At 39.5% G+C, this 72,089-nt stretch overlaps 2 protein-coding genes across 4 annotated transcripts; one reads left to right on the forward strand and one right to left on the reverse strand.

Moving 5' to 3' along the window:
- Positions 1-5,954: 5,954 nt before the first annotated feature.
- On the forward strand, positions 5,955-9,819 carry LOC132054943 (mechanosensitive ion channel protein 6-like). Of its 2 annotated transcripts, none has more exons than XM_059446874.1 (5): positions 5,955-7,606; positions 8,067-8,190; positions 8,308-8,601; positions 8,698-8,757; positions 9,109-9,265. In XM_059446874.1, the coding sequence occupies exons 1-5, from the start codon at positions 6,564-6,566 to the stop codon at positions 9,121-9,123; spliced, it is 1,536 nt and encodes a 511-aa protein (XP_059302857.1). In that variant the 5' UTR covers positions 5,955-6,563; the 3' UTR covers positions 9,124-9,265. The 2 variants fall into 2 exon arrangements, with proteins under 2 accessions (XP_059302857.1, XP_059302856.1); XM_059446873.1 differs by having other exon boundaries at positions 5,991-7,606; positions 8,698-8,900; positions 9,109-9,819.
- A 373-nt stretch (positions 9,820-10,192) lies between these two features.
- On the reverse strand, positions 10,193-15,386 carry LOC132054968 (L10-interacting MYB domain-containing protein-like). Of its 2 annotated transcripts, none has more exons than XM_059446875.1 (3): positions 15,231-15,386; positions 11,166-11,526; positions 10,193-11,090 (listed from the first exon to the last, which is right to left on the reverse strand). In XM_059446875.1, the coding sequence occupies exons 2-3, from the start codon at positions 11,511-11,513 to the stop codon at positions 10,488-10,490; spliced, it is 951 nt and encodes a 316-aa protein (XP_059302858.1). In that variant the 5' UTR covers positions 11,514-11,526; positions 15,231-15,386; the 3' UTR covers positions 10,193-10,487. The 2 variants fall into 2 exon arrangements, with proteins under 2 accessions (XP_059302858.1, XP_059302860.1); XM_059446877.1 differs by having other exon boundaries at positions 11,166-11,492; positions 15,231-15,378.
- Positions 15,387-72,089: the final 56,703 nt, after the last annotated feature.

Raw genomic sequence — 72,089 nt, forward strand, 5'->3', positions numbered from 1 at the left:
CTCATTAAGAACATAGATGTTGACCCTACAAGTAAACGGGATACCAAAAAAAAGAATTTCTTAGATTTCGAAATCTAGTTGTTTATAATTGAGGCGGTTGCGTGGAAAAAACCAAGGTAGGTAATTTAATGCAAACTGGCCAACAGAACATGCATAAATTCTATGTTGCTTCTCAATAGACTTATGACCAAACATGTTACGTGAACAAGTTGGGTAGCCTTGTATGTTGTCTTGAGTTTCCTAGAAGGTGGTCTGAATTTCTTGAACACCAACGGGAACTGCTTGAATCTTATGCCTGATCGTTGCTTCTCACCTGATCTCCGTTGATATCTTATGCCTGTCGATGTCACATTTTTTTAGTCTCAACCTTACTTTAGGTCTCCTTCTGATCATCCTGATATATCTGAGGTCTTACCTATACCTCAGGTTTTACCTACACCGACCTTTGAGGAATCTACAGTTACTTCTACATCTACAGTCACAGTGCCACCACTTCTGTCTTATCCAGTGTTTTGGACGGCGCGCGGCGACAAAAGGAGACAAGGGCCTGCCTCGCCTTAAGGCGAGAGACGAGCAGGCGCTCGCCTTTTTTGAAGTGCGGCGCCAATAAATAATAAAAAATTAAAATATTTAATTGCATATATAAATAATCAAATCTCACTAGCAATAACATATTAGCAAATATTTCAATTCAAAAAATTAAAAGTAGATAGTAGATTCTAAAAGTTTAGAACTTGAATGAGTCAATGACTCAATAATTATTGAACAGAAAAAACAGAGGAGAAAATACAGTCACTGCCTTACTGGCAGTTGAGAAAAAAAAAACAGAGGAGAAAATAGAAAAAGAAAAAAACAGAGGAGAAAAAGAAGAAGAGAATAGAAGGAGGAAAAAAAAAATTGCAGAAGTCGCCGGAAACAGAGGAGTCGCCGGAAAAAAAAAAAAAAGAAGAACAGAAGAAGAAGCAGAAGAAGAAAACAGAGGAGGAAGAAAGAAGAACTGAAGAAGAAGAAGAAGGAGAAAGAGAGCGTACCTGAAAAGCTTGAAGGAGAAGAGAGGCAAAAAAAAACCCTAGCCGTTGTTTTCATTTAAGTCTTCAACTTTTAATTGCTTTTTTTTTTTTTTTAAATACCCACTGTCGCCTCACCACAAGTGGCGCCTCGCCTCGGCGCCATTAGCGCCTTTTGCTCGCCTTTTGAAGGTGAGCTCGCCACAGACCTAAAAGGCGGCCTCGCCACGCCTCGCCACGCCTCTCGCCTTTCACAACACTGGTCTTATCATAGGGGGCATAAATCATATTTCATGTTTATTAGAAAAAGTACATTCAAACAACCAAATATTAGTTGCAAAAACTATAACCAAACACAACTCCAACTTCAAAAATTCCAAATAAAGTGAAAAAGTATTTGGTTTCTATGGCCAAATGCCTACTTATACTTTTTTTTTGATAAGGTAAATAATTTTATTGACAATTGGAGAAACTCCGTATACAAGCCATATACCAAAGAAGAGAACCTACATCAAAATATGGTTCTCAAGAAAAGAGGTCCAATCCTCTATACATATAGGGACCTCGTAAGTACACTAACGCCTACTTATACTAATAGTAGGATGTAGAGATTTGGGGACAAGGGTGGTTTCTTGGTGATATTTGAGTATTGAAGGTTGCTAATAATGTTAATATTTTGATTGAAAATCAATAGCTAAAAAGTCAATGACGTAAGTCATTTTCCCTGGTTTTCTATAAAATGTTTTTATTTAGAAGCATTTTGATTAATCATCAACGAAAATATTTTAGTCTATACCAAACACATGACATACTGCAGTATCAGTTAAATAATTGTACTACTTAAATGTTTTTACTGTATTTCCTCTAAATGAGATGAACAGAGGATATTGGGTTGTAGAGATGCTCATTGGAGCTGCAAGTAAGGTGGTTGGTCTTTAATCGTGTTATACATGAGATGCATCTGCACATTTCTAAGGTTTTAATGTTGTAATTGAGCAGTTCAAGAACTCTTTCATTGTATCTTTCTAAAGATTCTACTGTAACTTGTCTTCAGGCATGGTTTCTGGATCAGTTTGGCGTGCTTCATGATGGGAAACAACCTTATCCTGGTGCCATTTCGACATGTACGTTTTAACATTTGAAATTTTGGTAATCTTGTCTATATATACTTTCAGTTGTTCCTTACCGTTTTAGTTTTTCCTTAGTGGGTAACTGATGATGTTAAGCAGTGGAAAAGTTGGCAACTTCTGGTGCAAAGATGGTAATCATTAGTAATTCATCGAGAAGAGCATCTATAACCCTGGAAAAATTGAGGAGCCTTGGATTTGATCCATCACTCTTTATTGGTGCCATCACCAGTGGGGAATTAACACATCAGTATCTTCAAAGGTTACCATATTCTTACTTTTAAGTAGATACTGGACAACTGATTCAATTTGGGATTTATTCAGTAGCATAAGACGCCTGCCTGTAAATTTCTGTGTGATAATTTCTTTACTTTCTATTGATCATCATTTTGGGAGTTTTTTAATAGCATATCTGCTGCATGTAGATATCTTTTACGAGAATCTCTTTGCTTTCTGTTGATCTTTATAAATATAACTTCAAACAACTAAGATTTTGGAATGTGAAATTTACAAGGTATGTTTTTCCCATCTATGTAAGTGATTGTGTTTCTTTACATTTGATTATGGGCAGGAGAGATGATGCTTGGTTTGCCTCCCTAGGAAGATCATGTATCCACATGACTTGGAGTGACAGGGGTGCTATATCTCTTCAGGTATATAAAGCTTTGTGAGTTCCTTAGAATAATATCCAAGAGGTTGAAGAGTTTTACATCGCTCTCTCCTGTTTGAATGTTGTCTTTTTCAACTAAGTGGCACTCCTCTTTTTACTTTAGGGTCTCGGACTAGAAGTTGTAGAAAAGGTTCAGGAAGCCGATTTTATTTTGGCTCACGGAACTGAAGCCTTGGGGCTTTCATCTGGTGCTGCACTTCCCATGAATCTTGATGACCTTGGGAAGATACTGGAGCAGTGTGCTGCTAAGAAAATTCCCATGGTAGTAGCAAATCCTGATTTTGTAACTGTTGAAGCTAGGGCTCTGCGTGTTATGCCTGGTAAGGATCATGCTTTAGACGGTTGAGTTACTTTATACTAGAGGGCACATGTCTTGATAACAAAAGGCATTCAAAATTGATGTTAGCATTCAGTTTTTCTATTAAACTGTTAGCTTGTTTCTTAATGTTCCGCTAACTCTAACACCGACTGATTTCATGCATTTCTTTTAAATACATTATGGCCTGCCACCTTGTACCTTGTCTTTCTCCAACTCTAGATTCAAGACTGAGATCCTTCTCTTGGATTTATTTTCAGGAACATTGGCAGCCACATATGAAAAACTTGGCGGTGAAGTAAAATGGATGGGTAAACCTGATAAGGTGAACTGTGACCAATATATGCTTTCCTATTTTCTTCTAAGATACTTGCTGTGTTTATCTGTTCTATAAGTTTAGAAATCGAGTGAGAGAATTCATAGAAAAACTTTTTTAGTAAAGGAAATGAGCGCAAGACGTAGGAAAATGAAAGCAATATAAGACCAGTTCATCAAGTTGCATTTCTTCTTTGTTTCTAAGGTTTTACAAATTGTCATTTCTTGTGAACCTATTTACTGGTGGTGGCTGTAAGATTTATGGTTCTTCATCTTGTCAATCTATGATCTTAAAATTGATCATTCTTTTTAATAAGGTCCTATGATCTTAACCTGATTTTCCTTGAATTGGTGGAATAACATGAAAGCAGTTCTTATGCTGATGTATATGATCATTTGGCTGTCTGATCTTTAATGTCACAATGAAAATCTTCTTCTGAACATCATTGAACATTCTTATGACTCCTTGTTGCAGATAATATACAATTCAGCTATGGAAATGGCTGCTGCGGATGCCTCCGATTGTGTTGCCATAGGGGACTCCCTCCACCATGATATCAAAGGTGCAAATGCAGCTGGAATTGCATCAGCATTTATTACTGGTGGAATCCATGCTACTGAACTTGGACTTAACAAATTTGGAGAGGTCGCAGATGATAATTCTGTACACGCTCTTGCCTTGAAAAACAATGCCTATCCTACATATGTGCTCCCTTCATTTACATGGTGAAGAATGTACTATTTGGGCAAGCCTAGAATTTTGCATTGATGTAGCCAATTACCTATTAATGCTATTCACTTTGTACCTCTTTTTTATTCGATTGGATGGTTTGGTTGACCATCTGTTTTTTCTGAATTGGTTTTTCCATTAACCATCCGTTTTATCTCGGCGGGAATTAAAGATGAGAAATGACTTTATTAGTGGAAGTAGGGAAAACAAGTTCCACAAGAGGCATTCCACATGTCCTCCCCAACCTCCAACACACCTCATCTTCACTCTCGCCCCCGTAGCATCAATCCCCACCATCCCAACCTCTCATAATATTTGTCTAGATTATATACAAATGTGTTTAGGATAAATTTTTTTGTATGTACCGAACACAACGTGATAATATAGTAAAGAAATCCTCTGCCAGTGCAGCTTTATTTTCTTTAACAACATTCAAGGTTCTACTCTAAACCCTGTTGTGCAAGTTTACCTTTTTCTGTAGCCATGTAAAAGAACTCTTGAGTCGTGCAATGCGGGCATTATTCCTCTGTTTGAAAGAACAAACACCAATGGTACATAATCAATAGAAGTGTTCCAAGTGGCAAAATATTATAAGCAATTTTTTTTTTTTTAAAGTTGCATGTCATGCTAACTACAGGTTGTATCTTGTTTATTCAATCTTCTGCATATAGTCTCTTGAACGTCTTGGAAAACAAACTAAACAATAACACCAAGCATGCATGACTGAGTGTATCCTTGTTTGTATACTTTCATCGTTTTTCAACATTAATTCATTAGTTACAAATTGTGTTGAATTACTTTTTCTGATAAAGATGTTGTGAAGTAATTTAATTTTTTTTTGGCTTGATCAATCCTAAGAACAAAACAGTGAATCAACTACCCCTGCTTATCTATAGTTCACAGACGGAGAAAGAAAACGTTCGTTTCATCCGGATAAAAGAGGGAGTAGTGGTTTTCATATAAACTGCTTTTATTAACCATATGTGGTAACTTCCCTTATCCTTTTGTAACTTCTCTCACCTCTATCTCGTCTAAACGGGTCGGTCCACATGGGCCACCCGCGACTTGAAAAAAAAATCTTTAAATTTTTCATGTAATTTATGCCAAAGGTAAGTAACTTATATGGTTTGGATAAAGATTTTAAGTTAGTACATGTCCAACACCTGCTAACTTGAATATATATCTACCCTTTTCAGGATACATGTTTAAGCTATAAATACCCGCAATCCCAATTCTTGATGGTTTGCTGTTGGATTTGTTGATTTTATTATTAATTCACTCATGTTTTTCTCGTGTTATTTTTCCAACTTCTTTAGATTTCTAAAATAATATCCTCGACTTTTAGCATATAATTCTTCCGTAGTTAGGCATGTAGAATCACCTGAAAGCTATAGTTAGAGAAAAAATGATCGTTGAACTGGGATAGAATCTATGATGTTTATCTGGTGGAATCAACATATATTCTCTCCGCACCTCACTCCACATAAGTGAGATGGGAATTGTGAATATATGCACCATCCTTTTTTTTTAGTATCATCTTCAACAGTAACTCTAGTGTACTAAATATTATCTTTTCTTTATTTATTCTTGATTTCTGGACGTAATTGAGACAACAAAACAATGCAACGACCCGTTAGGTCGTTTTGACTGTTAGGACCCCTTCTTCTCTATTTTGAGATTTCTGGTAGGTTCATGGGGTGTTTTATGACTTGCGGGTAAGGGTGGCACGGGTTCTCGAGTGCGCTTCAGAACGTTATAACTAAAACTTGAAGTTTAAAAAATTAAGAGTTGACCAAAGTTCAAGATATGACTAAACAAGTTCGGATTCGTGAATTAAAGTTATTATAGGTTCATATAATGATTTCCTTTATGAAAAAGTTACACATAAAAAAAATAAAAAAAAAATTATTGATTTGAAGCCGACAATGACAACAGCGCGAGGGCTTGCTTCTTCCCAACTCTACCTTTAAGTTAGCGTAAAAGTGTCTTTTTATATAAACCCAACAAATTCTTATCTTTTCTCCAATGTGGGACATACCTTGCATAAATTCCTATTCACACCACAAGACCCAAGACAGAGATTTCTAGCTGCAGAATCTGATGATATTTCTTCTGCCTGGTTCTATTCTTTAGCAACTGCAAGTCTGCATCCCAGGCAACCACTGACGTTCGATGAAAATGGATATGAACGTCATCAAGACAAGTATCTGTTCAAAAATAAATTTCCATTTCACTCATGACGTTTTAGGGGAAAAAAGAAGAAAGAATTCCTTTAAGTGGCGGTTCTTTATTCCAGGTGTTTTAGGTCAAAAGATGCCTTTCAGGTCACCTGATGAGATTCTTTTTCAGTACTGCATTTTAAAGCACATATGAACGCTCACTCGTTTCCATATTTGAAATGAAAGAGCCAGCTGGTGCAAGCGTCGATGAAATGGTTGTTGAAATTGGTGCAGATATGTTAGAGGTCAGTAGGAAAGGGACTTCTCGACGAAACTCACAGCTGCTCGTTAAACGTAAGAAGTCCAGGCTTGAAGACACAGTGTGGGATGAAGTTAGCAACAAAGTGAAAGATGAAGACTGGTTCATACATGAAGAAATTGTTGAGGAATCCATATCTAACAAGTTAAATTTGTGGACAGTTTTGCAATTGGTGAGTCTCATGTTGGATCTGGTGGCATTAGCCTGTACCTTCTCAGTTTCTAAACTGGAAAAACTAACACTATGGGATCTTCCATTGTGGAAGTGGGAAATCTTCTTATCAGTGATCATATCTGGCCATTTACTCTGCGGTTGGGCAGTACGAGTTTTAGTTTTCTGTATCGAACGTGGTTTTTTACAGAAGCTGAGGGTTCTTTACTTTGTGTATGGACTCAAAAAGGCTTTTCAGAATTGCATGTGGGTAGTTCTAATTGTGATTGCTTGGCATTTCTTGGTAGTGGAGAAGATGGTTTACGAGAGGGAAAGCAAAGTATTACGATATCTAACGAAAAGTCTGCTCTGCATCTTGGTGGCTTCCTTGATCTGGTTCATCAAGGTAATTATTGTTAAGATCCTTGCTTCATCCTTTCACAATAAGAAGTTTTTTAAAAGAATCACAGACTATCTCATCAAGCAGTATGTGATAAAAAGCCTATCCGACTCCCTAATAGGTGGAAATAGTAGTGTGTCTGAAAAGGCCAAGACTACTAGTTACTTCCCCTGGGGATTTGCAAGAAAGAAGAAACAGTCAAGTAATTGTTTACATGAATGGAGTAGGAGCTATATGTCTAACTTGGGAAAGAAGAGTGTTAAGAGGCTAGTTCAAGGAAGGCTCATCCCCACTCTTTCAACTATGGACGAAGACTTACCTGATTTAAGTGATGAAGAGGATGAGGAATCATCTTGTAGCTATGCCAAAAAGCTAGCTCGGAAGATATTCAAGAAAGTCGCTAAGGGATCTGAGTAAGTTTAAATTTGTATGATTACATATCTACATGCATGCATATCTCTCTTCCTAGGTTGTTAACTAGACCTGGATACACGGATTAACGTTTTACACAAGTACTAGAATGCTTAAGCTTTTTGTACTCCAACATACCTTTCAATCCTGATGGTGTAAACCGGAGCAAGCCTTCTGTGGCCCCTCCTCCGTCCATGGTCCACCATCTTAATTGAACATGAAGTAAGACACAGTGGTGATGACGAATAATTGTGCATGTAAATATACATTTACTTTGTCTTAGAACATATGCAGTGAGAGACATGTACGAAAGATAAATAAATGAGTAAGAAAAATGCTTACTTGAACCAGATAGGGCTGCAAATTGTCCAGGCTCTTAATGTGCTCCTTCTATGGTAAAATTTATGTTTAGCTGTTAAGACTTCATCTTGTTTTTCTCACTGAACTTTCCATGCCAAAAAGGAGTATTCGACTGGACGATCTAAAATGCTTTGTGGCACAAGAAAAAGCCTTGAAGAGCATTGATCTCTTTGAAGGAATAGAAGAAGAAGCAAGTATCAATCAACAATCTTTCATCAACTGGATGGTGAGTTCTAGTTTTCTGAAGCAAATGAAAAAAAAATATCATTTTACTCAACCAGAATCTCCCTATTAGTTTTACATTAGAGTTGTTGGATTGATCCTCGATGCTTTCCATTTTAAGGTTGAGGCTTTCAAGGAAAGGAGATATATTCTATTGTCTCTAAATGATGCAAAAACTGCAGTGGAGGAACTCCATCGTTTGATGAACGTTCTTGTGACCCTGCTCATATTGATCCTCTGGCTTTTCCTATTTGAGATTCAAATAGGTCATCTTCTCGTGCTTGTGAGCTCCCAGCTGCTCGTGATGGGATTCATCTTTGGAAACACCTGCAGGACAGTATTTGAGGCGATCATATTTCTGTTTATAATGCACCCATTTGACGTGGGTGATCGTTGTGAAGTAGATGGAGTGCAGGCAAGCGTCATCTTTATTGCCTCACATCATTTTGTGTACATTTGAGATCTAAATTTATACCTAGCTTACCTCCTTGATTATTTTGTCTAAATACAGATGGTTGTGGAGGAGGTGAATATTCTAACAACTGTATTCGAGAGATACGACTTTCAAAAGGTTACATATCCTAACTACATTCTAGCTACAAAAGCCATAGGTAACTATAACCGTAGTGATGATATGGTTGATCAAATTGAATTCTCTCTGCATATTTCTACTCCCTGGGAAAAGATTGACGCTATGAAGGAAAAGATAAAGAGGTATGTGGATAAAGTTCATATGTGTTTTGCTACTGTCTCTGTAGCTTCAAGGCAGTGGTGGATCTAGACTAGATGTAGCGGTTTGACAGAATCCACTGCGTTTAGATATAAAATTGGCACGTATATAAAGCTGTAAACCCATTGGCTGAAGGACTGAGCAATATGGTATCTGACTCATTGTTTCTTTGGCTACTGTTTTATGAAACAGGTATATAGAGAGTGAGCATAAGTATTGGTACTCTAAGCCAGTAATTGTTGTAAAGGATGTACAAGATATGAACAGATTAATAATGACAGTTTGGCCACGGCACAAAATGAACTATCAAGACATGGTGCAGAGATGGACTAGAAGATCCTCATTGATTGATGGAATGATCAATATTTTCCGGGAGCTAAATATCGAATATCGGATGCTGCCTCTTGAAGTTAACGTCCGAAGCCTGCCTGGGACAACATCAGACATGTTTACTTCAAATTGGAGTACTTGTTGACATGCACCATAATACAAAGTTAAAATGTCCCTATGGTGCACACTCCTGCAATTGTATAAGGCGGGACACTGTTTAAAGCATGAAACTTTTCACAAGGAAGAAGATGATAAGTAGCAGTAATGCCTGTTTCTAAATAAGATATAACCGGGGATGCTTCTGGTTATTCATGAACTCATACAAATGCTTTCTAGTGGCCCTACTTCTCTGTAATAATTAAAATTCATAATGGGAAAAAGAAGTATTAGACAATGATCTGCAGGAAATGCTAAACTTCTTTTGACACTACTTTATAGAACATAATTTGCGTGTTGATTAATGAGTATTGTAGTTACAAATTAACATAAGCATTCAAATGTGATCATTGCACCAAGGTAGAAAGAAATGGAGTAATATGGCTTTCTTCTGTCAGTCATCTTGGTTGGGTTTTAGTAGCAAGGTGTGATCGTCATTTTCTCTATACACTCCATATCCTTATTCCTTACATGACTTCTAGGTAATTCGCCAAGCATAACACTGTCCACGTGTCTTTACACATTTTATGCTTCAAGCTTCTATTGCAATTTTCTGATTTCTGCATCTGCTACTCTCTTCTTCCCCGGCGCAGGCAAAATCATTTATGAGCATGAACCTTTATTACCCTTAAGGCGTTGATCAGATAAGACATTCTAAAATGAGTTTCCTACAGTTTACTTTCTTAATGAGGAATGTTTGCAATACCACTGCCATAACAACGAGGACAAAATTGAGAAGAATTAGATCTTTGTTACAAACAGTAGAAGTTTAAAACATGTCCCCTTCGTATGATCCAAATGAGATGTAGTTGGCAACATATCATTGATAAGTACAAAAAGCTTCCATTCAAAACATTCTTTGCAAGAGAAAATGGAATGCCTAATCTGCCCAGTGGCATTACGAACATGTAAAGCCTTAGTTTCCGTAGCCAGTACCACCAATCCCTTGACACAACTCCAAATGTATGCTGCTACCTAACTATAATGTATTTACCTGTCCCATGCTGGCAACTACAAGCAGGCCATAGGAACTTATATATCCATTTTCCAATAAAATTTTCATTATATAAAATGGGTATCTACCACTAAACTTGTAAACCGGGGGGGAACAATGAAGCAAGATTAGCACATTTCCCCTGCAACCATGTCAGCCGTATCCTGCTGCTGTTAAGACAAATGAACATCTCCCTTAGACTGGGATTGTCGAATAAATCCAAAGCTGCATAGTAAAGATTGTCCGGAACGCCTTCTATCTCATCCAAAGCTTTGATACATTTACGGACTGTAAAGCTTCCATCAACTTGAGGCATTGCAACTGTCTGAAACTTTGAAGCAGCAATCATCTCCCGCATCGCTTCTGCCATAGCATCAATTATCTCTTTATCCTCGCAGTTCTGGCCTGCAGCAGGAACCATCTCTGATGGACACTTTCTCTTTTTACCAGCTACAGTCCTTGCAGTTTGTTGTGAAGTAGAAGCACTGTGTAAAGGTGTTGATGATGAAGGATTTACAGAAGCCAAGTTGCCATTTTCTTTAAATGAGGTATCTATCCCGGCAGATTTGTCCAGCCCTGCATAGTGACTTGATTGGGCGTACTTCCCATCAGCACCCGAGTCAGCAAATATTGTGCACAGCTGCTCATAGATAGGGCACTCCTTGGTTTTGCTTGATTCAGGCTTAGGCTGAGCCTGTTTTCCATGAATCTGTTAGGAAAATTAATTGAAAATACTAGCATATATAGAAGAGGAGAGACTGAGAAATACCCCAATGTCTTCCCATAGGTCAAAACCAATGTAGCAAGATTCATCCAAAGCATCATTTTGATCAGAAGCAGATTTAAGGTTGTAGTAACGAGTGCGCAACACATCAAGGTGCTTTCTTAGTTGGTTGTTATTGAAATGAAGATTTGTCTGTCTATTAAATTCATCACGTATATAATTCCAAGTTTTCTTATCAAAGACATTGTTCGGCCGGTTCCCCAGCTTAATCTGCTCAACAACAAGGTCAGCAAAAACCATGTCCAGGGAGGGTGTCCATCTTGTTCTCAAGCGTTCTTGTTTCTGTTGCATTTCATTAGCTTCGGAATCCATCTGTAGTGTCATGGACAGCATTTTAAGTGGGAACCTATTAATAACCAACATATAAACAAATTCCTCGGATAAAGCTACAACCATTAGGTATGGAATATATGCAACAGTAAGGCAAATTATGCTTTGCATGTGTACCACAGTAATGTCAAGTATCATATCAATTGCCTGGGCAACGAGCCAAGCCGGCTCAGGGCTCGCCTAGCCTGTATTTTAGCTCAGCTCAGTTTCGGTCAAACTTTGGCTTGGCTCGGATAAACTGGATTGAAGCTCGAGCTTGGTAGAGCAGGCTCAGCTCATATCGGTGGCACAAAATGTAATTAACATTTAAAATTTAAATGAAAGGAATTAAAGAAATTTAATATTGTCCAAATTTTTTGAATTTATAGTTGCTTTATTTTTAATTATTTTTTTTTCCAAAAGCTCTATTCTACATTTTAATATTAAGTTAACATCATTTGAGTTCTAATCTTAACTAATAATGTACATTTTTCAATCACACTTGAATGCAATCACCAATTTAAGCGTAATGCTTATTTTAATCAATCAATTTATTATGATTTAATTTTTTCCTATTGATGTAGCACAACGTGAAACTAAACATTAAAAAGCCTATTCAGGCTTGGCTCGAGCTCAGGCTCAGCTCGATTAGGTTTTGTTAAAAGCTCGGTTGAGCTCTGGCTCGGTTGGGTTTGGCTAGCTCGGCTAAACGCCCAGGCCAACATCCAATTCAAAAGGGTTAAATTTCAAACTTGCAGAATAACATACAAATCAACAACTAGACCGATATGTATATTGAATAAAACTTCATCATCCAAACTAACTAAAAAGAAGTAAACACATTTTAGTAGATCTTACTGGCCGCAACAACAATACCTACGTCACCCACAACGAAAGATGTCTTTAATATTGACGGGGACTGAATGAACAGAATTTGAAAAAAAAACAAAAACTAGGATATGCTGGAAGGAAGAAGTCAATAACAGGTCCAATGCTGGTTCATAATCAACTGCAATTACTCATATCAAGGATCTTCATGTAGTTTTTCACCTCGTTCCATTCTAGTTTGAGACCACCTTTATAGCTCATTTGGCACTTTAGTTTCCTTAGGCTCGTTTGGCAAGGGAAAGCACTCTTATTTTTCCTTATTCAGAAGTCCGGAAACAATAAAAGCAACTTCATAATTGTTTCAGGATCATTTCCTAGAAAATGATCTGAAGACTGAATCAAATATTCAAATGCAAAAGGAAAGAAGTAGTTCGACTTATTCTGGAAGCACTAAAACACAAGTCTTCTATTTGCACATTAATGAGTGTGCTTATCATATCCATTTGGGCCACAATGTAATCAAAAGAAAATTCTAGTTAAAGAGCAGGATTGCCATGTTGCACCTCTGTTCTAGTGGTACTGCCTACTCATCTCAAAAGGAACTCAACTACAAAAGGCGTTCTCTCACTGTATACAAATCACCGTCCAGTCCAATTGATTAATCCTCGCAACGTAACATTGGAGATATCTAATTCTTATGTGAAAACTGACAGCAGAAAGATCCTGAACCATGGTATCCCCTAACAGTAAACAGCAATAATAAGGATTTTTATGATATGGAAATTAAAAGTGGTCATGAAAATCCTTATATGAGAATAATGACACGGAGTGAGTTGAAAGTTCATATAAGTTAATTTATACATGAAACTACATCTGCATGCACCAACAACAACATACCCAGTGTAATTCCACAAGTGGGATTTGGGGAGGGTAGGATGTAAGAAGACCTTACCCCTACCTTTGTGGGGTAGCAAGACCGTTTCCAATTGACTCTCGTCTCAAAAGAAAAAGAATTCGAAGCAGGGTTGAAAGAAAAAGAATATGATAGCAAAATAGCAAGATACAAAGTAAATGAAGCAACAGATAGCTAAGTTGCTCGGGCTCGGGTGATGGTATCCGCGGTACAAGTACGGATCCGAGTGTCGGATTCGGCAAAATCTAAATTTTTAAATTCAGGGTGTGGATCCAGGTATGGATACGGGTGCAGGGATTTGGCTAAGAAAATTTAAAATCATAAAAATAGAGCTATAAAGAACACGACCCCTTGAATTCTTGATTTTTCTCTGTTCGGCCTGAAACATAAAGCGACGAATATGAGACAAAAGGACTATAATATTGAAGGCATGTCATTTCCCATGTCTTAAATCTGTTTCATCTTTCATTTTGAGAAATCAAAATCTCAATTTTCCCCTCAAATTTGTCCATGGACTCTGGTCAACGTATCCGAAGTTGGTTGACCGTATCCGAGATGTATCCCCGCACCCGCACCCGCACCGGTCCCATGTCGAGACAGGTGCGGCATAAAAAACGAAGAGTCCGCGCAACTTAAACAGATAGCTAAGTTACACGGACTCGGGTGCGGGTGTCCGATACGGGTGCGGATCCTTCATGATCTAAATTTTAAGATTCGGGGATACGAATCCAGTTATGGATACGGGTGCGGGGATTCGGCTAAAAAAAATCAAATATCTAAAAATAGAGTTATTAAATATAAATTATGGAATATTATGTGGAAAACTTGAGGAAAAAATATTGATCAAAGGGGAGAATCCCAAAAGGAGATAAAAGGAAACAGAGTGACATAGAAATTTTTAAATACAAGGTATTCCATTTTCTTCAATTTCACCTTAGCTTTAGTTTTGATTAAAGAAATCATTGAATATGTCCAGAATTTCTACGTCGATTTTGGTCAAAGTATCCAAAATCGGTTGACCAGATCGGGTACGGATCCCACACCCACACCCACACCCATGTCGTGTCGACACCGGTGCAACACCGCAAATGAAGAGTCCGAGTAACATAGACAGATAGTAATACACAATGAAGAATAAGAAACTACTCAATTACTAACTTAGACCCCGGCCTCTCCCACCTAAAAAGCAACACACTTGGCTACCTACTAAACTTATACCTTAATCCTCGGCCTCAATACCTTCCTATCTAGGGTCATGTCCGTAGTAAGCCGAAGCTGTGTCATGTCCTGTCTAATCACCTCCCCCAGTTCTTCTACTGCCTACCTCTACCTCTGAATGCACCGAGGTGTGTATGTCAAACCAATTGAAACCAAATGGAGACTTCTTCTTCCCAGATTCAAGAAACTGTTCTATATCTTTAATATTATGTGCATTTTGAGAGTCATTCTCCATACAACTAAAAACAATGATGGGAAGCAAGTAAAAAGATAAGAAGTGAGGAAGAACACGAACAGTCTATGCATGTAACAATGGTCTGTGACACCAGAATTTTTCCCCTATGAATGACAAAAGCAAATTTTGTCGTCCCGCTAACAGAAAAAATCAACATGTGCCACCGCCACCCTTTGAAGTTTGAACGCACCTCATATTCACCCCAACGCTTACCCACCTCTACACCACCCACCCACCCACCACTCTCAATTCCTTTTAGTAGACAAGGAATTTTGCTTTCACTTTGTGCAAAATGTATAAATCACTTCCATGGAACATCAAAACAAAACATTAGTAGTAAGAATCTACAGTAATAGTTAGAACTACGATCAACCAATCAACCAGGTGAACCGGACATATAAATTCACTGTATTGACAGCAATTAAATGGAAATGTAGCATAAGATATAGAAAAAAAAAAGTGAAAAGACTAAAGAGGTATAAACTTGAGGAAAAAACAAAAGATATGCTTAGTGGAAGCTGTTGTGTAATCAAAAGGAAAAAGTTACCGCTGATAATGGATTTATCGGCCACGGCAAAGCGACGCTCCTCGTCGCCCTAACCCTCACGCCCGAAATTCTCACTCTATTGTATTTGTACACAACAAAACACAAACATTATATTTTCATTTATTCTATACACAAAAGATTAAAAATACCCTTAAACTATGTCAAATTGAATAAAAATATCCTCTCTTAATACTTTGGTTCAACAATGCCCTTATTATTACTTAATTGGGTCAAAAGTATCATTTCCTAATAAACATATATTTTTTTTAAATGTGTTTAACTAATAAAAAAGTGGGAAGTAATATTTTTTTGGTCTTAATATGGTTTGATCAATTAAAATAGAATAACACCATATACTTCTTTATCTGACAATATATATATATATATATATATATATATATATATATATATATATATATATATATATATATATATATATATATATAAACCCCATCATTAATTTTCATTTAGATAACAATAAAATTATTTTTCCTAGTAAAATAGGAAATATTTTGTTTCTTAATCTTTTCCGAATTGAAGCCGGATAAGCATTTGCTAATATAATCCCTTTTAAAGTTACAACAATCTTAATACCATAAAACACGAATATATTACATTGCTTCAAATCACAAAATATCTTTAAAATATCGTTGATGAAATTATTGTTGACCTTTTTTTATTTTAACTTTAAAACTAAGGATTATATTATCAAATGCTTACCCTATTTCAATTTGGAAAAGATTAAGATTATTAATTTTTTCTATTATATTAGGAAAAAGAATTTTATCGATATCTAAATGAGAATAGATAACGTTTGTTCAAGATTCAATTTTTATGGGGTATTTTTCAGATCAATGCTAATGGTTGAGTGTTTGTGTTGTTTTATATTTTGGCATTTTGAAGAAAGATGTTGGAAGAACTCGTCACCAATAATTCAGTGTATGTGATCTTTTTTTTCTTTTTTTTTCTTTCTCCTATTGCTAGACATTTAAAAAAAAAAAAAAAAAAAGATGTTGAAAGAACTTATCATCAGCACTTTAGTGTATGTGATCTATTCTTCATCTTCTTCTTTCGACTATTGTTTTGACAATTCCTTTTGCTGTCTTTTGAATTTTTGGGTTTTATTACTTTTTCAAATTAGTGCTTCGTTTGGTATTTAAAATGCAGTTGTGCTTTAGAAGATTTGCTAACACTATGACTGACTAACTCATTCTTTATTTAGATATTGGGGAACAACTTATTTTGTTTATCTTACTTAGTTTTGTCCCTTTAATTCATTGTATGTTCTGTTTAAACTTTAGTTTGGTTAAGTTTTTGAAAGCATTTAACTTCAAAGCGTGAATAAATCTGTTTTAGTTTATTTGACTTTTTTTTTTTTTTGAATTTTTTGGGAAATTAAATCTGGAGTTTTGAATGTTAATTTAAAACTATCAGCATCAGTTAGCTATCACCATTGAATCTTACTTGAGTTTCATTATGAAACTCTTCCCCCTTCCTTAACAGACTGAAGAGAGTTATCTGTTTGTCTGAAATTGATACATGAGTTTAAGCTTTCAAAATCAGTGATTTACTTTAATATTTAATGCACGAACTAGGACTTATAGAATGCTATTTGAGTGTTGGCTTAACGATAGTTTATTCCCTTTTCATTGATCCTTTCTCTTTCCTTTTCTTGTATGCATGAACCAGGTCCACACGGACTTCAATCTCTTGCATTTGGTGTTGGGCTAAGCCCAACATAGTTTTTTCTCATCAAATCCAACCCCCTGTCAGATGAACATAAATAGGAGGTTGGGCTTGCAGCCCAGCGATGTCAGTGCAGTAGATCCTAGTAGTAGTTAAATTTGGGCTAGAAATCCCAAGTCGAGTTGTTATATATTTTTCAGCTCTGTATTGATATTTATTCCCTGTAATGTTTGCTACTAACTTTCTTGTTAACTTCCTAAGCGTGATGAAGAAATGGACAAGCCTTGGTGGCTTTTGGAGACTGGGGCGGAGTTTACAGTGAAGCCTTGTCATGACCCAACTGGAGGGTCATGACAGGCACCCTGAGCTAACCTAGGAGCACCTCATGACATACATCTCATAATCATATCTAAGTGGGTCGTAAAGCTACCTCATAGATATCACAATTTGTAAGGGACACGAGTCCAAGAGGTATGTGCACTTATATATATATTCGCCATCAAACTATGCCCATATATATACAAGCCGACAAGGCTACCAAAATGATATAACAAAATGTGCACTGAAAAGGTCATAGAATATCTAACTGTACACATCTGTCTACAAGCCTCTACATGGAATGCATAACATCATAAGGACGGAACAAGACCCTGCCATACCCATATATATACACAAAAGAATAGTACCAGCTGAACCGCTAGCCTCTCGAATGTGTTTTGGAGCCTGCTCCCCGTACAATCGTTGATCAAGCTGACCTAGGGTCCGGGGTCCGTCTCCCTATCTACCTGTGGGCATGAACGCAGTGTCCGCAAACAAAAGGACATCAGTACGAATAATGTACCGAGTATGTAAGGCATATAGTAACAACATAATGAAAGTATAAAGATAACATAAGATAAAGGAGATCAACCTGTACCTCTGAATGCTCCTTAAGGCAGATGCCATGCATGCTCATTTTTTTAAAAATAAAAAAACATTTTCATACATATTTATATATTACCGTACCTGCCCATATAGGCTCGGTGTTATCATAATATCACCATCATCCTGCGACCGGGGCATCCCGCGACCGGGACATCCCTCGTCCGGGTTAATATCATAATCTGCCTACTGCAGTGGTGTGCACATCTATGTACTTGCCCGGCCGACTATAGCGCTGCTCTGTATGAGAAAATACGTACATATATATAAAGCATGCATGAGAGCCCAAATAAAAGCTATAATTCTAGCGGAGTGACGTAAGGTCGGTAAACCTCCGATTGTCACTATGGAACTATCATCATGAACATATCTCACGTTGAAGGAACAATAATCGTAAGATGAGATCAATACCAATAAATAAGATCAACAATCAATAATCATGAGACAAGGATCAATAATATCATAAGAGAATCAAGAACATAAGCTTCTAGCATTTCTAGGAATGGAGTCAATATGGGAATCATTCGTATGGGTTGTATCAATGAGATCATGCCATAAGAAAGAGAGGGATAGCCTTACATACCTTGTCGTCTCCTTAACTACTTAACTCTTATACTCCCAAGCTTATAAATCTACATTCAAGATGATACATACTAGAGTTAAGCCTTGAAAACTCTCATAAGGTCAAACTAGAGTAATTAGTGAGCTAGCGAAAATTGGGCAGCATTTCCCCTATTTCATCTACTTCCACCAAAATCTTAAACAACTCCCAAACAATAATAAAAATGCCAACAATACCATATTCAAGAAATTATATTCAAAATAAACTTAAATCAATCGAAAACTCCCTTTCAAAATCAACCCATAGCCATCAACTTCAACTTAATACCTGGTGACTTCTCTACTATGATTCTCTTCTTTTTTAAAGACTTGCTAAGCCTTCAAATAAACTAAGTCATAAGAAATAAGATTAGGAACATACCTTATACTAGAAGAACTTCACCTCACTCAACTTCTTCCAAGACAGAATCATCACAACATTAGGTAGATCCAAGAACAATCATTTTCCATAAATTAGCTTAGGGTTTTGGAGTTTGATCTTCTCTTGTGATGGTATGGAATGTTTTGGAATGATAGAGAACCTTCAAGAATACTCTTATAATGTAGAGAGACAAGTGTGGAAAGTATATAAATAGGACCTTTTTGGGGCTTAAAAAGTGTTTAAAACTGCTCCTCAGTCTCTACTTGCGGCAAAGATACGACCCAGCAAGTTGTAACTTGCGGTCACAACTCTCTTCCACACCTTGGGGTGGTTTTGGGCAGTCATCTGCCTGAAATATGGGAGTTTGCCACCAGTTTGCTGCACAACAAGCTCAACTTGCAATCGCAAACTGCCCAAAATCCTCACTTTTCGCGAAAATGCGTTCTTTTCGATTCGTTTGTCCTCCAATCCTTATGATAACTTCCTAAAACTTATGCAACCTCTCATAAACCATATAATAAGACCTATAACTCCCTCTCAAGCTAATTCTAAACAATGTATAGCACGAATGATGCAAAATCCTTCAAAAACATGACACAAATTCTAACCTTCAACGAACTTGCTTCCGCCGATTTATTTAACTCTGAAACCTTAAGGTACATACTTAAAATCGTTAGATATCTTCCTTAACTTTGTAAGGCTTCATGTCCACTCTGGGCTTATGTTAGTTTACTTACAATGCAAACGACGTGAAGTTTTCCAAGGTGTAACAAGCCTGCTTGGGAATATTTGAGATTCAGATGGCAGAAGCAGAAAGTGTATAAGTACATGCGGATTAAAGCTTGCCCATCAAAATATCCTTCTTCATATGGATTGTTGGAAGTACAAGTTGTCTTTGGATGATGAACTAGGAGGATGAAGTTTAATATAGTATCTAAATGTTGGCGTTGGTCAAATCTTATGGAGGAGACAATCCATCATTTATTTGTCACATCATATTCTGTTAACAGGACTTGGTCCTATTTTTCTTCTTTTGTAGATATTAATATTGAAGAACTACAATTATAGCAAATCATGATAAATTGTGGCAAGCACTTGTCACAGATAGACTTAAACCAATTTATCAAGTGGTTTCTACTGTAATTGTGTGGGAGGTATAGAAGATGAGGAATGCTATAAAACATGGAGAAAATAGGTTTTTGGGTAGATGTATTTTTCAAATATATGAAACAATTCAGAGATTGGTGCAATTCAGAAATCCATCCATTGCATAAATACAAAATAGGTGGGTAGAGATGATTTAAAGGTTGGACAAGTGTAAGCTTAAGCTGAAAGTTAGAAAAGTGATTTGGAAATTCCCACCAGCTGGGTGGGTTATTTGTAACACTGATGGTGCATCAAGAGGCAATCGTAGTAGGAATGCTTATGGTTTTTGTATAAGAAATCATTTGGGGGAGATCTAAGCTATTGATATGATTCTCATCGGCTCGAGTGCATTTATAGAGCCTATGATTCGTGGTGGAACTCAACTTGGAGTCTATGATCTTCATTAGAGCTTATTCACCATATTTGGAGCGTTTCAAAAGGCCTTAAGTGTGTATTTCCACACTACACACTTGATAAGGATCCATGATGAGGGCCAAGTCTCTGCAAGCTTTATAGAGGTGGAATCCTACAAGATTTGGGAGATTTAGAGCTCGAGGTCGTTGCCCGCAAGACTTGGAAGATATCTTGGAGAGCTATTTGCGCAAAGGGCTATTAGTGCAAGTGGCTACTTTGCGCAAGGAGGGTTATGTCATGACCCAGCTAGAGGGCCATGACGGGTACCCGGAGCTAACCTACCGAGCACCACTCATCATGCTCATCATCATATTCAACTTAGATAAACACAATCCTCAACAAAGCTTACCATGAAACGATATTTAACTACTCCTCATAATATACATATCTGTACAAGCCCACGAGGCTACAAGATAATATACAAAACGTACACTAAAGAGATCATAAGATATCTACTACCTACATATGTATCTACGAGCCTCTAACTAGAGTATTGAAATCATAAGGACGGGACAGGACCCCGCCATGCTCCAAATATAAACACAAAAGAATATACCAATAAACGGGAGCTTTGGAGAAGTGGAGTGTTCCTATGTATCTGCTGATAATGCTCCTAGGGATCTGGACCGTCTCCCTGTCTACTTACGGGCATGAACGCATCATCCACAAAAGAAGGGATATCAGTACTGAGTATGTAAGGCATGAATAATGACATAATAAAGAGATAAGGAGCACGAGATAAAGAGATAACCTGCACATATGCGGATACTATGCATGCTAACTTTTACTTTTAAAACCACATCATAACATACACACACACACACACATACACACACACACACACACACACATATATATATATATATATACATATAAGTAAGTTGTATGAGTCATATATCATCACTAGCCTGCTTCCGGGTATCCCGCGTCTGGGATAGTGTTACACCCCGTACTTCCAGATGAATGTTCGCTAAGTTTAAGTAAAAGTACGTGGAATTATGATCAAGTACGTGGAATTATGATCAAGATGAGTCGTCTTTCGGGTTTAAGGAATGGTATAATTATCAGGTATACTTATGGATAAAGTGATATATGAGGAGTACCGGAAAGTCTCACGACCAAATAGAGTTAAAGAAATAAGCTATTGAGACCTTGGATTTTATGGAAAATATGAGGGGCAATTTTTGGTCCAACTTTGAGAAAGAATATCTTTTAGTATATAAGAAGTTTTGAAGCAAAGCAAAAGCATAAAATGAAGTCCGTCGAGTTAGTTTCCAACGCAACAAACCGCTCGTCAAAATGACATCGGAGTAGGGAGTTATGACCATTTTAAGATAAAGACTCCAAGCTGCCAAATGGCTCCCACAGGTCCCACTTCAAAAAGTCGGTGGAACCGACCTATGAAGGGTATAAAAACCCCCATCAACCCCATTTTTTTTAGCATTTTACACTCCCATGATTCCTAGAAACTTCGCAACACATCCCCCAAACATTTATAGCCCATTAAATCAAGAATTTAACAAGATTACACCAAACTAGTCTATGAAAGGTGATTGTTCTTGCTTCTACTTGATATTGTGGTGAGTTTGGTCTTGAAAAAAGTTGGTGTGGCTAGAGTTATTCAAGTATAAGGCATGTTCTTCATCCTATCTCTTATGTTGAGTTGATTTGAAGGCTTAACAAGTCTTAAAAGTGAAAATAGTTATGGAGGAAAGGTCATAAAGTGTTGTGTTGTAGTTGTTGTGTTTATGGACTGTTTTGAGCATGTTATGGCCACGTTCTTGGGTTGATTTACGTGTATATGGATGGTATTTAATGTTGTTGGTGTGTTGATGAGATTATGCTCCTTGATCGGGAAGAAAGGAAGTGTGTATTGTTGTTGTATATTGAAAAATATCGTGTGGGATGTTTTATGGAATATTTTGGTAGTAATGATGATGTTGTTGATATTAGTATTGCTATTATTATTGTTTTGTTGGTATTGTGGTTTTGGGTTAGACATATAAACAGGGGAGATGCTGCCTGAATTTTGACAGATTCGAAAGGGATTTTAATTAAAGGCTTAAGACAAGTGTATGATGGTGAGCCTAATAATAGTATGAACGGTTTTATATGTAGATTACAAGTCAGGAGCTAAGTGGGAAGGTCAAGGAGAAGGATTCTAGGTATGTTAAGGCTAGTCCCTTTCTTTCAAAAGACATGATTCCTATGTTATGATTCCATACATATTTTCCATAACCTTCTTAATTCCAAAAATTAGAAGTTCATGATTCTTACAAGCTTCTTATGATACTAAAGATGAGATGTTTTCTATGATGAACATGATGATAATGATTTTAATTCTAGAAATTCCAAAGCTTATGGATTTGATACTATTATGAGATTATTGAGCTTACTTCATGATTTTCTTGATTTCATTCATTATTGTTGATCTCACCTTATAATAGTTGTTCCTTCAAGGTGAGATGTGTTCATGATGGCGGTTCCATAAGAATAATCCAATGAGATGAGAAATGTGTACTTAGGTAAGGGATTCTATATGAGAGACTGGATCGGGCTGCACGTTTTGCAACACATGTATCTATATGTTGTGGCTAGAGATGTGTTACCAGTCTTATGTGATTATGTGGACATTAGCGAATAAGTGTCGGCCATGAGAAGTGAATAGAGGTTACTCGTAGAGGTTTGATCATGATGTTGATTATAGTTACCACTGGTCTACGACCAGTCGGGCAGATGTTACCATAAAGGGCTAAGTCGGGTTGAGCGGGTATGTATTTACCATTTGGTCTACGAACAAGGGCATTATGTATTTACCACCATGCTATGGCTGGTTGGGCGATTATTACCACCGAGCTACGGCCGGTTGGCGATTACCACCGGTCGGTCGGGCGATTGCGCTCTATCGTCGGGCAATAACCAGACGGGCAGTTACCACCGTGCTACGGCCGGTCGGGCAATTACCACTGATCAGTTGGGCAGATAGCACCAGGATAATATATAGGTCAAGATCACAGTATTATGCATAGATGGAGTTAAGGATATGAGAGCATAAAGAGACATGTGTACTGGATTCTCATTAGTAAGTCAGAAGTGCCAAGTTGATGCTTATCTTTCCTTTCTGCAGTTTACGTATATTTATGATGTTACATTTTCGCCTTACATACTCGGTACATTATTCGTACTGACGTCCCTTCTTGTGGACGCTGCGTTCATGCCCGCAGGTGTGGACAGACGAGAGAAGGATCTTCCCCAGTAGGCTGCTTTCAGGTACCAATTTTGATTGGTGGGCTCCACTTCTTCCTGGAGAATTGCCGAGTTACGGTCGTATATGTACTCGTGTTAAGGGTATGTCGGGGGCCCTGTCCTGACTTGTATACTTCAGTCATGCTCCTAGAGGTTTTGCAGACAGTGTCTTGTATACCGCTTAGCTATGTCTTGCCAGTTGTTATATCGGATTCATGGGCCTATTATATATATATATATATATATATACACACACACACTAATGCATGATATTATATTTGTATTTAGCCCCTTGGTCTTATTTTGCCGTTTAAGACATAGAGGATGCGAGTTATAAGTTGGTTCGCTCGATTTTCGTAAGATGCCGGGTGCCAGTCACGCCTTACCAAGGTTGGGGTGTGATAGATAGTCATCTCATGCCGCCAACTAGTGGTGACTGCCTGGCCAATTAGGCCCGATGTAACTATCATCATCCATAAGCGGCCTACTTACGCCCAGCGTAGTGGTGTCTGCCCGGCCAACTAGGCCTGATATAATCATATATATAAATAAGCATGCCTGTGAGCCCAATTAAAGCTACAATCATATCGGAGTGACGTAAGGTCGGTGACCTCCGATTACCTTATGGAATAATCATCATCGCTACATCTCACCTCGAAGGAACAAGTAACATAAGGTGAGAGCATAACAATGAGTGAAATCAAGAAAATCATAGGATAAGCTCAATTATCTCACAACATCTTTGCAACCATAAGCTTTGGAACTTCTAGGATTAAAATCGTCATCATCAGAATCATCATAGAAAACATCTCATCTCTTTTCTTATAAGAAGTTCTTAAGAATCTTTAACTCTCAACTTTTGGAATGTAAGAAGGTCATAGAAGTATGTAGGAAATCGTAATATAGGAGTCATGCCTTTGAAAGAAAGGGGACTAGCCTTAACATACATTTACGTCTCCTTAACTTTATCAATTAGACGCTCTCCTTCCAAGCTCACGATTCTACATTCAAGAAAATTCGTACTAAAATTAGATCATTCAAAACACGCTTAAGGCTAGACTAAGCGATTAAGTGCTAACGAAAATTGGGCAGCATTTTCTTTGTTTCAACAACTTTCTCCATAAATTACACATCTCCCAACATCAATAGCAACACCCATAATGCCATAATCAATAAACTTCTTCAAGTTAAACATTGTTCAATCTTCAAAACTCCCTTTCAAAGTCATTCATAACCATAGCTACAATATAATACCATATTCATCTACATATAATACTTCCTCAACATCATTAATATCATCCACAACAAAATTATACTCATGGCATACCAAGAACTATGACTCAAGTCAAGTTACTATTCAACAATATCATTAAATCCATGCTTGAGCTTTATATCCTTCTTCCTTCTTTCATTCAAGTTATTCCACAACCAACTACTCTTAATAACATGAAACAGATGTAAAACTCACCTTTTATTATGTAGGGATGAAATTTAGATCAAAGTATCTCACTTGAATGGAACTCCAACTTCAATACTCAAAGAAATCTTGAACTCTACAAACCCTAGAGAGCTTCTCCACACTTGATTCCCTTGGTTCTTGCTAGTTAATTTTTGCTTTCCCTTGGGTTTGTGTTAATATGACATGGAGAATGTTCTAGAGCTTCCAAGAGTTGTGGAGAATGTGGGAAATGAGAAATAAGAACTTGGGTCATGTATTTATAAGTGGGGGAAAATCTGACCGATTGAGTTATATGGACACTTATACGGTCCGTATAATTTTATATGGTCCGTATAAGTGACCGTATAATTCTACCAGGGACTGAATTTCTCTGGAACTATTATACAGACCCTTATACAGACCGTATAAAGTTATACGGACCGTATAAGTGGTCGTATAACCCACTTTTTCCCGAATTTCTCTCGTTGATTCGTTTGACCTCCAATCCTTATGAAACCTTCTTGGAACTTATATAATACTTCATTAACCATCCAAGGGCTTTATATCTCTTCCTTAAAGTGATGCTAAGCAAGTCTTAACTCAAACGATGTGATATTCTCCCAAACAAGACTCTACCTTAACTTTCTCCGACGAGCTTTCTTCTTTTGCCTCAAATGTCTTTGGAATCTTAATTAGAATTATTAGGTATCCTTTCCTACTTGTAGGGACCTCATGTTCACCTTAAGCTTGCATTAGTCTATCCATAGTACAACAACCCAAAATTTTTGAGGTGTAACAGGTTATGCTTGTAAGAAGTCCATGCATGCAAGGTTGATTAGAGGGCCATCTATGCAAGAAGGGACGTGTTTTTCCATTGAAGGCCAATCCTTGAATTGAAGACTACACTAAGAAGACTAGCCAATCAAGGCCTTCACTTCATTAAGGGTAGCATTATAATTGCCTATTAGTCTTCTTTGCTTAGCTTGTATATATAGCTTGTCTTTCATTTGATTAAGGGATGAGATGAATTATGTATTGACTACTCAAAATGAGTGATAGTTTGGTTGGCTTAATAGCCTTTAGGTTGTAGACTCAGTTAATGGTGGATTCCATTGTTGGTTTTGAACCTTATTTCCATTGATTTCATGAGAGTTGTTCATTTGTGGATTTCATTTGAATATCTCTTGCCTTGATTTCAAATAGCTTAGGTTCTATTGATTGAATCCAATTGGAAGGGTCTAGGTTTCATATACTTAGGTTTGTCCATAGATTCATTATCATTAGGGTCTAGCTTTTGTCCTCTATTTCTCATCCCCTTTTCTTCAATTCTCATTCCAATTTCTTGTTATCCTTTGATTCCACATTTTTGTGATTGATTTGGTGTTTCCCCCAAATCGATCGTTATCATTTGGTATTAGAGCAAGGTTGAGGAGTTGTTCTATTCAATTCTTCAATCCTTGGTTGAACAAAAAAAAAAAAAAATCAAAAATCACTTTTGTGTTGTTTTGTTATTGGATTTGAGGTTGAATTTGAGTTTGTTGTCAAAAACCTCTAGATCCGAAGTTTGAAGTGATTTGGTTGAGTTTGGTGTCATTCACCATTGTTGAGTTTGAAGCTTTTAAGGAACTTGAAGAACAAGCAAGCGGGTCTTCAATTTGTGGTGTTCAATTGGTCTCAATTTGGAATAGGCTTTGTTCTCTAGGTTGAGAGAAGGCTAAATCCGAAATTTGGGGTCAATTGGAGTTGAAATTGAAGGGGTTGAAAATTTGAATGTTCTTGGTGTTCTTGAAGATATTCAAATCTTCATAAGGAAGAAGATGACCAAAGGGTGAGTTTGATCAAAAATATTTTCCCAAAGTTGTCAAAAGTTGTTTTTCCACCCCAAAAAGGAAAGATCCTAGATTGAGTGTGCCCAATACATCAGCTAAATTCAGAAAATCCAACCCAAAGTTTGAGAAAAATGTCACAGGAGGTTGTGCATTGAGCGTGCTTCGTGCAACCATCGCACGGTGGAGCTTGTGCTCTGGTTGTGCGTCGTACAACCACCGCACGAGGAGAAACTATTTTTCTTAAAATCTCAAAAAAATTAGAGCGCGTGTTGCACACATTCAGAGAGGGGTGTTTCGTGCACTGATTCCGCGACGCACACCCAACGCACGACTATCAGAAAATTTTGAATTTTTTTCCAAGTGTCAGAAATAGAAAGGGTGTTTTGTGCGCTGCTTACGCGACACATAGCCAACACATGACCATCAGAAAATTTTTCTAAGTGTCAAAACGGTTTGATTCTTTCCTAACTTCTTCTCTTTGATTCTTCCAACTAATTAACAACTAGTAATCGATCTTACTTGTTTTTAACTAGTTCTTGAGTCCGAATTTCACTTCATGCCAATTCTTTACAAGCTTTTCTCGTTTTGATATCGGTGAAACTTCTTTGGCTCTTTCCGTTAGTTTTTGAGTCGTTCGTCTTTCAATTAACAAGAATCTATTCTTCCACAAAGATTAGCAACCTTGTGAATTGATTTGGATAAGCGGTTCTTGGACAACTTTGGAAGAAGCCTTAGGATTAAAAGGTATGCTTGAGTGCAATACGAGTGACGTGAGGAACCTTACTACTAATCTTGTGTGCTTGTTTTGTAGGTATAAGGGGAGAAGTCATAAGGAGGAAAAGATATAAGGATGTCATCCATAGCTTCGGAATCTTGTGGTGATGATTTGGAGAGTTATGCCTCTAGCAATGGAAGGTATGACTACAATAACGATGGAGGCTATGGGGGAGACGAAATGACTTATGGGGATAATGGTAAGCATCACTATGCTTACAATGATAATGAAGATGATTGTGTTCATGGGTCGTATGATGTTCTACATGATCATAACTAAGATGAAGGTGAACCTTACTACTGCGGGGGTGATTATGAGGTGAGTGATCCTCATAGGTCTTATGAAGACGATAAAGGAGTACAGGAATTGGATGACGAGTCCTATGGTGAAGATGAGAGTTATGAAGAGTCTCATGCTACACACCATGGACATGGAGGCGACTTGAGGTATATCCCTTCCTCACACTTACGTTATGAGCCAATTGATGAAGACTTGCATGAAATGGGAAGTTGTGATGAACGTGAGCCTTATGGTTATGTACTTTGTGGTGAATATGCTCATGAGGATAGTGAATTTGAACAAGAACCTTGTGAGGAATCCTCTAGTAGATATTCACATACATTGAATTGTGATACTTCCTATTCCGGGCCAAATGGTATAAGTGTGTGGGTTAAGCAAAGTCGAAGTCGACCTAAGAGAAGAAAAGAGTCTACATTTCCTACTTCACGAAAACAATGAATCATTCTTCCTATCCTAATAAAAATGTGACATGTTCTCAATATGGTTGTGATTTTGAAGATAAGAAGGAAGTATTGACAGGTGATGGAGGTAAAAGAGATGTAAGATTTCAAGAGAGGAATGACCCAAAGAGGCGGACTCTTGAGACAAAGGTGAATTTACTTGGTAGTGCGGGGTATGTCTTTGTATTGGATGATAGTAGCTATGGCAACTACCTTGCACCTCAAGTGGTTGAGACATCGGGTATTGAATGTGTGATGAGACGAGATCCTTACTATCAAGAAGGGCGCTTAGTTGATAGGAGCGCAAGAGTATTCTTTACCCATGGAAACTACCAAGAGGACATTTGGTGTGATGTGCTTCCCTTAGATGATTGTCACTTGTGTTTGGGAAATCCTTGGTTCCAAGAACATAAGGTTTCATATGGGCAAGAATGGTACAAGTATGTAGCGGACAAACAAGGGAGACTTCTCTTTCCACCCGTACTCCCTAAAGAAGAAACAAGCGCAAGTAAATGTATCAAAGTGATGTTGGAGCATGCACACCTCTTGAAGGAACGCTTACACAAGGGGCAACAAATGAAGGAAAATCCATCTAACCCTTGTGAAGCGAAGGAGAAGTTGGAAGTAGAGGCTTTCCCTAACCCTTTCAAGGAAGTACTTGGAACTTGTCCCAAATCCCATGAAATTGAGAGAGAAAGATTGAGAGGAGTAAGGGAGTGGAAAGTGACAACTCTAGAGTGGAAAAAGGAGGGGTTGTGAGGAGTGATGTGAGGGAGTTGTCACAACCCCATTCTAACTCTTGTAACTTTTCTTTCTTCTCTAGTTGTTTGAAAAATGGTGCAGGTATTCTTAGAAGCAAACCGAATGATGAGCCTCAAATTTTGAAAGTTCATGAGGTAGTTGAAGGCTTCCCGAAGGAGAAAATAGGCTTCAAAGTTGAAAATCATGGTAAAGGAAATACTTTGTGTGCAATTCAAGGCAAAATAGCTAAACTTGACACTCCAAATGATGTGATTGATCATGTTGTTAAATTGAGTGTGAATGATAGCTTGTGTTTACTTGAGCTTAATGATGTCACGACCCAACCAGAGGGCCATGACGGGCACCCGGAGCTAACACACCGAGCACCTCTAAACATACATCTCATAAACATTTCTGGGTGGACCATAAAGATAGCTCATGGATATCATAATCTGTAAGGACATATATCACAACATAACGACACGTCTCTATATAATCTTCAACAATTATGCCCATCGTCACCAGCCGACAAGGCTACTAAAATATTATACAATGATATGAACCGGTAGGGTTATGTAACGTCTAACTATACACACATGTCTACGAGCCTCTACATAGAATACAGGTGACCTTGAAGACCAATACCAATAGGGTGCAACTCCGAAGTAAATGGAGTGCTCCTGAGAATCCGCTGATAAAGCACCTACGGATCTGATCGATCTCCCTGCCTACCTGCGGGCATGAGCCTAGCGTCCACAAGAAGGGAAGTTAGTATGAACAGTGTACTGAGTATGTAAGGCATGATTAACAACATAAACAAGAATAAAGAAGCATGAGATAAAGAGATAGCCTGTATATCTGATTACCTTTTTAGGCGGATACCATGCATGCCAACTTTAACTTTTTAAATCAACATTATATATACTGCCCGACCATATAGGTACGGTGTTATGCTGCCCAGCCATATAGGCACGGTGTTATCATCATTAGCCCGCATCCGGGGTATAAGCTGCCCACTACAGTGGTGTGTTTGCCCGGCTACCTATAGGACGGCACGGTGTTATACTACCGGTCATAGAGGCACGGTATTATTAAAATACATACATATTTACAAGCATGCATGGGAGCCTAATTAAAAGCTACATCTCTATCGGAGTGACGTAAGGTCGGTAACCTCCGATTTATATTATGGAACAATCATCATCGCTATATATCACCTTGAAGGAACAATTATCATAAGGTGAGATCAACAACAATGAATAAAATCAAGAAAATCATGAAATAAACTCAATAATCTCATAATAGCATCATATCCATAAGCTTTGCGATCTCCAAAAATGGAATCATCATCATCATTATCATCATGGAACATACTTATCTTTAACATCATAAGGAACTCTTAAGAATCATGAACTTCTAGCTTTTGGGAATAAGGATATTATGGAAAACATGTATGGGTTCATAAGAAAGAATTATGCCTTTAGAAAGAAAGTATTTAGCCTTACATACTTTTTCAGTTTCCTACTATTTAACGCTTATCCTTCTAAGCTCGTAAATCTACATTCAAGAAAATTTATACTATTATTAGACTTATCGTCATATGCTTGTCCTAAGCCCTTAAATTAATTCCTTTTAAAATCGTCGAAATTAAAAGATCTCCCCCGTTTATATCCCTAGCCCGAAATCACAATACCAACAAAACAACAATTATAGCAACACTAATATCAACAACATCATCATCAACACCAATATACTCCATAAATCATCTCACACGATGTTCTTTCCAAATTTCTCAACCAACAATAACAATATCCACAATACCATAATCAAAGAATTATATTCAATTTAATCCCAAATTAATCCAAAATCTCCTTTCAAATTTATCCCATAGTCATCATCTTCAATTCAATACTTTGTGACTTCTCCACTTTGATTCTTTTCCTTTTCAAGAGTTATCAAACCTTTAAACCAACTCAATCACATAGATAAGATGGGAAACATACCTTGTAATGGAAGAATTTCACATCACTCAACTTCTCCCAAGCTCAAGTTCATCACAACATTAAATAGAGACCAGTACAATCCTTCCCCATGAATTAGCTTGGGGTTTTGGAGTTTGGTCCTCTTTTGTGATGGTATAGAATATTTTGGAATGGTGGAGAACCTTCAAGAACACTCTTTATAATGGAGAGAGTGTGGGAGGTTCTAGAGAGGTGTGGAGATGTTAGGAGATTTCTAGAGGGTTGTGGAGTTGAAGAAAAATGAATAAAATGAAGTGTAGAGGACCTTTTATAGGTGCAAAAATCGAGTTGGGCCGGGTCACCCCATAAGTGGGCTTTTAAGTGAGCTTCCCGGATTTTCCGCCCAGGTTCGTATTCCTCTGGCTGTCCGTTTTAAAATGTCCATAACTCCCTACTCCAATATCATATTGACAAACGGTTTCTTGAATTGGAAACTAGACTCGACAAACTTCATTTTTGGCTTTTGAAACACCTTAAAACTCCTGATATACTCGGAGATATACCCTTCTAAAGTTGACCCAAAATTCTGCCAACTTTTTTCAAATTTTCGACAAACTTATTTTCTTCGATTTGCTTGGTCCCGAAATCTTTCGAAACTCTCCATACATGATATTTATCATTAATCATACTTGATAATGGTCATGTCATTTGGTTCCAAGGTTGTCCTTCCAGGTTACGACTTACGAGATCGTAATTCATCCTTTAGTTCATTGTTACGTACATCCCATGGCTTGTACCTTCCAAAACTTTATGGGACGTCTCTGATACTCCATTAATACGGTGAAGTACGTGGCATGATCATGCTCTGAAAGTGCTAGGTGTAACAAATGAGCCTTTACCATGTAACCATCTTAGTGAGTCTTCATTGATTGTTGACAATGTAGTTGATATGGGTGGCCCAAAACTAGTTGATCCTATTGATGACCATCTTGATTCTTCTTGTGAGATTAATTTGTGTCCACCTAGTGTTGACCCTTGTGATTTTCATGTTAGTACATTGTCATGTGATATGATAGCTCACCTACTAGTTGATCCTAGTGATGACCGAATTGATTCTTCTAGCAAGATCAATTTGTGTCCAACTAGTGTGGATACTTATTTTAATCAATTTGCTTGCCATGATAATCCACTATTTGAGGAACTTTGTGACGTGCTTAATGAACCTCAATTTAGTGATGTTATTGATGTAATTGATCATGTGAATAGTCATGTTAATGAAAATACTTTGGTAGATGACCTTTGTCTTTTTGAGAATAAGATTACATTCTTTGACTCTTCGTTGTTCAATAAGATGATGTCTTATTTGAAGTTGACATGACTTGTGGAAATGATGTACTGATACGCTCAAATTACACTAGTTAATAGCATAAAGCGGACGCTGTCAAATATAGTAACCCAACTAGGTTGGGGTTGAATCCTACAAGGAATATGGTGTGAAAAGTTTACTAAACGAGTATTATACTACTCTTGCGGTCTTGGTGTATTCCAGAAAAAGGGTTTTTAAGAGTTTTGGTTTATCGACTAATTTAGAGTGACTAGTAATTGAGTTGTAAATGTATGGGTAAAAAGAACCAAGGTTGTGTCCCCGTCAGAGAAAGTGTATGATCATGGGGTTTTGATCTTGATATAATTCTAATGGATCGTTACATGAATGCACTTAACCTCTATGTGAATCTAAACTATTTCCCAATGAGAAAATATTATTTCTTTCTATGCTTTTCCCAAAGCTAAGAAAGTATGCATGAAGAACGGTTAATTATGCCAAGTAAATTCTTCTTATTCCTAATTGAATTTATTAAACAAGGTTTAAAGCCTTGAGTTCTTGTTATTTGTTCTTACCAAACCCTAGTTATTTTCCCAAATAAACCAAGGTTTATAGCGTTAGCTAATGTTTGCAACCACTAACTATATGATTGAAATGAAGAACAAATAAACCCTAACAAGCCATTATGCATATATATATCAATCATAATCCCCAATCACAAAACACCCATCCTTGGGTTCACAACCTTAAAGGTGTTTAGCTACTCATGGCAACGAATAAACAATAAAAGATTGAAGATTGCATAATTGAAATTGTTATTAAAACTTACGAATACAACTGAAAGTTAAACGAATGTTATTGTCTGGAATTGTCCCAACATAAGTCTAAAAAATAACAACCTCCCTAAAAAATAAAACCCTATCAGGTATTTATACAAGTAAAACTCAGAATAATTAATCCCAATCCAGTTTTAGGTCGGCCTGCGAGTCGACGGACCGCCTTTGCACTTTGACGGCACCGTCGATATGTTGACGGTGCATATTGACTGTCTGACACTTCTCTCTTTTCTGCAGAATGTATATCAACGGTGCGAATCGACGGACCGTTGAACATGTTGACGGTCCGTCAATCTGCAAGCAGTGCATACCGTCAACCTTTCTGAGTTGCAGGACTTTCCTTGCATATCGACAACCAAGAAGACGGACCGTTGACATGAAGATGGTTCGTAATTTGTGCAAAACCAGTATTGAACATCAAAAATCCCTCGTTTTCACTTGCCTTGCATTCTAATTTAGAAATACCTGCACAATACATAAAACATATCAAACTAACGGAAACTTACTCAAAATCAAGTAAAACTTAGAGTTAAAAAGCATTAGATGTGCCATAATTTCACGGCACATCAACACCCCCAACTTAAATTCTTTACTTGTCCTTAAGCGAGTCAACCAACAGACTTAATCTATGAATGTCTCGATATCACAAAGTAAAACTGCACTTACAGTGGTTGTGGCAATTAACTACCGGCATATCACTTGTATCCCAATGACCCTCCCCCCAATAAAGAACAAAACCAATCAAGGACTCGTTGCGACTAACAATGAGGCTTCAATTAATGACATCTAGTTATTACAGAAACCATAGCACACATGAACCAAGACTTACGGGAAACCAGTCACTTAACAAATTCTCATGCCCTCACAAAGACCAAAGAATGTCCCAACACGTATGTACACACAAAGTGGGACAGAAGACTAAGAAGAAGAGAAACACTCACACTCACAAAGAAATTCTCTAGCTACACATGCAAATACCATAGGCTTGCCCTAATTTTAGTACCTTAGACTTTGGACAGTTCGGTTGTGATCACACTAGGACTTTTTCTGTCACGACCCAACCCGCCATTACTGACACTCACACTAACTCCTACTGGGCGAGCCAACACATAAGTCATATATCCATTCAAGTCCATTTTTATATTAACCAATTCAATCAGTTATCAACCATTTAAGCACAAGATAATCAAATTAAGTCATGCCATAAAACAATGAAGTAAATGCGGAAGTCCTAACTATTACAAACCCTAAAATCCAAAAGTCATTGTACAAGGACTCTAATCTAAAACATGTCTAAGAAATGTAAACTGTCTAAACAAATAACCACAATGTCTGGAGTAGAAATAGACATCATAAAAGAAGATCTTCGGGCGACTTTGGCATGGATAAGCTCACCCTAAATACGCAAGAACGGCCTCAACGCTAGATATGAGGTCGGGTAGTAGTCTCTGGATCACAATCTGCACTCAAAAGAATACACCAAGGTAGTATAAGCACAAACACTATGTACCGGTAGATATCATAGGCCGACTAAGATTAGTATCATTCATACATCATAAAACCAATAAAATAGACAAGCCAGCCAACAACACGAAATCAATAATCCAACAATAAGTCAACCAAGGATATTACGAATCATGTCACCCAAAGATATCAAGAATCAAATCAACAAAAACATCAAATGGGAACAAGTCTACTAACAATAACCATATACCCGCTGTACACACATGCTAACTGATGTCATTGCTCAGCAGTCATGACCTGCAGGGGACCCGTGGTGTTCATGTATTACTCATTCCGGATACTCATCGGACCCGAGCCATAAACCTCCGCTCCGAAAAGAACCTCGAATGCGGATCCACATCGTGTACCACTTATTTTTGGAATGAACCTTGGACCACGAGCCCATAATCTAGGTCACATCCTCACCCCCGGTCAAATGTGCCTTTTCATGTATATATACATTAGTATTTCTTGTCCTTTTATTTTCAACACTCAAATCATCAGCTGTATCACAATTTCACCGAGAAGATCATATTAACTTCTCACCATAACAACATCAAACTGTAGGTTCAACACAATGAATAGTGGCGCGAAGCCCACACAATCACTCAATCAATTTCATATAGGAGTTCAACTACACACACATCATGTTTGAAGACTAGACAAACTTTCTCCTATCTAATTCACAACACATATAATCAACTAATTAAAGTATAACTCAAGTAGACCATAACCTACCTCAAACGTAGAGATGGAACAATGCGAATCACTCCGCTACATCTTTTCCCTTCCGTAAAGCCTCAAAACGCTCAAAGTTTAGAAATTAGAATGATCAATGAGTCATACTTACTCTTGTCACAAAATCAATTCAAGAACACCCTTCCCTTTAGGCCCAATCCCATGGGTGAATGATTTCTGCGTGTAAAACAACCTAACAATGGCCTTAGTAACCACCAACCATCAATTTATAAGGCTATTTAATCAAGACATCAATTACAAGCAGTTTCCATGGCTCATGAAACCCTAAGTCTCAATTCACTTGGTTCATGGCTCTAATGGTTCACTTCTTGATTAAAAGGAGTTAACCCAAGTTATTAGATGAAAAACAGATGATAACAATCATAACCCAACAATTATAGAAGGTCTATTAGGTTCTAGGGTTAATATTACTAATTCACTGTTACACCTCGTGGTTTTGTACTTTGAGATTCGTCATGCATTAGTGGTTCTAATCTTGGATACGGGGGTTATTAAGGTTAAATGAGATTAGACAAGTTTATCTCATAGTTATAAAGGGTTAAGTTCATGTTTAGCAGGTATTGGAAGGATTAAAAGTTAAACAAATTGACGAGAAAATGTTTCAGGGGAAAAGTGAGTTTTACGACTGGATATACCGATCGTATAATGTTTTACGGACCGTATATCTGGCTAACCTCCACCGTAAACTGGTTCCAGAAAGGGTGAACCACTGGTGAAGATTTACGGTCCAATTATACGGACTATATAATGTTTTATAGACCGTATAATTGGCTGACTCCCATCGTAAAATTTGTTCCAGAAAAGGGAGAATCACTGGTCAGGATTTACGGTCCAATTATACGGACCGTATAATTTTTACGGTCCGTAAAGTTGACCGTAAAATCGAGTCGGCCCAGATTTTATTTAAGTTATATATTCGACCAACACTCATTTTATTTCATTTCCAACATTTCCCAACTTCTTGAGAGCTCTAGAACCTTCTCCCTATTATATTTAACAAAACCTAAGTGAAATCAAAGACCAAGAGGCAAAAATAGAGAGAATCAAGTGTTGGGAGGCTCACTAGGTTTTGTATAACCCAAGAATTTCTTTGGTGTTGAAGTTAGGGTTTCACTCAAGTGGGATAATTGATTCAAAGCTTGCTCTTGTGTGATTAAGGTAAGTTTTCACATCTATTTTCATGTTATTAAGAATGTCTAGTCGTTGAATAACTTGATTGAGGGAAGAAAGCAAAAGAGGAAGTTCAAATGTGGGTTTGATAATATTTGAGTAATAAATTGACTTGAGTTGTAATTGTTGGAGTATTTTGAGTATAATCTTGCTATGAATGGTAGTAATGATGATGAGGAAGTATGGTATATGAGTGTATATATAGAGTTGTGTTGAAATTGTTGTTGTGTGTTGATTATGAAAAGGAGTTTTGGGCATTAAATGAAGTCTCTTGATTATGGAATTAATGATAATGTCATTGTTAATTGGGAGCTGCTTTATGATATGGTGGAAGTCAATAAAATAGGGGAAACACTGCCCAAATTTCGTTAATTCGTTAAATTACTCTAGTTGAACTTAAGAAGTGTTTTCAATACTTAACCTTAGTATGATCCTCTTTAATGTAGACTTTGCGAACTTGGAAGGAGAACGTTAAGTGATTAAGGAGACGTTAAGGTATGTTAAGGCTATCCTTTTTATTTTTTTTATTTTTTTCATTTTTGGCATGATCTTATGATATGAACCAACAAGCGAATAAACGAGCTTCCATATTACTGTGCTCTTAGAAGCACTAGGAGTACTTCAGTCTTTGATGTTCCTATAGCCCGTTTATGATTCTTCCTTTCGTTCAAGGGTCTTGAGATTACTTATAGTGATGATGTTAGCTCAAAGATGTGCATCGAGGTAGTACGACCGTATGTCACTCCGAGAGTTTTATGTATTCAGTTTATTCATGCATTGCATTTATATACATATGCATATTGACCTGTGACCAGAAGGCTTTATATACACGTATATTATATGTATATGGGGTATGGGGAAAGGGATAGGCTTTATATACATATTACCACCTGATCAGCTGGTGCACAATGATGATGATATATGGATCGAGCTACACGTTCCACAACAATGTATATGATGATGGTGATGATGGCTGCAGAGAGGCCAATGGGATATGAGGTATAGATCGGGCTGAACGTTCGTCAGCATTATGACCTACATGTATATGCATGATTTTCATGGAGAGCATGCATATCATACGTGCTCAATGGCACTTTCAGTTATACAGAGTTATTCAGATGCTTATAGATATTCAGTCATGCAGATGTATTCAGTTAGTCAGTTTGATCTTTAAATTTCAGATTCCTTTCATAAGTCTTATGTATATATTACTCTTATGCCTTACATACTTGTTACATTGTTCGTACTGACTCCCCTATTGCTCGGGGGGCTGCGTTCATGCCCGCAGGTTCAGGTAGACAGACCGGCGGTCCAGCTCAGTAGGACTTCCATCCAGCGGTGGTCGGTGCGCTCCACTTGATCCGGAGCCGCAGTTCATTTTGGTATGCTATTTTTGAGATGCATGTTTATGGGTATGACGGGGCCCTGTCCCGTCCTTTCTACAGCTTTTATTCCAGTAGAGGTCTGTAGAAAGTTGTATGTAGATGACATGTGATGTAGCCTTGTCGGCTCCTATTCTTTTGTGTAAAAGATATGTAGCGGCCTAGTCGGCTTGCATTGTTCTTTCTAACTTATATATATATATACAAGATTTTACAGAGTTCATGATGTCCACCTTTCTTGAGTCAGTATAGTTCAGATTGAGTTATTTATGGGCCCTTGTTATTTAGTGTTATTCAGATACGAGTATAGGGGTGTTTGGTCACTGGAGATCAGGCACTCATCACGACTTATCGGTTTGGGTCATGACCGAAGTGGTATCAGAGCAGTTCCGTCCTATGGTTGTCTACATACCATGTCTAGTAGAGTCTTGTTTATGGGTGTGTTGTGCACCACACTTATAAACAGAAGGCTACAGGACATTTAGGAAATTGTCATTCTTTCTCTCTTAGATCGTGCGATAGAGCCGTGTGTTAAGAGTTCGCCTTCTAATAATTTGTTCTGATTTTAGTGATGCCTCGCAAGAAAGCTACAGCTACCCAGAAGGGCAAGGGAGTGGCTGGTGAGGCCACTAGCCATACTCAGCGGGCTACCAGGGCTCGGGGTGAGTCTCAGAGTGAGAAGGCATCTCAGACTTCGCATACCCCGCCTCCAGCACCTGCCCAGTGACCCCAGTTCCTCAGCCAGATGCACTGGGCAAGGATATGCGGTATGCTATATAGCTATTGACTAGATTGGTAGCTACTCAGGCTCAGTGTCAGGGAGTTGGCGTTGCTCAGGTAGACTGAGCTGGTAATGCGAGGGTTAAGACTTTTCTCGAATTAGGTCTTCCAGATTTTTTTGTGTTAAAGCAAAATATGGACCCCCAGGACTTTATTGATAGTATGCAGAGGACTTTGAGGGTTATGTATGCTGATGAGGTCGAGTCAGTGGAGTTGGCTTCTAATTGGCTCTGTGATGTTGCAGTGTAGTAGTACTAGACATGGGAGCTATCTAGGGGAGAGAATGCCCCTCCAGCCATTTGGCGAGAGTTTTCGGATGCTTTTATTCACCATTATTTATCACCAGAAGTTCAATGATCCCGAGCAGATAGGTTCTTGCGTATTGAGCAGGGCAACATGAGTGTTCAGGAGTACAGTGTATACTTTGATTCATTGGCCAGATATGCCCCAACTATGGTGGCTGAGATGGAAGATTGAGTTCATCATTTCATGGCTGGTCTAGGGCCACATTTTATAGATGAGTGTACGACCGCTGCATTACAGCCGGGCATGGATATTTCCTGTATACAAGCATATGCACAGAATTTAGAAAATCATAAGCGTCAGCAGAGAATAGAGCGTGAGCGGACCGGGGCCATGGTAAGAGGGCCAAATCTTTAGATATTGCTAGTGAGTTTAGAGGAGGATAGAGACACCAGCATTCTCGATATCCATTTCATTCGGCGGGGAGGGCACCTCCGCAGTTTTCAGGCCCTAGGTTTGATCGGTCTTCTTATTTCGGAGCGGGCTAGAGTTCTAGAGCATCAGGTTCTCAGTACAGACCAGAGTCAGGCCAGGTGAGACCACCTTTGCCGCGATGTGCCCAGTGTGGTAAGTTACACGCTAGACAGTGTCGACTGGGATCAGACGCTTGTTATGCTTGTGGTCAGCCAGGCCATAAGATGAGGGAGTGTCCGATGAGGGGTGGTACAGGCATCGTTCAGCCTACGGGGTCCATAGCTGGTTCTTCTTCTGCAATACGCCTTTCAAGGCAAGGTTCTCGACACCAGCAGGACATGGTAGAGGGAGAAGTGGAGCGTCTAGCTCGAGTAGGCCTTAGTACCGCGTCTATGCATTAGCCGGTAGACAGGACCGTGAGTTGTCTCCTAATGTTGTCACAGGTATATTATCAGTTTTCTCCTATGATGTATACGCACTGATTGATCCAGGTTCCATCTTATCATATGTTACCCCATTTATTGCTGGCAAGTTAGGGATAGAGCCTGAGTTGATTCAACTTTTTTTGAGGTGTCTACACCAGTTGGTGATCCAGTCATAGCTAGGCGAGTATATTGAGGTTGTGTAGTGATAGTTTGTAATCACCATACCCTAGCAGATTTGATTGAGTTAGATATAATTAATTTTGATATTATTATGGGTATGGATTGGTTGACTTCCTGTTATGCTAATGTTGATTGAAGAACGAAGATAGTTTGATTCCAGTTCCCGAGCGAGCCAGTCCTTGAGTGGAAGGGTAATGCTGTTTCGCCAAGGGGTAGGTTTATTTCCTACCTTAAGGCAAGAAAGATGATTAGAAAAGGGTACATCTATCACCTGGTTCGGGTTCAGGATGTACAAGCAGAGTCACCGACCCTTCAGTCTGTCCCTGTGGTTAATGAGTTCCTAGAGGTGTTTCCAGATGAGCTTCCAGGCATTCCGCCAGAGCGTGAAATTGATTTATTACCAGATACTCAGCCAATATCCATTCCTCCTTATAGAATGTCACCTGCAGAGTTGAAGGAACTGAAGGAGCAATTGAAGGATTTACTTGAGAAGGGCTTTATTAGACCTAGTACATCGCCGTGGGGAGCGCCGGTGTTATTTGTAAGAAAGAAAGATGGCTCCTTGCGAATGTGTATTGATTACAGGGAATTGAATAAGGTGACCATACAGAATAAATATCCACTTTCGAGGATTGATGACTTGTTTGATCAGCTACAAGGCAGCAAATATTTCTCGAAGATAGACTTGAGATCGGGGTATTATCAGGTCAAGGTGAAGGAGCAAGACATTCCGAAAATGGCATTTAGGACTAGATATGGGCGCTATGAGTTTCGTGTTATGTCATTCGGGTTAACTAATGCTCTGGCTGTGTTCATGGACTTGATGAATCGCGTATTCAAGCCCTTTCTAAATCTGTTCGTGATTGTGTTTATAGATGATATTCTGGTTTATTTATCGTCAGAGGCTGAACATGCAGAACATCTACGAGCAGTGCTTAGAGTTCTTCGAGATAGAGAGCTGTATGCCAAGTTCTCCAAGTGTGAGTTCTGGTTGAACTCTGTGGCTTTTCTTGGTCACATTATTTTAGATGAAGGCATTAGAGTAGATACTCAAAAGATTGAAGCTGTGAAGAATTGGCCAAGGCCCACGGCACCGACGGAGATACGTAGCTTTTTGGGTTTGGCAGGATATTATAGGATATTCGTAGAGGGATTTTCTTTTCTTTCAGCCCCGTTGACCAAGCTGACTCAGAAATCAGCTAAGTTCCAGTGGACGGATGCATGTGAGCGAAGTTTTCAGATATTGAAAGACAAGTTGACCTCAGCACCCGTTTTGACTCTTCTCGAGGGAACAGATGACTATGTGATTTATTGTGATGCTTCAGGTATTGGGTTGGGCTGTGTATTGATGTAGCACGGTAAGGTTGTTGCTTATGCTTCTAGACAGCTGAAGAAGCACGAGAAGAACTATCCAACCCATGATCTTGAATTAGCTGCGGTGATCCATGCTTTGAAAATGTGGCGACATTATTTATATGGCGTCCATATTGATATCTATACCGACCATAAGAGCCTCCAATACATCTTTAAGTAGAAGGACTTAAACTTACGTCAGAGACGATGGCTAGAGTTATTGAAAGATTATGATGTTGATATTCTATATCATCGTGGAAAGGCCAATGTAGTAGCCGATGCTCTTAGTCGTAAATCCATGGGTAGCCTGTCATATTTGCAGCTAGAAGAGAGAACTAGCCCGTGATGTATGTCAGCTAGCCAGTTTGGGAGTTCGGCTGATAGATTCAGGTGATGCAGGAGTTACTGTTCAAGACACAGCGGTGTCATCTTTGGTAGCGGAGATAAAGGAACGACAGTACGAGGATCCTGTTTTAGTTCATTATCAGGATACAACTCCTCAGAAAGAAAAGACATCCTTCGTGATCATAGGAGACGGAGTACTTAGGTAGCGAGGTAGATTATGCGTTCTAATGTTGCAGGGCTTCGTCAGCAGGTTATGGGGGAAGCCCACTATTCCCGCTATTCCATTCACCGGGAACAACAAAAATGTATCATAATATCAAAGAAGTGTATTGGTGGGATAGTATGAAGAAAGATATAGCGGAGTTGTAGCTCAGTGTCCAAATTATCAACAAGTCAAGATAGAGCACTAGAAGCCTGGAGGTTTATTGCAGGCTATGGAGATTCCGACATGGAAATGAGAGGTAATTAATATGGATTTCATTACAGGTTTGCCCCATACTCAGCGGAAGTATGATTCAATATGGGTCATAGTTGATAGGCTCACAAAGTCAGCTCACTTTCTGCCTGTCAGAACTATTTATTCAGCTGAAGATTATGCAAAGCTCTATCTTAGAGAGATTGTACGACTTCATGGTGTTCCTACAACCATTATTTCAGATAGAGGGGCGCAGTTCACAGCTAACTTCTGGAAATCTTTTCAGAATAGATTGGGGACTCAAGTGAGTCTTAGTATTGCATTTCACCCTCAAGCAGGTGGACAGGCGGAGCGTACTATACAAACACTTGAAGACATGCTGAGAGCTTGTGTGATTGACTTTCGAGGTAGCTGGGATGATCATTTGCCTCTTAGTGAGTTTGCATATAATAACAGTTACCATTTCAGTATCCAGATGGCTCCTTATGAGGCTTTATATAGAAGCAGATGTAGATCCCCTATAAGATGGTTTGATGTTCGAGAAAATCAATTAGTTGGCCCAGATTTGATACAGCAAGCAGTTGACAAAGTGAAAGTAATTCAAGAAAGATTACTGGTAGCACAGAGTCAACAGAAATATTATACAGATAATCGGCGACGTACGTTAGAGTTTGAAATAGGCGATTCGGTTTTCCTAAAAGTTTCGCCTATGAAAGGAGTGATGAGATTTGGCAAGAAGGGTAAGTTGAGCCCTCGATACATTGGGCCATATAGAATTATTCATACAGTGGGTAAGGTGGCATATGAGTTAGAGCTACCTTCTGAGTTGGAGTCTGTGCATCCCGTATTTCATGTGTCTATGCTCCGTAAGTGTATAGGAGATCCTTCAAGAGTTGTACCAGTAGACGATATCTGGGTGACCAAGCAATTATCATACGAGAAGATCCCTGTAGCTATATTGGATAGACAAGTTCTTCGATTGCGGACTAAAGATGTGGCTTCTGTTAAAGTGCTTTGGAGAAATAATAATATTGAAAAAATGACTTGGGAAGCTGAAGAGGAGATGAAGGCTACATACCCGTATTTATTTCCGTCATCTCAGGAGGCTCAGTCTGAGGCATCATCTCCCCGTGTATTGGTTTTATTTATAGTTGTTGTGATTGGTCGTGTGAGGCCATAATGTTGTATGTTTTGGTAAATGGCCTTTTGTGGCATTATTTTGGGTTGCTGTGTACAGGTTGGATTGATATATTTACAGGAAAAACTCTGGCAAAATTTCTATAGAATCCCTAAGAGTCTAACATTCGGGGACGAATGTTTCTGGGGGGGGGGGGGGGAATGTTACACCCCATGATTTTGTACTTTGAGATTCACTGTACATTAGTGGTTCTAATCTTGGATACGGGAGTTATCAAGGATAAATGAGATTAGACAAGTTTATTTCATAGTTATAAAGGGTTAAGTTCATGTTTAGCAGGCATTGGACGGATTAAAAGTTGAACAAATTGATGAGAAAATGTTTTAGGGGAAAAGTGAGTTTTACGGCTGGATATACCGACCGTATAATGTTTTACGGACCGTATATCTAGCTAACCTCCACCGTAAAGTGGTTCCAGAAAGGGTGAACCATTGGTGAAGATTTACGATCCAATTATATAGACCGTATAATTGGCTGACTCCCATCGTATAATTGGTTCCAGAAAAGGGAGAACCACTGGTCAGGATTTACGATCGAATTATACGGACCGTATAATTTTTACGGTGCGTAAAGTTGACTGTAAAATCGAGTCGGCCCAGCTTTTGTTTAAGTTATATATTCGACCAACACTCATTTTATTTCATTTCCAACATTTCCCAACTTCTTGAGAGCTCTAGAACATTCTCCCTATTATATTTAACAAAACCCAAGTGAAATCAAAGACCAAGAGCCAAAAATCAAGAGAATCAAGTGTTGGGAGGCTCACTAGGGTTTGTATAACCCAAGAATTTCTTTGGTGTTGAAGTTGGGGTTTCACTCAAGTGGGATAGTTGATTCAAAGCTTGCTCTTATGTGATTAAGGTAAGTTTTCACATCTATTTTCATGTTATTAAGAATGTCTAGTTGTTGAATAACCCAAATTTCGTTAATTCTTTAAATTACGCTAGTTGAACTTAAGAAGTGTTTTCAATACTTAACCTTAGTATGATCCTCTTTAATGTAGAGTTTGCAAACTTGGAAGGAGAACGTTAAGTGATTAAGGAGACGTTAAGGTATGTTAAGGCTATCCTTTTTTTTTTTTTTTTTTTTTTTTTCATTTTTGGCATGATCTTATGATATGAACCAACAAGCGAGTAAACGAGCTTCCATATTACTCTACTCTTAGAAGCACTAGGAGTACTTCAGTCTTTGATGTTCCTATACCCCGTTTATGATTGTTCCTTCTATTCATGGGTCTTTAGATTACTTATAATGATGATGTTAGCTCAAAGATGTGCATCAGGGATAGTACGACCTTATGTCACTCCGAGAGTTCTATGTATTCAGTTTATTCATGCACTTAGAAGCACTAGGGAGTACTACCGATGTTTATATATATATATATATATATATATATATATATATATATATATATATATATATATATATATATATATATATATGCACATTGACCCGTGACCAAAAGGCGTTATATACGCGTATATTATATGTATATGGGGTATGGGGAAAGGGATAGGTGTTATATATGCATTACCACCTGATCAGCTGGTGCACAATGATGATGATATATGGATCGGACTGCACGTTCCGCAACAATGTATATGATGATGATGATGATGGCCGCAGAGAAGCTGATAGGATATGAGATATAGATCGGGCTGAACGTTCCTCAACACTATGACCTATATGTATATGCATGATTTTCATAGAGAGCATGCATATCATATGCCCTCAGAGGCACTTTCAATTATACAGAGTTATTCAGATGCTTACAGATATTCAGTCATACAGATGTATTCAGTTAGTCAGTTTGATGTTCGAGTTTTAGATTCCGTTTTTGAGTCTTATGTATATGTTACTCTTATGCCTTACATACTCAGTACATTGTCTGTACTGACTCCTTTATTTCTCGGAGGGCTGCTTTCATGCCCGCAGGTTTAGGTAGACAGACCGGCGGTCCAGCTCAGTAGGACTTCCATCCAGTGGTGGTCGGTGTGCTCCACTTGATCAGGAGCCGCAGTTCATTTTGGTATGCTATTTTTGAGATGCATATTTGTGGGTATAACGGGGCCCTGTCCCATCCTTTCTGTAGCTTTTATTCCAGTAGAGGTCTGTAGACAGTTGTATATAGATGGCATGTAATGTAGCCTTGTCGGCTCCTATTCTTTTGTGTACAACATATGTAGCGGCCTAGTCGGCTTGCATTGTTCTTTCCAGCTTATATATGTACAAATTGTACAGAGTTCATGATGTCCTCCTTTCTTGAGTCAGTATAGTTCAGATTGAGTTATTTATGGGCCCTTGTTATTTAGTGTTATTCAGATACGAGTATAGGGGTGTTTGGTCACTAGAGATCAGGCACTCGTCACGACTCATCGATTTGGGTCATGACATTCACCATCGGAGACCCATAAAAGGTATGATAATCATGAGAAGATGATAATGTAATTATTGAAAGGGATAGTTGAGACTTACCTCTCAAGAATATTCTTGCCCTAGCTTGGAAATTCGCCCTGGTGCTTGTGGGGAACTGTTTTAGAGTTTTATGAATAAAGAATTCGGAACTAAGTGTTTAAAACTTGGTATTCTGCAGCAGTCAACTCACTGCTGCAGCGGTCTCTCTATAGCTGCTAAGTGCTCGCTATAGTGGACCAAAAGGGAACTGACCTCGGCCATGGCGGGCCTGGTCCTGCTATAGCGGTTCTTTGTCTGCCATAGCGGACACTGGGACACCGACCTATCGCTTGCAGCGGGAAGCTCACCGCTATAGCGGTTCCACCTTAACGGTACCTACCCCGCCGCAGCGGTACCACTGAAGCAGTAAGCTCGCAATTTTTCTTAGTTTTTCACTCTACCACCCAATATTTCATCCGAGGCCTCACAAACACAAACAAAACATGCACATAGCCGTAAAATCACCATACGAACCCACCCATGGCCTCGAAATTCCCAACGAAGTTCTAATTTCCTACGTCACCCCCTGATAGACTCAACACAATCAAACAACAATCATAACAAGTCAAATTTTCAGTTCTTAGACTTATAAAATCGAGTTTCTATTAGCTCGTTCTTCCCTTGGAAGGGTTCTATTTGATAGGGTGATCCTACATTTTCCATAAAGACCAGCGGGGGTCGTTACACCGCATACTAATTTAAAACACCGTTTGTCCCCGAACAGATAAGGATGAGGAATCTAGGAAAAGTTAACTGACTTGGCGAAAAGCTGAGGATACTTGCTATGGATATCAGATTCTGTTTCCCAAGAAGCCTCCTCCACCGGGCGATTCTTCCACTGAACTTTCATGGGGGATGTTTCCTTATACCTCAACTTACGAACATCCCTATCTAAGATAGCAACAGGCTCTTCCTCATAAATCAAGTTCTCATCTAGCAAAACTGAATCCCAACGGATTATGTACGAACCATCATCGTGGTACCTCTTCAACATCAAAACGTGAAATATCGGATGAACGCCTGATAGACCCTGAGGTAAAGCCAACTCATAAGCTACCTCCCCCACACGCTTGAGAATCTCAAACGGCCCAATGTACCTCGGGCTAAGCTTGCCCTTCTTTCCAAGCCTCATCATACCCTTTATGGGCGAGACCTTCAACAATACTTGCTCTCCCTCTCCAAACTCAAGATCTCGGACCTTAGGGTTCGTATACTACTTTTGCCTACTCTGTGCTGCCAGAAGCTTAGCTTGAATCACCTTCACCTTCTCTAAGGATTCTCTCAGAAGATCAGTATTCCAAGGTCTCACCTTAAACGCATCAAACCACCCAATAGGAGACCTATACCTTCTCCTGTACAATGCCTCAAACAGTGCCATATCAATACTCGAGTGGTAGCTATTGTTATATGCAAACTTGGCCAATGGCAAGAACTGATCCCAATAACCACCAAAGTCTATCACACAAGCCCGAAGCATATCTTTAAGAACCTGAATAGTCCACTCGGATTTCTCGTTAGTCTGAGGCTAGACGACTGTACTAAGGTCTAATCTAGCACCCAATTCCTCATGCAAATGCTCTCAAAATCTAGATGTCAACGTTGTGCCCCTATTGGACACAATGCAGATAGGAACCACATGTAGCCTAACCACCTCATGAATATAGATGTTAGCTAATTTTTCCGCATCATAAGTTATCCACACCGGAATAAAGTGGATAGACTTAGTCAACCTGTCAACAATAACCCAGATAGAATCAGACTTCCCCAACGTCTTCAGAAGACCAACCACGAAGGCCATTGCTATCCTTTCCCACTTACACTCAGGAATGGGCATCCTCTGAAGTGTACCCCCAGATTTCTGATGTTCATACTTTACCTGTTGGCAGTTCAGACACTGAGCAACAAACTCCACTATATCATGCTTCATCCTAGTCCACCAGTAGTGTTTCCTCAAATCGCAATACATCTTAGTAGCGCCAGGATGAATAGAATACCTCTAACTATGAGCCCCTGTTAGAATAGTCTTAATCACATCGCCCACACGTGGCACACAAACTCGCCCTTTAATCCACAGCACCCCTTTTTCATCAATCATGACCTCTTTGGCCTCACTACACAACACCTTGTCACGAATTTTACACAACTTAGCATCCTCAAATTACTTAGCCTTAATCTTCTCCAGAAATGATGATCGAGCCTCAACATAAGCCAACACCCTGCCCGTGTTAGAAATATCCAGTCTCATAAAACTGTTAGCCAGAGTCTGAACCTCTCTAGCTAACGGACGCTCCGAAGAAATCAAATGAGCCAGACTTGCCATACTAGCCGACTTCTTGCTTAACCCGTTAGCCACTACATTTGCTTTACCAGGATGATACAAGATGGTGATGTCATAATCTTTCAGCAGTTCCATCCATCTCCGCTGTCTAGAGTTCAGATCCCTCTGAGTGAACACATGCTGCAAGCTGCGATGGTCAGTGTACACCTCACAATGGACACCATACAAGTAGTGCCTCTAAATTTTCAGCGCGAACACCACTGCTGCCAGTTCTAAATCATGAGTAGGATAGTTCTTCTCATGCACTTTTAATTGCCGAGAAGCATAACAATCACCTTCCTTTCCTGCATCAAAACAGCACCCAAACCAGAACGTGAAGCATTACTATAAACAACAAAATCCTTGCCCTTCATGGGCAATGCTAGAATAGACGCTGTAGTAAACAATGTCTTGAGCTTTTGGAAGCTCTCCTCACACTCGTTAGACCACTAAAACAGTACCTCTTTCTAAGTCAAGCGAGTCAAATGAGAAGCAATAGAGGCAAACCTTTTCACAAACCGACGATAATAGCTAGCCAGACCTATGAAACTAAGGATTTCGGTCACTGATGTGGGCCTAGCCCATTCCCTGACTGCCTAAATTTTCTGCGGATCCACCATAATACCTTCCTTCGAAATTACATACCCCAAGAAGGACACAGAAGACAACTAAAATTCACACTTGGAGAATTTATCACACAACCTCTTCTCCTGCAATACCCCAAGAGCAATCCTTAAATGTTTCTCATGCTCTTTATTACTTCTAGAATACACCAGGAAACCATCAATGAGCACTATTACGAAAGAGTCTAAAAAGGGCTTAAACACACTGCTTATTAAATCCATGAACACAGCTGGGCATTTGTAAGCTCGAAAGACATAACCAAGAACTCATAGTGTCCATACCTGGTCCTGAAAGTTGTCTTAGGAACATCCTCTGGCCGAATCTTCAACTGGTGATACCTTGACCTTAAGTCAATTTTAAAGAACACAGAAGCTCCCTGTAACTAATCAAACAAGTCACCAATACGGAGGATGGGATACTTGTTTTGAATAGTCACCTTGTTCAGCTGACGGTAATCAATACACATACGCATAGACGCATCCTTCTTCTTAACAAAAAACAATGTAGCACCCCAAGAAGAGGCACTCGGGCGAATATATCCCTTACTCAAAAGATCTTGTAACTATTCTTTCAGTTCTCTGAGTTCTGCTGGCGCCATCCTATAAGGTGAAATAGAGATAGGACGAGTCCCTAGGTCTAAATAAATCCGAAAATCAATGTCACCGTCAGGTGGCATACCTGAAAAGTCCGCGAGGAACACATCCGCAAACTCGCATACCACTGGAATCGAATCAATAGATGGAGTATCTGCACTGGTGTCACGGATATGTGCCAAGTAAGCTAGACAACCCTTCTCCACTAGTTTTCTAGCACGAACGAAGCATATGACTTTCTTAGGGAGGGGACTAAGGTTACCTTTCTACTAACGTCTAGGTGCCCCGGGCATAGCTAAGGTAATGATCTTAGAGTGACATTCAAGAATGGCGTAATGCGGGGACAACTAACTCATGCCCAAAATGACATCGAAATCTACCATATCTAGGATCATCAAATCTGCCTAGGTACTATACCCCATAAATGTAATCGCGCAAGAAGGGTAGACTCTATCTACCACCACCGAATCTCCAAACGGAGTAGATACATAAATAGGGACATCAAGAGTATCACGCATCATATCCAAACCCACAACAAAATATGAAGACACATATGAAAAAGTAGAACCCAGATCAAATAAAACAGAAGCCATCGGGTCATAAACTGAGATAGTACCTGTGATGACAGCATCAGAAGCCTCAGCCTCGAGTCTACCTGGGAAAGCGTATAAATGACGGTGCCCTCCTGTAGCCTATGAACCACCGCGATTACTCTGTCCAGTCTGAGCCCCGCCTCTGCCAGGCTGTTGTTCGCCTCTGCCTGCCTGAGGATCACCTCAGTTAGGCTAGGTGCCACCCCTACCCGCAGTGTAGCCGCCCCGCCCTGCTGGTGCACGGTCCTAGCCTCCTCTATCTGGTCTAAATGGAGATCGGAGAGCCTGATACTGAGTCCCCTATCCACCCTGTCTGAGTCTGAGGCAATACCTCTTAATATGCCCTACCTCACCGCACTTGTAACATACACGTTCCGATGTAGGTCGCTGAACAGAGGCTGATGAAGCAGTATAACCCCCACGCTGATCGAAAGCCTGATAATTGGCCCCTGATGGGCCACTAACGGACACCTGCATAGCGGACTAAACCGGGCGCCCTGAATACACTTGTGAACTCTGACCTCTCGAGAAAGAGTTACTGAAATTCCCACCCCTTCGGACCTTCTTCTCTATCTGTTTCGCATGACTTTCCTGTCTAATCCCCTCAACAATACGAACGTGCTTCACTGCTTCCTGGAATGAAGCCCAGTGGCTACAAGCTGAAGAGCTGATAGCTGAAGTCTAGTGTTCAATCTTTTCACGAAACGCCTGATCCTCTTCTCCTCAGTAGGCAGCACCTGAAGAGTATATCGGGACAAGGAATGGAAACAAGATTTGTACACAGCAACAGACGAGTTTTCCTGATCAATATTAGTAAACTTATCCTTTCTTCAGACCCACAGAGTACGCGGGACATACTTATCTAAGAACACTGAATAGAACTGAACCCAAGTCAACGGAGGTGACCCAGCTAGCCTGCACTCCACATATGCCCTCCACTATAACTTGGCATTACCCAAGAACTGGAAAGTCATAAACTCCACACCATACTTGTCCAGAGCCCCCATCTTAGGGAGCCTCTCATGACAGTCTATGATTAACTCGTACGCATCCTCTGACTCAGTACCATAGAAAATCGGAGGCATCACTTTAGTGAAGCTCTAAAACAAATCATGCTCCTCACTAGTCATTATCGGCCCTGCAACTGGCCTTGTAAAAGCCTCAAAACCCGAAACATCATCCAAGCGGGGTGTGTTACATCTCAGAAAATTTAAATTGTTGCATTGTGGATAGACTAATGCGAGCTTAAGGTAAACATGAAGTCCTTATGAAGTTAAGGAGAGCATTTGATAACTTAAAGTGAATACTATAAGATTTTGAAGTCACATGAATCGGCGGAACCTCTGATCAAAAACATATACCTTGGTTATATTTCATCTCTTCAACAAGTTTAGTAATGAGCATAACAGCCCTATTGTTCCGATGGAGAGAAGAACCTATGATTAGCTTTCCGGGAAATTTCCAAACGAACAATTTCAACGAAATCTTTCAATTTCTTATTTTACTATGTTCAACTCTATGTATTCCTCTATCCGTAGAGTACATTGAATATACAAAAATGGCTATAACAGAGTTTCTCTTATTCGTATTAACAACTACTCTAGGGAGTGAATGTAAGTTGTGATTGGAAAGGTTTCGTAGCAATTGAGATAATGTTGATCTAGTAATGTCTTGAGAAGGAGCTATAGGGCTCTTTAGATGGTTAATGAAGTGTTATATAAGTGCCAAGAGGGTTCCACAAGGATTGGAAGTCAAATGAATCAACAAGAGCAAGTTCGAAAAACAAAAATGGGTTATACGACCTTTTATGGTCTGTATAACTTTATACGATTTGTATAATGGTCCGTATAACATTCCAGAGAAGGGTCAATCCCTGGTGGGATAATACGACCACTTATACGAACCGTATAAATTTCCGTATAATCGGGTCGGGTCATTTTTTTCAGATTTTTCTCTTTTTATATATGGATGAACCTTGTTCTAATTTTTTATTTCCCACATTTTTCCCAAGTCTTGAAGGCTCTAGAACATTTCCCCTATCATATTAACACAAACCCAAGAGAAATCAAAGATTAAATAGCGAGAATCAAGAGAATCAAGTGTGGAGAGACTATCTAGGGTTTGTAGAGTTCAAGATTGCCTTTGGTGTTGAAGTTGGAGTTTCATTCAAGTGAAGTTCATTAATACAAAGTTCATCCTTGTACAATAAAAGGTGAGTTTTACATCTATTTCATGTTATTAAGAGTATTTGGTTGTTGAATAACTTGGATGAGGGAAGAAAGTAGAAGGTGAAGCTCAAATATGGATTTAATGATATTCTTGAGTAGTAAATTAACTTGAGTCATGATTCTTACATGCTATGAGTATAATATTATTGTGGGTGGTGCTAAGAATGTTGGGAAAGTATTATATGTAAGTGAATATGGTGTTGTGTTTTAGCTATTGTTATGGATGACCTTAAGTTTGAGGACTGAACAATGCTTAATTTGAAAGAATCCTCTTGATTATGGTATTATCGATGTTGCTATTGATGTTTGGGAGTTGTTTATTATATGGCAGAAGTCAATGACACAAAGGAAATACTGCCCAAAATCCGTTAGCTCTTAGTTGCCTTAGTTTAAACTTAAGCATGTTTTCAATGACCTAACCTTAGTCCAAATGCTCTTGAATGTAGAGTCGCGAGTTTGGAAGGAGAACATTTAGTCATTTAGGATACATAAAGGTATGTTAAGGCTAGTCCCCTTTTTTCAAAAGCATGATTCCTATGTTGTAATTTTATCCAAATTTTCCATAACCTTCTTACTTCCAAAAGCTAGAAGTTCATGATTCTTAAAGCTTCTTATGATGTTAAAGATGAGATGTTTTCTATGATGATGATGATGATGATGATGATTTTATTTCTAGAAGTCCCAAGCTTATGATTTTGATGCTATTATGATATTGTTGAGTTATTTCATGAATCCCTTGGTTTTATTCATTATTGTTGATCTCACCTTATGAATTGTTCCTTCGAGGTGAGATATAGCGATGATGATTATCACATAATATAAATCGGAGGTCACCGACCTTACGTCGCTCCGATATGATTGTAGCTTTAATTGGGCTCATATGCATGCTTATTTTTATGTATGATTACACCGTGCCTAGTTAGCCGGGCAAACACCACTACGATGGGCGTAGTGGGTGGCTTATGGATAATACCGAGCCTAGTTGGTCAGACAGTCACCGCTAGTGGGCAGCATGAGATGGTTACCCCAGATGCGGGAGGCCCGGACACAGGCTAATGATGATTACACTGTACCTATATGGTCGGCAATATATATATATATATATATATATATATATATATATATATATATATATGTTTTGATGATATTTTAAAAGGTAAAAGTTAACATGAATGATTACCGCCTCCAGAGGCAATCAGTTACAGGTTATCTCTTTATCTTATGTTTCTTTATTACTTCATGATGTTATTATTCATGCTTTACATACTCAGTACATTATTTGTACTGACGTCCTTTCTTTTGTGGACGCTGCGTTCATGCCCGCAGGTAGACAGGGAGATGGTCTAGATCCCTAGGAGCTTTATCAGCAGGTATACAGGAGCACTCCACTACTCCGGAGTTGCAGTTTATTGGTATATTCTTTTGTGTTCATATGTGGGGCATGGCGGGATCCTGTCCCGTCCTTATGATTTTCAGTACTCCAGTTAGAGGCTCGTAGATATGTGTGGATAGTAGATGTTTCATGACCTCATTAGTGTATATTCTGTATATCATTTTATAGCCTTGCCGGCTTGTTCATGTATGTGTTTGAGGTGGAATCGAAGATTACTTCATAATGAGTTTTATCTTTGAGATTGATAATTAGACAAGTGGTCCTCCGACAGAGAAGTGGTCCTTCGAGATAGATTGGAAGAAGTACGATAAGTGGTGCTTGGTAGGTTAGCTCTGGGTACCCGTGCTGGCCCTCTGGTTGGGTCGTGACAAAAGTGGTATCAGAGCAGTTCCATCCCAGGGTGTGTCTATGAGTCGTGTCCAGTCGAGTCTTGTTTATGGGTGTGAAGAGTGCCACACTTATAAACAAGAGGCTGTGGAGCATTCAGGAATAATAACCATTCTTCTTCTTTATAAATCGTGCGATAGAGCCATAATGTGAGGGTTCTCCTTTTCCTAATTATGCGTTATGATTTTAGCAAGAGTCCGTGATTTTATGAGCTTGAATCCTCCAGAATTTTTCGGGTCAAAGCCGGATGAAAACCCGCAGGGCTTAATAGATGAAATGCTGAGAACGTTGAGGATAATTCATGCTTTTGATACGGAGTCAGTGGAGTTGGCTTCCTATAGACTACAGGATGTGGTCGTTCCTTGGTACAATAATTGGATATCTTCAAGAGGGGAAAATGCGCCTCCCCCGGTATGGCAGGAGTTCGAGATGCCTTCATCCGTCATTATTTGCCACCCAAGGTCCGACGGGCTCGAGCTGAAAGATTTTTGTCTAAGGTAAGGAAATATGAGTACTCGAGAGTATAGTATCCACTTTAATTCATTGGCTAGGTATACTCCGGCCATGGTAGCCGATATGGGAGACCGGGTGCATCGGTTTGTGAGTGGCTTGGGGCCACATTTGATTAAAGACCGCTTGACAGATTCACTCCAGGAAGGGATGGATATCTGTCGTATTCAAGCCCATGCTGAAAATTTGGAAGGGTAGCGACCGCACAGGGGTGAGTGTGATATTGACAAAGAGCATAGTAAGAGGGCCAGATTTGCAGGTGCTAGCAGTGAGTATAGAGGGGTCGAGGCGGATATTCCGGGTATTCGAGGACCCAATCTACGGCTAGTGCACCTCCTCAATTTGCGGGCAGGAGATTTGACCGCCCTATTTATTCTGGATCGGGTCAGAGCTCGAGTGTTTCGGGTTTCTAGTTTGGAGGTGATCTTAGTTAGATAAGACCACCTGTGCCACGATGCAGTTAGTGCGGTAGATTACATGCAGGTTAGTGTCACCGAGGCTCATATGCTTGTTATGCTTGTGGTCAGATTGGGCATATGATGCGTGATTGTCCATCGATGAATGGTAGAGGTGGGACCCAGCCCACAGGATTAGTAGTCGGCTCTTTTTCGTCTGTGCGCCCTATGGGGCAAGGCTCACAGGCGCCATCAGGTCATGGCAGGGGCAGAGGAGGAGCATCCAGTTCAAGTGGCACTCAGCCCTGTATTTACGCATTGGCCGGGCGACAGGATCTTGAGTCCTCCCCTGACGTTGTCACAGGTATATTATCAGTATTCTCTTATGATGTGTATGTACTGATTGACCCGAGGTCTACTTTATCGTATATTACTCCTTATATTACCAATCATATTGGGGTGAAACCTAAGCCAATCAAACCTTTTGAGGTGCCCACTCAAGTTGGTGACCCGGTAATAGCTAGACAAGTATATAGAAACTGTGTGGTTATGGTGTGTGACCGTCAGAATGTAGATGATTTGATCGAGCTGAGAATGTTAGATTTTGATGTTATTATGGGCATGGATTGGCTGGCCTCATGTTATGCTAATGTTGATTGTAGAACGAAAGTGGTTCGATTCCAATTTTCGAGAGAACCAGTGCTTGAATGGAAAGGTAATACAGCATCCCCAAGAGGTAGGTTTATTTTCTACCTCAAAGCGAGGAAGATGATTGCTAAGGGATATATTTATCATTTAGTCCGGATTCATGACACCGAAGCAAAATCGCTAACTCTTCAATCCGTTTCAGTAGTAAATGAGTTTCCGAATGGGTTTCCAGATGAGTTTCCAGGTCTTCCACCAAAACGGGAGATTGATTTTACTATTGATGTGCTACCAGACACCGAACCCATATCTATTTCTCCTTACAGAATGGCTCCTGCAGAATTGAAAGAGCTAAAGACTCAACTGAAGGATTTGCTCGAGAAGGGATTTATTAGGCCCAGTTCATCACCATGGGGAGCACCTGTCTTGTTCGTAAGAAAGAAAGATGGTTCCTTGTGAATGTGCATTGACTATAGGCAGTTGAACAAGGTGACAATAAAGAATAAATATTCGCTTCCGAGAATCAATGATTTATTTGATCAATTGCAGCGTGCTAAGTGGTTTTCAAAGATAGATCTGAGATCAGGATATCACCAGGTGAGAGTTAGAGAAGAAGATATTCCGAAAACGACTTTCAAAACTAGATATGGTCATTTTGAATTTTGGGTAATGTCGTTTGGAATGACTAACGCCTCGGCATTATTCATGAATTTGATGAATGATGTGTTCAGGCCTTTCCTAGATTTGTTTATAATTGTGTTCATCGATGACATTCTAGTGTACTCTCGATCAGAAGCAGAGCATGCAGATCATTTACGTACTGTCCTTGGAATTCTTCGGACTCGAAAATTATATGCCAAGTTTTCAAAAAGCGAGTTCTGGTTAAATTTCGTAACTTTTTTGGGCCATATTATCTCAGCTGACGGCATTCAGGTAGATACTCAGAAGATTGAGGCTATAAAGACTTGGCCAAGGCCTACAATACCTACAGAGGTCCGTAGCTTTTTGGGATTGACAGGCTATTACAGAAGATTTATAGAAGGGTTTTCTTCTATTTCTGCACCATTGACAAAGCTAACTCAGAAATCAGCAAGATTCCAATGGACCGATGCTTGTGAGCGCAGCTTCCAGGAATTAAAAAATAGATTGACTTCAGCCCCAGTCCTGAAACTTTCAAAAGGAACAAAAGGATATGTTGTTTATTGTGATGCCTCCGGTGTTGGGTTGGGCTGTGTGTTGATCCAGCACGGTAAGGTCATTGCCTATGCCTCCAGGCAGTTGCGGAAACACGAGAAAAACTATCCGACCCATGATCTTGAACTAGCTGCAGTTATTCATGCACTAAAGATATGGAGACATTACTTGTATGGTGTTCATATTGATATTTATATAGATCACAAGAGTCTCCAGTATATTTTCAAGCAGAAGGAGTTAAATCTACGGCAGAGGTGGTGGTTAGAGCTATTGAAAGACTATGACGTGAGTATTTTTTATCATCCTGAAAAGGCAAATGTGGTGGCTGATGATTTTAGCCGTAAATCCATAGGAAGCCTATGTGACGTTTAGCCGGAGAAAAGGGAATTAGCCTGTGAATTTCAACAACTAGCTAGCCTAGGAGTTCGCTTAATGGACTCGTGCAACGCGGGGTTCTTTGTTCATGACCCAGCTGTTTCATCATCAGTAGTGGAGGTTAAAAAGCGCCAATACGAAGGCCCCAAGTTGAGTTACTACAAAGATATACTTCCTCAGAAAGAGAAGTTACCATTTGAGATTTCTGTAGATGGGGTTCTCAAGTATCGAAGCAGGCTATGTGTCTCGGATGTTGTAGGATTACGCCATCAGATTCTGGAAGAAGCCCATTATTCCTGTTATACTGTTCATCCATGAGCGACAAAGATGTACCATGATCTTAAGTCAATGTATTGGTGGGACAGAATGAAGAAGGATATAGCAGAATTTGTAGCCCAGTGCCCAAATTGTCAACAAGTGAAAATTGAACATCAAAAGCTAGGAGGATTGTTGCAAGCTATGGAAATTCCAACTTGGAAATGGGAAGTGATCAACATGGATTTTATTGTAGGATTGCCTCGTTCTCAGTATAAGTGTGACTCCATATGGGTAATTGTGGACAGACTTACGAAGTCAGCTCATTTTCTACCAGTCAGAACTACATACTAAGCAGAAGATTATGCAAAGCTGTATCTTAAAAAGATAGCGCGACTTCATGGTGTCTCAGTATCCATTATCACAGATAGAGGGGCACAATTTATAGCTAATTTCTGGAAGTCCTTTCAAGAAGGTTTGGGAACTCAAGTGAGACTCAGCACAGCATTTCATCCACAGACTAATGGACAAGCTGAACGCACTATTCAGACCTTGGAAGATATGTTGCGAGCATGTGTATTGGATTTCGGAGGTAATTGGGATGATCATTTGCCACTTATTTAATCTGCATATAACAACAGTTATCATTCCAGTATCCAGATGGCCTCGTATGAGGCTCTATACAGGAGAAAGTGTAGATAGTCAATTGGATGGTTTAAAGTAGGAGAGACACAACTAATAGTCCCAGAACTGATCCAGCAAGTAGTAGAAAAGATCAAGCTTATCCGAGACCGGTTATTGACAGCCCAGAGTCGTCAAAAATCTTATGCGGACAATCATCGACGAAACTTAGAATTCCAAGTCAACGATTAGGTATTCTTGAAAGTGTCGCCGATGAAAGGTGTAATGAGATTCGGCAAGAAGGGAAAGCTTAGTCTCCGGTATATTGGGCCTTACAAGATTGTGCGCAAGGTAGGCTAAGTGGCTCATGAGCTGGATCTACCTTTGGATTTAGAGTCAGTCTATCCAGTTTTCCATGTGTTGATCTTTGCATAAGTGTATTGGAGACCCTTCTAGAATTGTGCCTGTAGATGATGTCCAAGTTACTGAGAAATTGTCTTATAAAGAAGTACCCATTGCCATTCTAGATAGGCAAGTGCGGAGACTCCGAACAAAAGATGTCGCTTCAGTTAAGGTCCTGTGGAGAAATAATAACAGAGAAGAAATGACTTGGGAAGTAGAAGAAGATATAAAGTCCAGGTATCCGCATTTATTTTCACCCCCAGATGAGGTTCAGGACGAGACGCCATTGTCCTCAGGTATGTAATGCTTTCTTTTGATGCTTTCTTGGTCGTGTGTGGCCATACTTTGTTGATGTTGTTGTTGTAGCCCTGTGAGGCCATATATCTTGGGTTGCTATGATAGGATGGTAGTGCCATATCACAGGGAAAACTCTGGCAAAATTTCTATAGAATCCCCGAGAACCTAACATTCGAGGACGAATGTTCCTTGGGGGGGGGGGGGGAGGAGGATGTTATATCTTAGAAAATTTAAATTGTTTCATTTTGGATAGACTAATGCGTGCTTAAGGTAAACATGGAGTCCTTATGAAGTTAAGGAGAGCATTTGATAACTTAAAGTGCGTACTACAAGATTTTGAAGTCACATGAATCGGCGGAACTAAGTTCGTCGAAGGAAGTGAATGTAAGTTGTGATTGGAAAGGTTTCGTAGCAATTGAGATAATGTTGATCTAGTAATGTCTTGAGGAGGAGCTATAGGGATCCTTAGATGGCTAATGAGGTATTATATAAGTGCCAAGAGGGTTCCACAAGGATTGGAAGTCAAACGAATCAACGAGAGCAAGTTCGGAAAAAAATAGGTTATACGACCACTTATATGGTCCGTATAACTTTATACAGTACGTATAATGGTCTGTATAACATTCCGGAGAAGGGTCAATCCCTGATGGGATAATACGACAACTTATACGGATCGTATAAAGTTATACGGACCGTATAAGTGTCCGTATAATCGGGTCGGGTCATTTTTTTCAGATTTTTCTCTTTTTATATATAGATGACCCTTGCTCTAATTTTTCATTTCCCATATTTTCCCCAAGTCTTGAAGGCTCTAGAACATTCCCGCTATCCTATTAACACAAACCAAAGAGAAATCAAAGATTAAATAGCAAGAATCAAGAGAATCAAGTGTGGAGAGACTCTCTAGGGTTTGTAGAGTTCAAGATTGCCTTTGGTGTTGAAGTTGGAGTTTCATTCAAGTGAAGTTCATTAATCCAAAGTTCATCCTTGTACAATAAAAGGTGATTTTTACATCTATTTCATATTATTAAGAATATTTGGTTGTTGAATAACTTGGATGAGGGAAGAAAGTAGAAGGTGAAGCTCAAACATGGATTTAATGATATTCTTGAGTAGTAGATTAACTTGGGTCATTATTCTTAGTGTCACGACCCGAGCTACAGGCCATGACGGGTATCCGGGGTTAACCACCGAACACCGCTCATACTATTACTCATCTACTCTCATTCATAACATATGCTCATAATCATAAGAATCTATTAACATTTGAAACATATTTACTTTTATAAACATAAGCCCATTGGCTATCAAAATGACATATACATACATATACATAAAGACTATGGGACCATACCACCCACACTGTGTATCTACGAGCCTCTACTAGAGTATTAGACATATGGACGGGACAGGACCCGGTCATGCCCCATCATGAATATACACATATATGTACCAAAAGAATAATCAATTGCACCTCCGGGAAAAGTGGAGTGCTCTCAATCAGCTAGTGGCTCCTATGAGTCTGGATCACCTCCCTGTCTACCTGTGGGCATGAACACAGCGTCCAAAGAAAAGGACGTCAGTACGAATATTGTACTGAGTATGTAAGGCATAAACAATAATAAGACATCAATGAAATAAGGAGGCATCAAATGAAGAGCAATCTGTGACTGACTGAATCATAAAGGAAGTAATACATGCTGGCTTACTTTCATACTCATCATCATATCATATATGCATAAATGTATAAGCTGCCCGACCATATAGGTACGGTGTGATAATCAATAACATTAGCATTAGCCTTAGCCTGCGTCCAGGCCTCCCGTATCTGGGGTACCATCTCATGCCGCTCACTAGTGGTGTCTGCCCATGCTGTCTGGCCATGGTGTATAGCTGCCGGCCTTAGCGGTGACTGCCCGGCTATATAGGCGCGGTGTAATATCATCATATGCTCATCATAATATGCTCATAGTAATATGCTTATCATAACTCATCATAATACATGCATAGAGACTCATAGATAATCATACTCTATCGGGGTGGCGTAAGGTCGTGGACCCCCGACTTCATTATGGAGCATTCGTAAGTGTTCTGCCTCACCTTGAAGGAACAAGCATAAGGTGAGTGTATATAATGATCAACATCAATGGGCTATGGATAGCTTCATTAGCTTAATTGGAACATCATATCATAGGCTATAGCATCTCTAGACTTAAGCTTGTCATTATCGTTATCATAATCGTAGCATATCTCTTATCTCGTGTGGCTATTCATGAACAAGGACTCATGGTCTTCTTGAAGATGGAACATTGATAATGAAAGAGAAAATTCATGCCATAGGACTCATGCCTTAGAAGAAAGGGCTAGCCTCACATACCTTTGTCGTTTAGCTATTCTATGGCTTGCTCGTTCTCCTTTAATGCACTCGTTTACACCTTCAAGGGAATTCGTGTCGTCATTAGCTAATCAATCATGAAAACATACTTACTAAAGCTAGAGAAAATTGGGCAGCATTTCCTTTGTTTATACTACTTTCCTCCATATTCCATATCAACTCCCAACATTCATAACGACAATCACGATATCATAAACAATAAGCATCATCTAATTACATTGCCCACAATTCATAATTTCACTACAATTCTCCATAACCATGACCAAAGTCCATTATGTCTTTCTTTCTCATACAATACTCATTCCATGCTCTAAATGTCGTTTATAACGTATTTATAACTTCAACGTATCCATTTTCATGATTCAATCCAACTACTACTCAACAAAAATACTATTCACACATTTATGACCCATTTTCTATACTCTTCTACAATCCATGTGTTTCAACTTCTTAATACTTCAAATAACATAGAAAGATCATGAAACTTACCTTAGATGGTGGAGGAATAAGCCTTGAATGGTGATACACCTTTTGCACCAAAACCCTATTTCATCTCTCTTAGGATTTCTTGATTTGAATGGCTTTTAATGGGTTTCATACACTTGATTCTCTTCAATTCTTGTTGTTGATCTTTGATTTCCTTTATTTTCTTGTGGATGAAGTGTATGGAATGTTCTAGAGAAGTCTTGAAGTGTGGAGGAGTGAAGATGAAATGAAAATGAAATGAGGAGAGGTCCCTTATATTAATTTGAGTTCAGTCCCGACCGAGATCTACGGACCAACATACGGTCCGTATGTTTTCTACTGGCCGTATGTTTGGCCGTAGATCTGGTCCAGTGAGACATGGTGTACTGGGCTGGATCTACGGTTGGACATACGGTCCATACATTTTATACGGCCAGTATGTCTGGCCGTAGGTTTGCCCAGTTTTCCGAGACTTGTTCTCGTCGACTCGTTTGATCTCCGATCCTTATGGAACCTTCTTAACACTTGTTTATCACTTCATTACCATTCTAAGGGACGTTATAACTCTTCCTCAAGGTACAATTAGCACGTTGTTAACTCAACACTCGAAATTCTTGTCCGATACACTCAACTTATAACTCGCTTTCCTTAACAACTTTCTTTCCTTTACTCGAATGTCTTTGAAAATCATAATTAGGACCATCAAATACTATTTCTTACTTGTCCAAACCTCGTATACGTCATGCCCCTCGTTCGTCTATTCACTGTACGCTAACGGGGAATTTTCCAAGGTGTAACATTCTTCCCCCCTTTTGGAACATTCGTCCTCGAATGTTAAATTGTCGGGGATTCTAGAAAAATTTCGCCAGAGTTTTCCCTATAATATGGCACTACCATCCTGTCACAACAACCCATAATATCATTGCCTCATAGGGCCACAACACAATAGCAATATAAATTGGCCACACACGACCCATATGTATAAAAGAAAAGCATACATACCTTATCATTTCGACGTCTCGTCATGGATCTCTTCTGGGGGCTGGAATAAATGCGGATATGTAGATTTCATCTTCTCTTCCACTTCCCAAGTCATCTCTTCTCGGTTGTTATTTCGCCATAGGACCTTAACTGAAGCTATCTTCTTATTCCGAAGCCTTCGTACTTGCCTGTCTAATATGGCAATAGGCACTTCTTCATAGACTAGCTTTTCTGTAATATGAACATCATCTACTGGCACAATCCTTGTGGGATCTCCAACACATTTGCAGAGCATTGAGACATGAATCTTTTGGATGAACTAGCTCGAGCTCTGAAGGCAAATCCAATTCGTAAGCTACTTGACCCACCTTGCGGATAATCTTTTAGGGTCCAATGTATCGAGGACTCAACTTCCCTTTCTTACCAAATCTCATCACCCCTTTCATTGGTGATACCTTCAAGAACACCCAATCATCAACTTGAAATTATAAATCACGTCGACGGTTAGCTGCATAAGATTTTTGGCGACTTTGGGCTGTCAACAACCGATCTCGGATCATCTTGACCTTTTCTACCTTTGCTGAATCAACTTGGGGCCTATTAATTGTACTTCTCCAATTTCAAACCTTCCAATCAGGGATCTACACTTCCTTTCATACAAAGCTTCGTATGGATCCATCTGGATGCTAGAATGATAGCTATTATTATATGCGAGCTCGATTAGGGGTAAGTGATCATCCCAACTACCACCAAAATCTAAAACACATGCCCTTAGCATATCCTCCAATGTCTGTATAGTACGCTCGGCTTGTCCGTCAGTTTGCGGATGAAATGGCGTACTAAGCCTTACTTGAGTACCTAGACCTTCTTGAAAGGATTTCAGAACTTATTTATGTAAACCGTGCTCTCTCCGTCTAAAATAATAGATATTGGAATACCATGAAGTCTCACAATTTCATTGATATACAGCCTGGCATAATCTTCTGCTGAGTATGTGGTTCTGACTGGAAGGAAATGAGCTGCTTTCGTCAATCTATCCACAATCACCCATATGGAATCATACTTGCCTCGGGAACGGGGCAATCCTATAATAAAATCCATATTGATTACTTTCCATTTCCACGTAGAAATTTCCATCGCTTGCAATAATCCCCCTGGCTTTTGATGTTCTATCTTTACTTGCTGGCAATTTGGACATTGGGCTACAAATTCTGCTATGTCTCTTTTCATGCCATCCCACCAATACATCATTTTGAGATCATGATACATCTTCGTCGTTCCTGGATGGATAGAATACCGAGAATAATGAGCTTCTTCTAGAATTCGACGACGCAATTCAGCAACGTTTGGAACACATAGCCTGCCTCGGTATCTGAGAATTCCATCCACAGAAGTTTCAAATGGGGACTTCTCTTTTGCATGACATGCATCTCTATAATAACTCAGCTGAGGATCTTCATATTGCCGTTCTTTTACTTCCATATCCAAGGACGAAACTGTGGAATTATGAATACCAATCCCTGCGTCACCTGAATTAATTAAACGTACTCCGAGATTTGCTAGCTGACAGAGTTCATAAATCATTTCTTTCTTCTCCGAGGATACTTCACATAGGCTACCCATTGATCGGCGGCTAAGCGTATCCGCTACTACATTTGCCTTTCCGGGGTGGTATAAAATATTCACATCATAGTCTTTTAATAGTTCTAACCACCGTCACTATCGCAGGTTCAACTCCTTCTGTTTGAAAATGTATTGGAGACTCTTGTGATCTGTGTAGATATCAACATGCACACCATACAAGTAATGTCTCCACATTTTTAATGCATAAATAACTGCGGCCAATTCAAGATCATGAGTTGGGTAGTTCTTTTCATGTTTTCGCAGCTGTCTTGAAGCATATGCAACGACTTTTCCATGCTGCATCCTAGCCCAATGCCAGAAGCATCACAATACACCACATAGCCGTTTGAACCTTCTGGGAGTGTTAAGACTGGAGCTGAGGTTAATCTGTCCTTCAACTCTTGGAAGCTACGCTCACAGGCATCATTCCACTGAAATTTAGTTGACTTCTGAGTTAGCTTCATCAATGGGGCTGAAATAGATGAAAAGCCCTCTACCAATCTTCTATAATATCCTGCCAAACCCAGAAAACTACGAACGTCTGTAGGCGTGGTAGGCCTTGGCCAAGTCTTCACAGCCTCAATCTTCTGAGTGTCAACTCTAATGCCATCATCTGAAATAACATGACCCAAGAATGTCACAGAATTTAGCCAAAACTCGCACTTTGAAAATTTTGCATACAACTCCCGAGTTCGAAGAATTCCAAGAACAATACGTAAATGATCGGCATGTTCTGATTCTGTGCGAGAATACACCAGAATATCATTAATGAATACTATTACGAACAGATCCAAGAGAGGCCTGAATACATTATTCATTAAATTCATGAACACTGCCGGAGCATTAGTTAGCCCAAACGACATTACTCGGAATTCATAATGGCCATATCTCGTTCTGAAAGCTGTCTTGGAAATATCTTCTTCTCTAACTCTCACTTGATGATAACCCGACCTCAAATCTATTTTGGAAAACCACTTGGCACCTTGTAGTTGATCAAATAAATCATCAATTCTCGGAAGAGGATATCTGTTCTTTATCGTCACCTTATTCAACTGTCTATAATCAATGTACATTCGTAGAGAACCATCTTTCTTTCTCACAAACAATACTGGCGCTCCCCACGGTGATGAACTGGGTCTGATGAACCCCTTTTCGAGCAAATCTTTCAACTGTGCCTTTAGCTCTTTCAATTCTGCCGGAGCCATTCGGTAGGGAGGAATAGAAATTGGCTTAGTGTCTGGCAACACATCAATGGCGAAGTCAATTTCTCTTTCTGGAGGAAGGCCTGGAAGTTCATCTGGAAATACATCCGGAAACTCATTTACTACCGGAACGGATTGAAATGTTGGCGATGTTGCCTCGGTGTCACGAACTCGGACTAAATGATAAATATAGCCCTTAGCTATCATCTTTCTTGCCTTAAGGTAGGAAATAAACCTACCCCTTGGAGTTGCCGTATTACCTTTCCATTCAAGCACGGGCTCTCTCGAAAATTGAAAGCGAACTAATTTCATCCGGCAGTCAACATTGGCCAACCAATCCATACCCATAATAACATCAAAATCTAACATTTCCAGCTTAACTAAATCAGCTTTGGTTTGGCGATCACATATCATAATTATACAATCTCTATACACTTGTTTAGCTATCACGGGATCACCAACCGGAGTAGATACCTTAAAAGGTGTAATTGGCTCGGGTTTCACCCCAATACGATTGGCAACATATGGAGTAATATAAGATAGTGTGGAGCTCGGATCTATCAATGCATACACGTCATGAGAAAACACAGTCAATATACCTGTAACCACATCTGGGGTGGACTCGAGATCCTGTTGTCCGGCTAAAGCATACAAGTGGGGCTGAGTAGCACCTGAAGTAGATGCTCCCCCTCGGCCTCTACCTCGGCCTGCTGGAATCTGAGGAGTCTGCCCCGTCGGGCGTACTGAAGAGGAACCCGCTGCTGATCCTGTAGGCTGAACCCCAACTCTGCCACTCATCGATGGGCAATCTCTCATCATATGCCCTACCTGACCACAAGCGTAACAAGCATCTGAACCCTGGCGGCACTGTCCAGAATGTAATCTACCGCACTGACTGCATCGCGGCACTGGAGGTCTCCTCTGACTATAATCTCCCCCAAACTGAGAACCTGGGGCCCTCGAACTCTGGCCCTGTCCTGAACGGAAAGAGCGATCAAATCTTCTGCCTGTAAATCGGGGAGGTGCACTCATCACTGACTGGCCTGAGTGCCTAGAATATGACTACCTTGATCCCCCTCTATAATCACCGCCTGTGCCCATAGATCTAGCCCTTTTGCTTTGCCCTCTATCAACATCACGATCACCCCTTTGTGGAGGTTGTTGTCCTTCAAGATTTTGGGCATGGGCTTGAATGCGGGAAATATCCATCCCATCTTGCAATGAAGCCGTTAAGCAATCCTTAAATAAATGTGGCCCTAAACCACTCACAAATCTATGCACCCTATCGCCCATATCGGCCACCATAGTAGGAGCATATCTAGCCAAAGAATTAAATTGAAGGCTATACTCCCGGGCGCTCATATTTCCTTGCTTCAAATTTAAGAATCTATCCGCTCTAGCTCGGCGGACCTCGGATGGTAAGTAATGGCGAATGAAGGCATCAACAAATTCTTGCCACACGGGAGGAGGTGCATTCTCTTGCCTCGATGCTATCCAATTATTATACCATAAAACCACCATATCTCGGAGTCTATATGACGCCAACTCCACAGATTCGGTCTCGAAAGCATGAATAATTCGCAACGTTCTCAATATTTCATCAATAAAGCCCTGCGGGTCTTCATCCGGCTTTGAACCAAAGAATTTCGAAGGATTCAAACTCATAAAGTCACGGGCTCTAGTACTAGCTGATCGATCACTTGGGCCCGCATTTTGCCGTTGTGCCTGGGCGGCAACCAACTGCATCAATAAATGAATGGCCTCGGTCACTTGTTGACCCGAAGTAGCCGGTGGAGGAACTGGAGGCATAGGAGCTGGAACTGAAGCCCCTTCTTGCTCTTCCGTAATAGGCGGAGTAGTGGAGGCATTAGATGGAGCCTCATTATGTGATTCATCCTCATCTACATTCATAGGCGGCTCCCTTCCTGCCCGCCTCTTTGTCGTAATCTTTCCCTTCTGGGCGGCTTTAGCTTTTCCTTTTGGCGGCATTTCTGAAATCACAACATACTATTAGGGAGGATGAAAGCTTACGCATGGCTCTATCGCACGATCTCATAAGAAGAAAGATGGTCATTTTTCCTAAATGCCCCTGTAGCCTCCTGTTTATTAGCGTGGTGCACAACACACCATAAACAAGACTCTATTGGACACGGCACGTAGACACTTCCTAGGACTGAACCTGGCTCTGATACCACTTCTGTCACGACCCGAGCTACGGGCCATGACGGGTATCCGGGGCTAACCACCGAACACCGCTCATACTATTACTCATCTACTCTCATTCATAACATATGCTCATAATCATAAGAATCTATTAACATTTGAAACATATTTACTTTTATAAACATAAGCCCATTGGCTATCAATAATATATATATATATATATATATATATATATATATATAATATATATGGGACCATACTACCCACACTGCGTATCTACGAGCCTCTGCTAGAGTATTAGACATATGGACGGGACGTCGTGCCCAATCATGAATATATACATATATGTACCAAAAGAATAATCAATGGCACCTCCGGGAAAATGGAGTGCTCTCAAATCAGCTACTAGCTCCTATGAGTCTGGATCACCTCCCTGTCTACCTGTGGGCATGAACACAGCGTCCAAAGAAAAGGACGTCAGTACGAATATTGTACTGAGTATGTAAGGCATAAACAATAATAAGACATCAATGAAATAAGGAGGCATCAAATGAAGAGCAATCTCAGTGATCGATCGAATCATAAAGGAAGTAATACATGCGACTTACTTTCATATTCATCATCATATCATATATGCATAAATGTATATTTTCGCCCGACCATATAGGTACGGTGTGATAATCAATAACATTAGCATTAGCCTTAGCTTGCGTCCAGGCCTCCCGCATCCGGGGTACTATCTCATGCCGCCCACTAGTGGTGTCTGCCCATGCCGTCTGGCCATGGTGTATAGCTGCCCGCCTTGGCGGTGACTGCCCGGCCATATAGGCGCGGTGTAATATCATCATATGCTCATCATAATATGCTCATAGTAATATGCTTATCATAACTCATCATAATACATGCATAGAGACTCATAGATAATCATACTCTATCGGGGTGACGTAAGGTCGTGGACCCCCGACTTCATTATGGAACATTCATAAGTATCCTGCCTCACCTTGAAGGAACAAGCATAAGGTGAGTGTATATAATGATCAACATCAATGGGCTATGGATAGCTTCATTAGCTTAATTGGAACAACATATCATAGGCTATAGCATCTCTAGACTTAAGCTTGTCATTATCGTTATCATAATCGTAGCATATCTCTTATCTCGTGTGGCTATTCATGAACAAAGACTCATGGTCTTCTTGAAGATGGAACATTCATAAGAAAGAGGAAATTCATGCCATAGGACTCATGCCTTAGAAGAAAGGGCTAGCCTCACATACCTTTGTCGTTTAGCTATTCTATCGCTTGCTCGTTCTCCTTTAATGCACTCGTTTATACCTCCAAGGGAATTCGTGTCGTCATTAGCTAATCAATCATGAAAACGTACTTACTAAAGCTAGAGAAAATTGGGTAGCATTTCCTTTGTTTATACTACTTTCCTCCATATTCGATATCAACTCCCAACATTCATAACGACAATCACGATATCATAAACAATAAGCATCATCTAATTACATTGCCCACAATTCATAATTTCACTACAATTCTCCATAACCATGACCAAAGTCCATTATCGCGTTCTTTCTCATACAATACTCATTCCATGTTCTAAATGTCATTTATAACATATTTATAACTTTAACGTATTAATTTTCATGATTCAATCCAACTACTACTCAACAAAAACACTATTCACACATTTATGACCCATTTTCTATACTCTTCTACAATCCATGTGTTTCAACTTCTTAATACTTCAAATAACATAGAAAGATCATGAAACTTACCTTAGATGGTGGAGGAATAAGCCTTGAATGGTGATACACCTTTTGCACCAAAACCCTATTTCATCTCTCTTAGGATTTCTTGATTTGAATGGCTTTTAATGGGTTTCATACACTTGATTATCTTCAATTCTTGTTGTTGATCTTTGATTTCCTTTATTTTCTTGTGGATGAAGTGTATGGAATGTTCTAAAGAAGTCTTGAAGTGTGGAGGAGTGAAGATGAAATGAAAATGAAATGAGGAGAGGTCCCTTATATTAATTTGAGTTCAGTCCCGACCGAGATCTACGGACCAACATACGGTCCGTATGTTTTCTCGGCCGTATGTCTGGCTGTAGAACTGGTCCAGTGAGACATGATATACTGGGCTGAATCTACGGTTGGACATACGGTCCATACATTTTATACGGCCAGTATGTGCGCCGTAGGTTTGATTTTCGAGACTTGTTCTCGTCGACTCGTTTGATCTCCGATCCTTATGGAACCTTCTTAATACTTGTTTATCACTTCATTACCATTCTAAGGGACGTTATAACTCTTCCTCAAGGTACCATTAGCACGTTGTTAACTTAATACTCGAAATTCTTGTCCGATGCACTCAACTTATAACTCGCTTTCCTTAACAACTTTCTTTCCTTTACTCGAATGTCTTTGAAAATCATAATTAGGACCATCAAATATTATTTCTTACTTGTCCAAACCTCGTATACGTCATGCCCCTCGTTCGTGTATTCACTGTACGCTAACGGGGAATTTTCCAAGGTGTAACACTTAGTATGCTATGAGTATAATATTGTTGTGGGTGGTGCTAAGGATGTTGGGAAAGTATTATATGTAAGTGAATATTATATGTAAGTGAATATGGTGTTGTGTTGTAGCTATTGTTATGGATGACCTTGAAAAGGGGTTTGAGGATTGAACAATGCTTAATTTGAAAGAAGCCTCTTGGTTATGGTATTATGGATGTTGCTACTGATGTTTGGAAGTTGTTTATTATATGGAGGAAGTCAATAAAATAAAGTAAATCTTTGGCCAAATTCCATTAGCTCTTAGTTGCCTTAGTTTAAACTTAAGCATGTTTTCAATGACCTAACCTTAGTATGCATTCTCTTGAAAGTAGAGCTGCGAGTTTGGAAGGAGAACGCTTAGTCATTAAGGAGACATAAAGGTATGTTAAGGCTAGTCCCCTTCTTTCAAAGGCATGATTCCTATGTTATAATTTTATCCATATTTTCCATAACCTTCTTACTTCCAAAAGCTAGAAGTTCATGATTCTTAAAGCTTCTTATGATGTTAAAGATGAGATGTTTCCTATGATGATCATGATTTTATTTCTAGAAGTCCCAAGCTTATGATTTTTGTGCTATTATGAGATTGTTGAGTTATTTCATGAATCCTTTGGTTTTATTCATTGTTGTTTATCTCACCTTATGAATTGTTCCTTCGGGGTGAGATATCACGATGATGATTATCACATAATATAAATCGGAGGTCACCAACCTTACGTCACTCCGATATGATTGTAGCTTTAATTGGGCTCACATGCATGCTTATTTTTATGTATGATTACACCGAGCCCAGTTGGCCGGGCAGACACCACTACGATGGGCGTAGTGGGTGGCTTATGGATAACACCGAGCTGAGTTCGCCAGGCAGTCACCACTGGTGAGCGGCATGAGATGGTTACCCTAGACGCGGGAGGCCCGAACGCGGGCTAATGATGATTACACCATACCTATATGGTCGGTATATATATATATATATATATATATATGTTTATGATGTTTTAAAAGGTAAAAGTTAGCATGCATGATATCCGCCTCCAGAGGCAATCAGTTACAGGTTATCTCCTTATCTTGTATTTCTTTATTACTTCATGATGTTATTATTCATGCCTTACATACTCAGTACATTGTTCGTACTGACGTCCTTTCTTTTGTGGACGTTGCGTTCATACCTGCAGGTAGACAGGGAGACGGTCCAGATCCCTAGAAGCTTTATCAGCAGATATACAGGAGCACTCCACTACTCTGGAGTTGCAGTTTATTGGTATATTCTTTTGTGTTCATATGTGGGGCATGGCGGGGTCCTGGCCCGTCCTTATGATTTTCAGTACTCCAGTTAGAGGCTCGTAGAGATATGTGGATAGTAGATGTTTCATGACCTTATTAGTGTATATTTTGTATATCATTTTGTAGCCTTGTCGGCTTGTTCATGTATATGTTTGAGGTGGAATCGAAGATTACTTCATAATGAGTTTTATCTTTGAGAATGGCATTTATTCAGGTTGAGTTATTTGATAATTAGAGAAGTGGTCCTCCGAGATAGATTGGAAGAAGTACAATAAGTGGTGCTCGGTAGGCTAGCTCCGGGTACCTGTCATGGCCCTTTGGTTGGGTCGTGACAAGGTTCCACTGCTATGGCATGCTGAATCCCTGGAGCCTAAACTCTATCCTGACCTGGGGCTGCTATTCCTGCGCCCCTACTCGCTGGAACGACTGGTATAGCCTAGGCTTGTGCTAACCCATGCAACCAATTCAGTACCTGTGCCATTGCATCTTGTATACCCAGAGCAGCTGTAGCTCCTGGTGGAACTGGTACTGCCGTTGGCTAGGCTGGTGCGGCTGCATCTCCCGCGGCTTTATTAGGAGCCACTGGAGGCACGGGATCAACTACTGGGACTTCGCCCCCTGCCGGTGCC

The sequence above is a fragment of the Lycium ferocissimum genome, chromosome 1 (assembly GCF_029784015.1).
Source record: "Lycium ferocissimum isolate CSIRO_LF1 chromosome 1, AGI_CSIRO_Lferr_CH_V1, whole genome shotgun sequence".
NCBI classification, from domain to species: Eukaryota; Viridiplantae; Streptophyta; class Magnoliopsida; order Solanales; family Solanaceae; genus Lycium; species Lycium ferocissimum.

Bases quoted from the DNA above. Each gene is read 5' to 3' on its own strand.
- LOC132054968 (XM_059446875.1), bottom strand. From the start codon at position 11,513: ATGCTGTCCATGACACTACAGATGGATTCCGAAGCTAATGAAATGCAA. The intron at 11,091-11,165 runs GTATTTCTCAGT...CATGGAAAACAG, and splicing joins ACCTATGGGAAGACATTGGG to GCTCAGCCTAAGCCTGAATC.
- LOC132054943 (XM_059446873.1), top strand. From the start codon at position 6,564: ATGAAAGAGCCAGCTGGTGCAAGCGTCGATGAAATGGTTGTTGAAATT. The intron at 8,602-8,697 runs GCAAGCGTCATC...GTCTAAATACAG, and splicing joins GTGAAGTAGATGGAGTGCAG to ATGGTTGTGGAGGAGGTGAA. The intron at 8,901-9,108 runs GTATGTGGATAA...TTTATGAAACAG, and splicing joins ATGAAGGAAAAGATAAAGAG to GTATATAGAGAGTGAGCATA.